The following is a 67,600-nucleotide window of genomic DNA, read 5'->3' as shown; positions in this document are numbered from 1 at the left end:
AGGACCTGGACTCGCAGGCTCCCAGTGATGTGGGTATTCCCAGCTGATGGGTATTCCCAAGTTGCTCCCCTGCCCCAGACATCCAAACTCCGGTCTCCCACCGATGTGGGCATTCCCAGCTCCTGGGTTTTCCCAACCTCCTCCCCTTCCCGGATATCTGAATTTCAGGCTCCTATATTTGGGACATTCCCAACCTCCTCCCCTTCCCAGACATCCAGACTTCCGTCTCCCACTTCCATTGGCACATTCCCTCCTCCAGAAAAGACCAAAAAAAGCCACTTCCCCTTCCCTTCGCTTTCCCCCCAAACTCCCCGAATCCAGAGCACCAGGCCAGCTCCAAAAATTCCTTCCCAGCCTCCCAGGACAGGCCTTGCCCTGCAGCAGGGTTTGTGCTCCCACATTCCCGAAATAAATCCCTTCTTGGCAGCTCTGGGAGAGCTCCGCCAGCTGTTGACGGAGCTTCAGGATGAGCTCCCGCATCCCACCAGGAGCTGCTTCCAAAATCCATGAAGCCTCTGCGATCCACGAGGGGACTTTTCCTCACGGAGCCCTGAAAGTTTGAAAAAGCTCTGGGAAATTCCGCGTTTCCAGGAAATAACAGGAGCGACGCTCGGATTGGGGAGGGGAGGGAGGGAGAGATGTGGGGAATTAAAAATATTCCCGAAGGATTCGGTTTGCTGGAGGAAGGAGACACAGGAATTGTTAAAATCCCTTTGAGGTGACACAAAGAAATCCCCAACTAAAGTTGCCGGTTTGGAGAAATTCCAGAGAACCGCGGCCGGGAGAAGACGCGGGAGCAGGAGCGAGGCTCCGAAGGATGCGCGGATGCGGAGCCGCGGTTTCTAAGGAGACCAGGACGGGCCATTATTCCAGGCTGGGAGAGGAGAATTCCTGCTCCAGGAGCCACGGCCCGTGCGGGGAGCGAGGGAGGAGCTGCAGGGAAAAATCCCCGCATCCCAAATCCGCCCCGCTCCAGGGAGCTGCGGGGGAGGCAGAGCGGGAACGATTATTCCTGGAATTCCCGGTGTTATGGGTTGGTATTGCACGAGGCAGCCTGGGTTTGATCCAGGAATTATTCCACTTTTCCCAATCAGATCCCAAAGCCTGGCCCTTCCCTCCCACTGCCGCTCCATAAACACCGAAACCAAACATTCCCTGTTTTCCAGCGCTTCCAGCAGCCTCTGGGATTGGTTTCCCGGCAGTCCATGGCACAGGGCAAAGCTCTCCCGGAAAGGAGATGCCACCACCAATCCCTTCCCCATCCATGGATTTTCCTGCACCGTGGGTGAGGACAACCCCTGGGAATCCCATCCCAAACCCTCTCCCAGCATCCTGGAGTGCTTTTTTGGGAAGGAGAGGCTGGAGGGATGAGCAGCCCAGGGAGCTGTGCCAGGGCCCGGCTCCGCGGGAATTCGGGAATCTGCTCCCGAGGCGCTGTTCTGCCCAGAAGGAAGGAAGGAAGGAAGGAAGGAAGGAAGGAAGGAAGGAAGGAAGGAAGGAAGGAAGGAAGGAAGGAAGGAAGGAAGGAAGGAAGGAAGGAAGGAATCCCCTCTGCTGAGAGGCTTCCAGAGCTCCCATTCCCACAGGATCCTGCCCAGGCAGGAGGGATGGATGGCTCCAGTGCCAGCCCGCGCTCCTGCCGAGTTTTCCATGGCTCTGGTGGCTTTTCCAGCTCTTCCTGAGGGCTGCAGGATCCCCCGGGATCAGGGAGCAGGTCCTGGGAATGCCAGAACCCAGCACGGAGCATCCCTGTGCTGCCGGCGCTCCAGGGATCCACGGGCAGGGATCCAGCGGGATAACGGGAGAGGGGAAGTTTGGGAGGAGGGAAAACACAAAATTCAGACCTGGAAAACCAAACAAAGCAGGGAAAGCTGTCAAGGACAGGAATGGAAAACTCATCCAGCTCCAGCTCAAATCCCTCCGGACTCCAACTCCTCAGCAGAGAATTCCCTGCTCAAATCCCACCCCTGCCTGCAGTGGAAATACCTTCAATAATTCAGGATCCGCTCCGCAGCCGCGGAATCCTCCCGGCTCCCGGGGGAAAGGCACAGAAAGGGGGGGATCGAGGGGCTCCCATCCCATTCCAGGGTGGCTCTGGGGTTTGGGAGCTGCTGCCCTTTCCAGGCCCATGGCATTGTGGCTGTGGAAATCCGGGAATGCAGGAGAGGGAAAAGGGAGGAGGAAGGAAGGCTGCCCCGCTCCCAGGATTTTCTGATGTCTCTGCTTCCAAACTGCACCAAAAATGGGCACTTCCATCCCACTCCTGTTGGGAGAACGGCCCAGACTGGGAGGGAATCCCGAGTTCCAGGCACGGGGGGGGGGGCTCTGGAATGCTGTGTCCTGCTCAGGAAAATGGCAAAACCAGGGAAGAGACGGCGTTAAAGGAGATTCCTGCATGGACTCTGTCCAGGGAATGATGGATAAATGAGGGAGTGGGGCAGTGCTGGAGCATCCCGGGATCCTGCCATGCCTGCGGTGCAGTTTGGGATCTGCTGGTGTTTTCCAAATCTTTGGAATTGCAACCTGTTTTTAACTCTGCTCCCTCTCCTTGCCTCCAGTATCGGACACATCCCACTGGAATCTTCCCATTCCCATTCCCATTCCCATTCCCATTCCCATTCCCATTCCCATTCCCATCAACCTCCGAGCACTGAAAACCGTCTGCTCCCAGCCCCAGCTGGGGTTTTTCCCCGTGAGGAATCAGAGCCATTCCTGGATTTTTCCTCATCCCTGTGCCGCTCCCCTTGGATTCACCTGGATTTTGGGATGCTCCAGCCCTTTGCCATGGACAGGGATTTGCTCATCCCAGCCCTGGGTCACGGCAAACGTTGGGATCTTTAATTAATGCCGTCCTTGGCTCGCCGGGCTCAGCCAGATGGAGCTTAATTTAATTAGGAGATTTTAATTACCCATAATAGTGGGATTTTACACACCATGGACACAAGTGAGAGGTTTTGGGATCAGCCCCAATCCCCCCCTGGAGCTGCCCACAGGATGCAGGGAATGCTGGGCAGCAAGTTTCCTCCCAATCCCAAAAATGGCTGGATTTTATCAACATTTGAAGGAATTTTTCCACGATCTCCTCAAATATTTGTTGGAAACCAGGCCTGGAGCGGCCACACCCAAACAAATCCGGCAGAAAACTGAATCCACGTTGTCCCAGCATCCCAACAATCCCCAGCGAGGGTCCTGGAGGGAGAACTGGGAAGAACATCCACAGGGTTTTTTTGGCTTCAGGGATCAGAATTTGCCAGTGAATGCAGGCAAATATTCCAGAGGGATGCCAGGACCTCATTCCTGCCCTGCACTGGCTGTCCCAGTTTGCCCAGTTCACCCAGTTTATCCCCCACCAGCTGGATGAAATCCTCGCCTTCCCTGCTGTTCAGTAATTCCAGGAGCAGCCCTCGATCCCGTCTCTCCCCCTCTGATGCCGTAATTGCTCTCCCCTCCCCAGCCCTTCCCAATCTTCTCTCTCAATTAACACAATTCCTCCAGGGATTTCAATAATTCAATTCCCAGGGACGGAATCCGACAGAGGGAGAAGCCAAATCCCGAATTCCTCTGGAACCAGAACTGGGCTGAGTTTCCCTGCCCACGCTTTGCCCAGGAAACTTCAAAAAGCCCAATCCTATGGAGCTGCTCCTGCTTTATTTATCCTGTTTATTTTCCAAAAGCCTTCCAGGCCCTGGCAATTTATTTCCCCAACTTTTCCATGTGCTGCTCTTTTATTTTTCCCTCTTCTCTCCCAGTTCCTTTCCCCTGTTCTTTTCCTGCCCCACTCAGGGAGGTCTCTCCCCCTTTTTGTGCCTCCATAGCAAACCCCCTCCCCCAGCTTTAAATGAAATTAAATTAAAATTAAATTTATATTCGAATTAAATTGAAACCCAACACACCCAAGAATCTGGAATTGCCAAATTTCCCGCAGCCTGGGCCTGGAATCGCAGCCGAGCAGCCAAGTGGGCAGCAGGTCAGGGAAGAACAAACCAACCCCAACCAAACCCTCTCTTAATTAAATGTCTTCGTATGAAATTAACTCCAAAAAAGGGCTTCAGGAAAAAGTGAAGGGATTTGGGGCAGCAGGATGGAGCTGGAGAGGATGGAAAATGGTACCAGGGAGCTGCTCCTGGGGAATTCAGGGATCCAGGGAGCCGTTCCTGGGGGAATTCAGGGATCCAGGGAGCTGTTCCTGGGGGAATTCAGGGATGAGATCCACGGAGCCCTCGGGGGTGGGAGAAGGAGGGAGAGGAACTCTCCTTCCTCCAGGAATGGAAAATCTGGGACAGCAGATCCCTGATCCACCCCAGGTGGTTCCCTGGGATCCACGCCCGGCTCAGCCCCGGCAGTTTAGGCTCAGATCCATCTGGCTCTGCTCCCATTCCCTTCCCAGGGGATTTGGGGCTCATCCCCACGTTCCCAGGTGCTGTCCCTTGTCCCAGCCACCCTGAATTCCACCAGGACTGTCCTGCTCTCCCCCCTCACCTCCAGAGAGCTGCAGCTGAAAGGAAGGACCTCGGGCTGGAACCACGCAGGAATCATTAAAAACTCCGGAATTTTGGCCTCACCTGCAAGGAGAAACAACAGATTTGTACTGAAATTCCCTGTGCAACATTCCCAAAAAACCTCCCGTGGCTTCCAGGAACGGCAGGGCACAGCAGACTGAGGAGAACCTGAGGCTGAGGGGGCTTAAAAAGGAGACAGAATTCAAAAGCACCAACAAAAAGAAAAGGCCAGAGATACCACATGGTACAAAATAGGAATTATTTATATTTTCCAAAAGAAAAAAAAAACCAAAAAAAAAACCAAAAAAAAAACCCAAAAAGAATTCCCAGCTATTGAAACATCTCTGCTGTAAGAAGTGATGGAATAGAAAGGAACAGGGCTGGCTCCAGACAGCCACACCAGGTACAAACAGTGTAAGAATCATGGAGCAACTCAGGGACGTCGCACGCAGCCTTCAGCAACAACAAAATTCATCCTGGGGGGGGTGGGGGGGTTTGGGGTTATTTTTTTTTCGTTAAAAAAAGGAGGAAAGGGGAAATAAAGCAGGGAAAAATGCCAGAAACTTTTCCCACAATATTTTGAACAGAAACCGTCGGTGTCGCTCTCGGCGCGAGGGGTCTGCAGTCCTCTCCAAGCACAGCCCTCAGTGCTCCTCGCGCTCCGAGCTGAGATTTTATAGAAAAAGGGGGTTTTGAACCATTTTTTCCGTTTGCAGTGGACACACAAGTGCTAAAACAGAGCAAATTCATCTCCTTGCTGCGGGCAGAGGGGGCACACGCACGTCCAGCGCTCGGCTCGGCCGCAAGGACTCGCGGAACGTTTGCCATAAATACTCCTGGAGCTCCTGTCGGGGATTTCCTTCCCAAAACCTCGCTGGAACTTCTGCCTTCTCTCCTCCCAAAGCGAGCAATGTCCTCCTGCCCCAGCATCCCACACACACAGAGCCCCGGGGCCGGGAATCCCGGGGGAACGGCGCCGGATCCCGAGCCTGGAGCCGGGTGCAAGGGAACACACAGACACAGGGAATCGCAGGAACAGCCCCAGAGCCCACCCTCCCCCCTTTTCCCAAAGTTTCTCGGTGCTGTTGGACAAAGTCTGGATGTCACACGGAGCAGCCTCTTCCCCCCAACAACAGAGTCCAAGCTCCACAGGTTTCGCCGGCTCCCCGGTGGTCAAGGGTTGGGCAGCAGCGGCAGCAGCAGCTGGGGCCGCTTCCAGAAAAGCTCGGGATGAGGGCGGGCGGGGTTTAGGATTGCTTCAGCCGCTTGCGGGGCGGGCCCAGGAACGGGCACTGCGCCGAGGCCAGCGAGCGATAGGCCTCGGCCACCAGGTGTGGGTGGGACACCACCATGGACTTCCAGCCCGACGTCTCCATCACGTCCGAGGCGTGGCTGCAACGCAGGGGAAAAACGGGATTAGGGACTGGGATAACCGGGAACAGACCGGGATTGGGAACTGGGAGAACAGGGAACAGACTGGGGTTAGGGACCAGGAGAATGGGGAGAAAACCTGGATTTAGGACTGGGATAACGGGGCAACAAACCGGGATTAGGGACTGGGATAACAGGGAACAGACCGGGATTGGGAACCGGGAGAACGGGGAACAGACTGGGGTTAGGGACCAGGAGAATGGGGAGAAAACCTGGATTTAGGACTGGGATAACGGGGCAACAAACCGGGATTAGGGACTGGGATAACAGGGAACAAAGTGGGATTAGGGGCTGGGAAAACGGGAGCAGCCCTACAGGTCCTTCCCACAGGCCTGAGGAACTCGGGGGTTCCTCCTCCTGGAGCTCTGTCAGGTGTCTGAGGGGTTTGGCACCATTTTGGGCTTGGATTTAAGCAGGAAAAGCTCCAGCAGGCTCCAGGTGGGATGGCAGAACACGGAGCTCATCCCCCCGGCTCTCAGCACAGGAATGGTTTAAATCAATATAAAAAGCACTGGAAGAGCTGCACCGAGTGACAGAAATGTTCCATTTATTAAAGCTTGGCAGGGATTTTCCATCTGCTGCTGGATTCAGAGCTGGAATCAATCCCTCAGCATCAAATCATGGAATGCTTTGGGGTGGAAGGACCTTAAAGCTCACCCAGCTCCATGGGCAGGACAGCTCCCACTATCCCAGGCTGCTCCCAGCCTGGCCTGGGGACACTTCCAGGATGATCCCAGCGTCAGAATTCCCCGATCCTCTCCTGCCTGTAAGTTCTGGTCATCCCAGGAAACTCCAGAGCAGCTCCCAGACCATTCCCATTCTGGACAACCCCAGAGGACAAGGCTGAGCTGGATCAGGGGCAACGCCAGGTGTGGAATGCTGGATAAATCATGGATCACAGGGAGACAACCCAAAACCAACAGAGGAGAACCTTCCCTGCACAGCCAGCTCAGGAGCTGGGAACTGCTGCTAACAGGGAACGCTGAACAACAAATCCTGGAATCCTGGAGGCTGGGAAGGATCCTTGGGATCACCAAGTCCAGCTGTGGTTTGTTTGGAGTGAGCAGTGAAAGAAGGAAGGGGAAGGGGAAGGGGAAGGGGAAGGGGAAGGGGAAGGGGAAGGGGAAGGGGAAGGGGAAGGGGAAGGGGAAGGGGAAGGGGAAAGGGAAGGGGAAGGGGAAGGGGAAGGGCTGGTCCCTGCTGCAGTAATCACTCACTAATTAATGAAGTCCACGGCCTGGGTTTTGAGCTGGTCCGCGCTGTGCAGGTCAGCCAGGATCAGGATCTCGGCCGCGTTCTCCACAGACAGGTTACTGCACAGAGCATCCTCACACATCACCTTCAGCCTCTCCAGGGCATACTGGGGATAAAAACTGGGAATTACACCCGGAATCACACCTGGAATTACACCTGGGCACTGCCCAGGGCACCCTCACCCATCACCTTCAGCCTTTCCAGGGCACACTGGGAATGAAAACTGGGAATTCCAGCAGGGAACACCTCAGGGGGATGGGAGCCCTCCAGTTGTGCTCCTCCACTTCAGGAACAAACTCGGAGCAGCCCCTGGGTTTGCACCCCAGGAATGTTCTGTGCCCTGAGCTGGGATCAGTTTGTGGGACCTCTGCCACGGGATCAGCTCTGTCACTGTAAATTGATCGATCAATTGAGTCGGTTTTAGGTTCTGAGACTTCCCCCATCATGACCAGATTTAAACGAGGAATTCCAGGTTGTGAACCCCATTTCCCCCTGAAGCTGGGCTGGTAACAGAGGCAGAGCACTCAGAGTTTGCCCTGCAAATTGAGAGGGCAAATCGAATTTCTTTGCTAATCCGTCTCAATAAATAAAGCAGCTTCTTGGGGCAGCCATTAGTTTGGATAATTGCCTGTCAGTGCCTCCAAACGTAACAAATAAAGCCGGGCACTTCTCCTGCTGCAGATGGAATAGTCTCCTCCATGTATCCATTTTTTAGTTCCATTTTTGCTACAAATAACTCATTTTTAATTGCACGGCTGGCCCAAAGTGGGCACGGAGGGCTCTCAGCAGCAACATTGCCCCTTTCTCGCTCTTTAATTCCACCTCAGCTCCCCCCAGCCTCCTGCACTGGGAGCTCCTGGGCTGGGGAGCTGAATTTTGGTTTGGTTTTGGGCTAATTACAGCTTTTTCCTAAGAGACGGGAGAGCTCAGAAGGAGCTGCTTCAGTCCCCTGGGTAAATACCGGCTGCTTTATGGGCTTGCACGGAGGAGTTTTTTATTCCTGCTTTTAACAGACACACAATGAGCTGCAAAGGGAAAGCAAAGCTGCGTTAAAAGGCAGGAAAGTCCAAATTAAAGCTCTCCCTGCCCTTCATGTGCTGCTCCTCCTGGAAGGAGGCTGGGAGCTCTCAGTCAATCCCTTTAAATACTGAATTAACGTGGCCATGGCTGTGCCCAGCCCCTGAAGCTCCTGGCTCTGAGTTCCACCTCGGTCCCAGCTGGAATGGGGCTTTTCCCCTCTCACCTTGGGATGGACACGAGGGGTCACAAAGGGTCACCCCCAGCCCCAGATCCCCCGGCCCAGGAGAATGCCAGGATTCCAGGAGCAGGGCAGAATCCCGGGATTCCAGAGACTGCACTGGGCTCTCAGCCCCAGAGCAGGGCAGGGGGGGATCCTGCACTGCAGAGCTATTCCAGGGATAAATCCAGGATTTGGGCTCCAGACTGGATCCTTCCCCAGCACTGAGTCACTTTTAAGGGAAAAAAGAAGAAAAAGGGAATAGTTTGGGTTGAAAATCAGGGATTTTCAGGGGTTAACAGGGCCAGCAGAGCTCTCACTCCCATCCCTGGAGCTGCAAAGTGGAGGGGGCAGAGCCCCAGGGAATTCCAGCAGCTCCCAGGAACAGCAGGGACTGGCACTGCAGCAGGAAAACCAACACCACTTCCCAGCCCTGCTTTGCAGAGCCTCAGGCTGACAGGAGGCAGAGCAGGAGGAGAACTGTTTGTCCAGACTCAGCGCTGCTCCGGGGATTTGGGAATAACCACACGGAAAAACATCCCTGGGTCCGCTCTGCGATTGTCTTCTCAGCCCAGCTCGGATCATGCTGAGCAGGCTCTTCTGGGAGCTCCAAAAATCCTTAAAAATGAGCAGCAGAGCAAAAATTCCTGATGGTTTAACAGGAAGATCTACAGCAGAGTCCTCTGGAAGCTTCAAAAATGCTTAAAAATGAGCAGAGGAGACAGAAATTCCTGATGGATCTCCAGCTGTGCAGCTCCAGGTGAGCTCTCTGTCAATCTGATGGTCCAGGTATTTTCCAGCACGTCCAGGTTTCCCCAATCCAAGGAACCTGCCCATCCCAGGGCGCCAGGAGCACCGTGGAAAGGAAATCCCAGGGCATTCCCAGCTCCCTCAGCATCCCCAAATCCCGAGTTTACCTTGTCAGCAGCTGCCAGCAGGTCATCAGCCATCTTGTCCAGGTTTGGGGCCTTCCCGGTGTAAATAAAACACATCATCTCCTTGAACACCTCGGGCTCCACATCGTTGATCTCCACCCGGTTCTGCAATGGGAAAATGGAGCCTTTTAGGGTCTGCCCAGAGGCTCAGGGGCTCCTTCTACCCCGAACCCCCTCAGTGGCAGAGGGAAATCAGTTACAAGGAGTTGAACTTGCAGAAAAAAAGGGGGAAAAAAGGAGGGGAAAGGAGGGGGAAAAGGAGGAGAGTAAAAGAAAAGATGTGGATGGAGTAAGAACAACTCCAAGTTGTATCCCACATTCTCTACTTCTCCCTGTTCCCCCCCAGCCTCTCCCCCAAGGGAACAGAGGGACAGCTGATCCCGGATCCCTCTTTTCCTCCTCCCTTCCGGAGCAGAGAGGTGCCCCCCATGTGAGGGGAGCAGTCCCAGGATTCACAGGAATCCTCGGAGCAGGGAATTCCCTGCTGGAGGAATTCCCCTCCCTCAGCTCTCACCTTTTTGCTCTCCTCCATCTCGTGCTCGAACATGGCGCTGAACACCGGGGACCGCGCTGGGAAGGAACACAACACGTTGGGAATGCTGGAATCCTCTGGGAAGGGCTGGGTGCTGCCTGCCAGCACCTCAGCAGCTCCCAGCACCTCCCACCAGGCTCCTGCTGTCTCCTGTCCTGAATGGGATTCCCAGAGAAGCTGTGGCTGCCCCTGCATCCCTGGCAGTGTCCAAGGCCAGGCTGGACAGGGCTTGGAGCAGCCTGGGACAGTGGGAGGAGTCCCTGCCAGGGCAGGGGTGGCACTGGGTGGGATTCAATCCCTTCCAACCTGAACCACTCCAGGATTCCATGAACTGGGCAGAGTTAAAGGTGATTTCTGGAACAGGCTGGATGGGCTGGTCCATAGCCAGGAGCTGCACTTGGTACTGGGAGCTCCAGGAGAGAGACTCTGGATAAGGGCCAGGACACAGGGAATGGCTTCCCACTGCCAGAGGGCAGGGATGGATGGGATATTGGGAAGGAATTGTTCCCTGTGAGGGTGGGGAGGGGCTGGGATGGGATTCCCAGAGCAGCTGTGGAAGTGGCAGCGTCCCAGGCTGGACGGGGCTTGGAGCAGCCTGGGACCGTGGAAGGTGGCCCTGCCGTGGATGAGCTCTAAGCTCCCTCCTTCCCATCCCATTCCCTCTGTGCCCCCCATCCCAGGGCTCGGGGCAGCACCCACCTGCCAGGATGGCCTTGTGGCCCTTGAACTCCTGGCCGGCCACGCAGAGGCAGCAGTCGGTGAAGCGCGAGTTCTCCCAGAGCCCGCCCAGCTCGTCGGCCAGGCGGCACTCGGGCACCTTCACCATGTTCATGGTGTTCTGGCCCGAGATGTTCACCGAGTCCTGCACCACGCTCACCTGGGGGCACAGGGGAACCTCAGACACAGCCTGGAGCAGCTCCTCGCCCTGCAGGACAGGGGAAGGGAGCGCAGGGCAAACCCCACAGCTCCCGGTTCAGGCACCGGGGGGGTAAAAATTCCCCGCGTTTAAAGGGTCCTTTCCAGAGATCCCTGCACCAAGGTGTCCATCCCAAATCCAAAATCCCACCAGCAGATTCCCTTCCCAGCCCCACACCGACAGCACGTCCATGCGATTCACGAGGTGCTGTCTGAAGGAAGTGGAACCGGATTTTTGCTCTTTCCGGATTTTTTCCAGACACCACGCCTGACCCAGTTTCTCCTTCCATCAGCACTGTGAAACCTCCCCAATCAATAATGCAACAGCCACCAATCCAGGGGAAGTGAGGGACACACAGAGCTCCCACAGCCCAGCACACACCCCACAGGGACCCCCTCAAGGTCCTCCTACTTCTCCTTCTGTGAGAGTTCGGCGTTCTAAAATACAATTAAACCCCACCTCAAGACTAAGTTAAACAAATCCCAGTTTATGTCAGATACTCAGGGAGGTCTGGAGGAGGCAGATTCCCAATCCCTGCTCTGAAGGTGAGGAATCTCCTCCAGAAGGGCCTCGTTAAGAGCCTGTGCAGCACCAACCCCGTGGTAAAAACCAGGCAAATCACAGCTGCAGCAGAGGCCAATTAGCAAAGCTCTGTGATTAATTGTGCCCTGCTGGAATCAGGAATAGAGGAGGTGACTGACAGGGAAGCAGAGGTGAGGCTGTTCCCTGAATTTGCTGTCCAGCCCCAGTTAAGTTTCAGTTCTGTTCATGACCAGTGGCCAAGGGAGAGCAAGGACAGCAAGGGAAGTTCCACAGGGTGGGGAAGGAGAAGGGAAGCAGGAAGTGAGAGAGGAGAGAAAGAAAAAGGAAAGGAAAAAGGAGAGGAGAAGGATCCAGCCTTGGGTGCCAAACCAGGTAAGGATTTGTTTCTGCCATGCCTGACTCTGTCCTTTCTCCTCCCATTTTGTGTTCAAGGAAGGGCTCCTTCCACCCCTAAGAATTTCTGCTGCTGATTAAACATCCTCGAGATGTTTGTTCATTTAAACGTGCATGATTACGATGGCCAAAACCTGAAAAAAACACCCCAAAAACAAACCAAAAAATCCCAGCTGTCAAAGGACTTTGAAGCCCTTCTTTTATTCCTGAAAGAAAACACAGCACAAGAAAAGACTCCGAGAAAAAAAACAGTGCAGGAGATGCAAGGAGAGAACAACTTGTTCTGCTCTCTTCTGGCAAAAAACAGCTCCAGGAGGGGGTTTGCAGTTAAAAAGACAATGGGAGTGAGGCAGAAGAAGCTCTGAAGACACTAAATTAGAGTTTCTGTTTGCTCATTAAGGTTTTTCAACTTAAATCTCTGGGTTTGGAAATAACTGGCTGCATCTCTGCCTGGAATAGCACAAGTGAAATAATAATGATGTGGAAAAACACAAACACAATGACCAGAAAATGGTGATTACTGTAAAATCCCCCTTTTTTTCACATTTTTTTCTTTTTTTGGCTGTACAGACAGATTGAAGAAAATAAAGAGAAGCTCTCCTTTCTTCAGCAGGCAAGTCAAGGCAGGGCAGTTCCCCCTGCAGATCCAGGGGTGTGATTATCCCAAGTGAGCCCCAAATCAAGGAGCACAAAGAGATGGATGGGAACACCAAAGCACCGGTGAAATGATCATCAAACCTGCCTCATTCCCATCGTCATTCCAGGGAAAAGCCGAGCAGAAAGCAGCCAAAAAGCAAAGGGATGAATCATGCAGGGAGAGAGGCACACACAGAGCAGCGAAATCCCGGGGTCACAGAACATCCAACAGCGCTCCCAACCCCGTAAAAGCCGGGGTGAGGGAAGGGTCAGCCGTGCCTGGGGCTGATGGGAGCAGGGCTTACCTCACAGAACAGCGTGAGCTTGTCATCCGGCAGGAGCCCGTTGGCCTCATCCAGCAGGAAATCTCTCCTGATGAACTTCTTGAAGCCCCAGTCCTTGCCTTGCACGAAGCGATAGGCGCGCTGGCTCTCTGCAGGATAGGCCTGGCTTAACCCGGGCCAGGGCCAACCCAAACCCCGGTCCAGCTCATCCCCAGAGGGGTTTCACCCACCCAGAGGGGTCTCACTCACCCATGGCCTTGGTCTCCTCTCCCTTGGCGTTGAGGATGGAGAACTTGAACTTGGCCCTGACCTCGCTCTTGGGGCAGCTCACCAGCAGCAGGTACAGGGACAGGTAATCCTTGCTCTCCTCGTCCAGGCCCTTGGGGTTCACACGCAAACACCTGGAAAAGGGGGGATTGGGAATGTCGGCAGCAGGGCCTGGCAGCTCAGGGATCCTTTGAAGGAAGGGCACTGTGGAATTTTCGTGTTTGCACAGGAAAGGAGGGCTGAGAACAACCCCTGATAACAACAGCCCCAGAGAAGCACAGAGGGGTGAGAGGAGCAGAGCTGGGCTACAGCTGATCCCCACACTGAGAAAAACACCCAGGAATTATGGGCAACCCAACAAATCCACAGGGAGATGGGCAGGGAGAACGGCTGGGACCACTGAAAAGCCCCCTGGATATCAATCCTCACAAAAGCAAAGTGGAAGAAATAAAATGGAGGGAATTGATTTGAGGAAGTGCAACAAATGCAGAGAAATGGTTGATAAAATTCCACAGGAGGCAACTGCAGGGAACAAGGGATTTCTGGAGGCCGGTGGTTCCTAAAAAAAAAATAAAATACCAGGGCTAAAAGGAAAAACTCCTCCTGTGTGAAGAAAAGGCAGGAAGAGGCTCTTCCGTGACCTGAAACTTGACACAGAATCTATCAAGAACAAAAAGCAGACAGATAATGAACAGCTCCCACACACAGCGACCAAAACGCACAGATCCAGATGTTCCAGGGAGAGCCGAGCGCAGAGGGGACAAAGGTGACTCAGGAACAAAAGGCAGGCGAGGAAAGCACAGCTCTGCCACCCAAAGGAGGGAACACACACTGTATCCCATGGATACAGCTCATCCAGGGGCTGCTTCCCCACAGCTTGTACCGAAAAGCCAAGTTCTGAACCACTCAGCCTCGGGATAAAATCAGGAATCAGAGTCCATGGATGCACCACAGCAGACACAGGCTCTGAGCAAAGTCCACCATGAGTTACTGGAAATGACTGGAGGACTCAGGGAAGATAAGGAAGGGTTAGAGGAAAGGAAAAAGCCCCAAATGGGGTCATCCTGAAGAGGGAGCAGCTCCTGGGCAAGAGCAGGGACAGGACATTGGTCTTCCCTCATCCCTGTGTTCTTCCCAGCCACAAGAAGCTGCCATTCACAGAAAGGGAATTCACAGCAGGAAAAATTCACTTTTGAACCCCGTGGAGTAGGAGGGGCTGGAGCTGGGAGGGTGAAATGGGCTGTGCACCCTCATGGCCTCACCTGGACTTGTCCCACAAATGTTTTTAGGATAAATACTGGTTTGTGTGCAAACACTGCTGAGGCATCAGGGCTTTCATGGGCAGGATAACGATGTTTTTACGGATTCCCTCTGTCACAGCCCCCAAACTCCACCCCAGCCGGGCTGAACCCTCTCCCTGGGTCTCACCACTTGAGCTTGTCGTTGGCTCCAGAGGAGAAGGTCGAGCTCTTGATGACCTCCCCCATCTCCTCCCGGCAGAAGCTGAAGTTGTTGATGGTCCACATGTAGGAGAACTTCACCACCTTGATCTGCAAGGAGAGAACAGCAGCTTTAGGGTCAGCCCAGAGGGACAAAGGGCGGCCCCGCAGCTCTGAGCAAGGGGCCTGCAGGGCCGGGAACGGGAACCGGGGCACGGCGGCCGCTGCCGGGAGACAGCGGCGGGGGGCGGTGTAAGGGCGGTGTAAGGGCGGTGTAAGGGCGGTGTAAGGGTGTAAGGGCGGTGTAAGGGCGGTGTAAGGGCAGTGTAAGGGCGGTGTAAGGGTGTAAGGGTGGTGTAAGGGCGGTGTAAGGGTGTAAGGGCGGTGTAAGGGCGGTGTAAGGGCGGTGTAAGGGCTGTGTAAGGGCGGTGTAAGGGCTGTGTAAGGGTGGTGTAAGGGCGGTGTAAGGGCGGTGTAAGGGCGGTGTAAGGGCTGTGTAAGGGTGGTGTAAGGGCGGTGTAAGGGCTGTGTAAGGGCTGTGTAAGGGTGGTGTAAGGGCGGTGTAAGGGCGGTGTAAGGGTGGTGTAAGGGCTGTGTAAGGGTGGTGTAAGGGCGGTGTAAGGGCGGTGTAAGGGCTGTGTAAGGGTGGTGTAAGGGCGGTGTAAGGGCTGTGTAAGGGCTGTGTGTAACTGCTGTGTAACTGGTGTGTAACCGCCGTGTGTAACTGGTGTGTAACCGCTGTAACTGGTGTGTAGCTGCAGTGTGTAATTGGTGTGTAACCGCTGTAACTGGTGTGTAACCGCTGTGTGTAACTGGTGTGTAACCGCTGTAACTGGTGTGTAGCTGCAGTGTGTAACTGGTGTGTAACCGCTGTAACTGGTGTGTAACCGCCGTGTGTAACTGGTGTGTAACCGCTGTAACTGGTGTGTAGCTGCAGTGTGTAATTGGTGTGTAACCGCTGTAACTGGTGTGTAACCGCTGTGTGTAACTGGTGTGTAACCGCTGTGTGTAACTGGTGTGTAACCGCTGTGTGTAACTGGTGTGTAACTGCAGTGTGTAACTGGTGTGTAACCGCTGTAACTGGTGTGTAACTGCTGTGTGTAACTGGTGTGTAACCGCTGTAACTGGTGTGTAACCGCTGTGTGTAACTGGTGTGTAACCGCTGTGTGTAACTGGTGTGTAACCGCTGTAACTGGTGTGTAACCGCTGTGTGTAACTCGTGTGTAACTGCAGTGTGTAACTGGTGTGTAACCGCTGTAACTGGTGTGTAGCTGCAGTGTAACTGGTGTGTAACCGCTGTGTGTAACTCGTGTGTAACTGCAGTGTAACTGGTGTGTAACTGCAGTGTGTAACTGGTGTGTAACCGCTGTGTGTAACTGGTGTGTAACTGCAGTGTGTAACTGGTGTGTAACCGCTGTGTGTAACTGCTGTGTGTAACTGCTGTGTAACCCCTGTGTATAACGGCTCTGTGTGTAACTGCTGTGTAACTGCAATGATTGCTGTGTGTAACCCCTGTGTAACAGCTGTGTAACTGCTGTGTGTAACTGCTGTGTAACTGCTGTGTGTAACTGCTGTGTGTAACTGCTGTGTGTAACTGCTGTGTAACCCCTGTGTATAACGGCTCTGTGTGTAACTGCAGTGTAACTGCTGTGTAACTGCAATGACTGCTGTGTGTAACTGCTGTGTAACTGCTGTGTGTGCAACTGCTGTGTGTAACTGCTTCCTGTGTGTAACAGCTCTGTGTGTAACTGCAGTGCTTCCTGTGTGTAACGGCTCTGTGTGTAACCCCTGTGTGTAACTGCAGTGTAACTGCAGTGATTCCTGTGTGTAACTGCAGTGATTCCTGTGTGTGACTGCCCTGTGTGTACAACTGCTCCGTGTGTAACTGCCCTGTGTGTAACTGTAGTGTGTAACTCCTATGTGTAACTGCCCTGTGTGTAACTGCAGTGATTCCTGTGTGTAACTGCAGTGATTCCTGTGTGTGACTGCCCTGTGTGTACAACTGCTCCGTGTGTAACTCCCTGTGTGTAACTGCAGTGTGTAACTGCTATGTGTAACTGCCCTGTGTGTAACCACACACCCACCAGGCTCCAGACCCATCCCAGATCCCCAGTTCCCGGGAGCTCAGCCCTGCCCAGGCCAGCTGACCTGTGTGTAGCACCAGCTCTCGGCCACGGGCCCACTGGACATCTCTGCCGGAGGGGGGGGACTCGGCACCCTGGACATCGCCAGCTTGGAATCGGGCAGAGGGCACAGGCAGCGCGGAAACGGAGCTCAGCTGCACCTGGGGGGCACAGGGAGACACAAACCATCCAAATAACCAGCACGGAAATGGGGCCACAGGGACACAAACCACCAGAACTGAGGCCAAATCAAACCAGCTTGAGCAGTTCCACGTCACAGGACACAAAGCTCCTCTCTCCCCTCCAAGCAGCCCCAAAACGTGCTGTGGCACTGAAACGTTTCCAGGAACACAAACCCACCCTGAAAGCCGGGGCTGGAGCCCAGGGCTGAGGGGGTTGGCAGAGGGGAGAGGCCGGGCTCAGCCTTCTGCTCCCGGCTTTGTGCCCCGCAGCAGCGCGCACTCGGCTGCGACACGGATTCCTGCGAGCGGGAGCGGCAGCCAGGACAAGGAGGGAGGGCTTTGGGATCAGCCACCTGTCTGCACGCTGAGCAACAAGATGGTCAGGGATGGAAAGGCTTCAGCAGGAGAAAACGCAGGGAATGAATAAATTAACCGCGAGAGCCGCCCGTGAAATTGGATTTTGGTACTGTTAAAATTGCAGTACATTTTAGTGATTTCGTTTTTGACTAACACCTTTTCACTCACTGCCACAACAAGGTATTCTGATCTCTTAGAAGTAATAGAAAAAACGTGACTTTTATTTAAGAAGCGTTAAAGGGATGGATTGGAAAAAAAAAAAAAAAAGACATAAAAATAATTTAAAATAACTTTGGAATCCTCTGAAACAGCAACTCCATGGCCCCTCCACACATCCCTGGCCAAAAGGTGGGAATGAAACCTCCAGCCACAAACACCTCCTTGTCTTCTCCCTGACAGGGAACTCTCCATTATTGGGAAAATGCTCCCAGCCTGGGATGTCCCAGCGTTCTGCCGGGTGCTCTGCGGGGCAGGTGAATACAGAGAGCTGTGCAACTCCTCAGGGAGGCACCAAATCCCTGTCCCAGGTGCCATCCCCGGGACCGGGAGCGCTGCAGCAGCTTGGGAGGAGACAGACAGGGAACATCCATCCCACAAATTCCCCGGGAGGAAATACCGGAGCTGGTCCTGCCCAGCAGGCAAAGGCACAGGGGAGGCCCAGCAAAGGCCACTGAGATCCATCCTGCCACCTCCAAGTGCTGAATCACTGCTCTGGCACGGCCCAGAATTCCATGGATTGGAGAGGCTGAGCCCAGGTGAAGGGAAATCCCTGTCTGCTCAGGACACTCCAGGTGTCACCAGGTGTCACCTCACCAGCAGTGCTGGCACCTCTGCACTGGAGCTGGATGGAAAAGCAGCGCGGGCACAGAGGTTTGAGGGAAGTATTTGGGAAATAATTCAGATTAGGAGAGGCAGGGACACACGTGGAGGCACGGGCAGAAATATCAAAACACAGGAAACAAAACAGAAAATATTATTGTATGGCCCCCTGTGTACAGGGTGAGAGTTTGTTACTCCTCGGCTATAAATAACAAACTCCTGGCTCTGGACAGAGTTAAATTACAGCTGAAAACAGAGCAATTCTCACCCCGTTCCCAAGCACTTCCAGATGAAGACATCTGATCCAAGGGGCAGAGCCAGAGCAGCTCTGGGGAAGCACAGGAAGTGTTCCCTTGTCACCCACCCTGTCCTGCCAAAATCCCCTCCTGATTTCACAGCTCAGCTCCAGCTTCCCCAGCAGGGAAACCTCCCCGGGAGAGCTGAGACCTCACCTGCCAGCGGTGGGCACAGAAACTCAACAAGGAATCCTAGAACAGACCCCAAAACGACTGGACTTTTGCCCAAAAATCTCTCATTTTCTGCTTCTCACGATAAACCCAACTCCCTGCTAAGAAACCCAGCAGAAATTCCCGGGTATATTCATTTCCAGCCAGGTTTATTCACGGAAAGGTAACCTAGGGGAGGCTGGAAAGGAAGGAGATTTTTAATTAAGAGTTTCAAAAGCTGAGTGGGCGCTCCTGGGGCCAGCAAAGTATCAAAGAGTGCCCGGGAACAGCCCAGAGCAGGGAGAGAAGGAGCAGGACAGGATAATTGGAGCAGGAAAACAAGGAAAAGCTCATTTATCTCCCTGCATCCTTCAAAGCCCTGGGAAGGACAGCGGAAGGTTGGGTTTGGAAAGGGAAAGAGGGGAAAAGGGCAAGGAATGAAAGAGCAGAGCTGCAGGGATGGGATGGGGCAAGGGGGGAAGAATGACCCCACAGAGCCGGGAGTGACCCCACGGAGCCGGGAGTGACCCCACAGAACTGGGAATGACCCCACGGAGCTGGGAGTGACCCCACGGAGCCGGGAGTGACCCCACGGAGCTGGGAGTGACCCCAAGGAGCTGGGAGTGACCCCATGGAGCCGGGAATGACCCCACGGAGCCGGGAGTGACCCCACGGAGCCGGGAGTGACCCCACGGAGCCGGGAGTGACCCCACGGAGCCAGGAGTGACCCCACGGAGCCGGGAGTGACCCCAGCGAGTTCCAGCCTTCAGTGCTGAGGGAAAGGACCAGAAAATCCCCACAGCCAGAGTAGGGATAACAGGAATGAGCTGGAACCACGAATGCCAGGCTAAAGGAACTCATGTGGGAGAGAGCAGCAGGGATAACCTGGATTCCTTAAAATCCAGGTTTCAAATGATTACTGCAAGAGCTGAGTCCCTGTTTCCTCCTGATTCCCAGGCTACAGATCAGCCCTGATCCAGAAAACTCAGTAGGAACAAACTCCTGCTTGCAGCCCATCGCACCAGGAATGCTTTTCCAGGCAGGAAGAGCGCTTCATCTCCAACATGACTTTGTTCAGTCTTTTCCCTGCCCTTATGAGACACCAGCACGAGGAGGAAGAAGGAGAAGGGAACCAGATTCCAACCAACTTCCCCCTCCAGCCTTCCTCCAACTCCTCGGCTGTGTTTCCATACAAGATATCACAGAGATTTTGATAAGGTGTGATGGGTCTGCTGGCATAATTTAATAATTTTACATTAACATCAAAAAATCACATTAATCACACTCTGAAAATAATAATTATGGCCTTCCCCTACACCCATAGTTGAATATCCCAACTGTCCAAGACCAGGATTATTGGATTAATAAGACAAAGAGCAAAGAAAAGATTGTGGTGGCTGAGACATTCTGTATTTAATATGTTTTTAATCAATAGGAATAAAAGCCTGGGCCAGAGGCACTGGATGCCTGTTCCTATTGGTGCCACCTCCAGAGCCGGGCAGCAAAGCGCTGCCTTCTCCCTGCTTTGGGATTAATGCTCTAATTCGAGTTGTAAATGAAAAAATAAATCAACCCTAAATCACACAGGCTGTAAATATTTACTGCTGAGGAACACTGGGACTCTTATGCCAGGTTCAGGGAGGTTGGCACCAACCAAAAGCCAGGAGTACTCCCAGGATACACCTGCAGCGCTGGAGATCTGCTGGCTAAAATTCCACATTATCCATTGCAAACCCCAGTGGCTTCCCTGGGATGTTCCTGGCTGGAAGCTGAGGTCAGGAGGGGCAGACCCTGGGCATTCTCCAACCTTGTGCACTCCAGGAGTGGGAACGGCCCCAGAGAGGAAATCCTGGGACATTTGTGCCTCTAACGCAGCAAAAACCCTTCTGGGAATTCCAGAGTGCTCACAGAGCTTCTGAGAATCCACCCCAGTGAAATGGGGGGGTCTGAGCACAACCTGGGGCAAAACCAACAACAACAGAACCTAATCTATTTCCAGATCAGTTCTTGGGCACCAACAGTTCCTCTGCCTCCTCGGGGGTACAAACACTTCAACCCCACAGCAGCCTCCTGCCCCAGCAGGTGCTTCTGCACGTGGCCACGCGTTTTTATTTCAGGGCTCTCAACTCCAGGCACAAGCACTTCACAGCAGCAGCTGCTGGACTGAGCACCCAGGAGCAGCACTCTCGATAAAAGGGTTTCGGCCGTTTTTGTTTGTTTATTTCGGGGGTTCTCCGTTTTCTGACAGGTTTTTGCTGTATTTCCTCTCTGTAGCGAGCAGCAAACCCCAGCAGAGCGAGGCTGGAGGAATCAGCAAGATCTTACATAATCCTCCACCCGTGCAGCAAATCCAGCCGGAGCCGGGCGGGGAGCAGGGATCCGACAGAATTCCCATGGAGATTTCCACGCATGGAGCTCCCAGCGCCATCCACAACACAGCAACAGCTCCTGCCTGCACGGGGAGCGGGAGCATTCCCAGCTCCCTGCCCGATCTGGCAGGGATAACGCTCGGGAGAGGGATGAGCCCGAGTTTCCAGGTGCCCAGCGAGGCAGGAAGGAGCAGCGAACCCCACAGGGAAATGCTGGGCACGAGGGGTGCCAGGAGTGAGGCTGGGAAGTGCCCGTCACTGGAGCCTGGGGTGGTGTCCAGAAAAAATCCCACTGGGAATAAGCTCAGCTCCCAGTCCCTGCCCAAGAGAGGCTCAGCTGCACTCCCGGATTAACCCCAGAGCTCCCCCCACACCGCCCCAGCGGAAACTGGGACAGGAGCTGCTCAGTTAACTGGGTTTAACATTTATCAGGGATATCGGCAGGGCTGGAGCCTCCTCCGCGGGAAAACAGCACGAAATTGGAATTATGGTGGCACAGAAACAATGGGGTTTTTTAAGCACCTCAGGGTGGGCTGGCGAGGCAGTGATGCCCTCACTTTAACCCCTCTCCCTGACCTGTATTTGTGCCCAAATCCCAGAGGTTTTGGGGAGAAAAGGAGTAGTTTTCTAACAGTAACTCCACTCCAGTAAATCAGGCTGTCAAATCTGGGAGCAGTTTCCATTTGATGGGCACAGTTTTGTGTTACTGTCCTCTGCTGATGCAGTGACAGGATGACACCCTGCAAGCACTTCTGTCTTGAGCTCAATCCCACCCGTAACGAAGTACCAAAAAGGGGGGAAAAAAAAAATCTGTTTTTGCTTCAGGTCACAACAAAACAAGGGACAAAATGACACCAAATCGTTCTGGGCAGCTGGTTGGAAAATGTCACTGAAAGAGGAATCAGGTGGATGTTTTACTTAAATAATTTAGGGTTTAGAGTCCTGTTTTATAAAGCATAAAGACGTGTCATTCTCCAGACTCTTACAGGGCTTCACAACAAGCCACCACTTAGAAGTCCAAAGGGAAAGGGAAGAAAAATAGGAAATCAGGGAAAAGTGTTCTTTTCCTTATGTCAGGACGATGCTCTAGAACCACAACACAAACACATTTATCAATGCTGAGTTAGAGAGAACTGACACCAAATCTCATCACACCTGAGATTTTCCTGCCCCTCTAAGAACTCCTGTCAGACCCAGACAATTCCATTTCCCACTCCAGGCACTCTGTTCTCCCTTTAGAACACCAGGAATCCAGGCGATGCTTGCAGCAGCGCCAGCACCGCTCCAGGATGGCCCCAGTTCCCGGGAAAGGGAATTATTTCCCTTTCCACACTGCAGGATGATGCACCATTTCCTTCAAACAGCACCACAGGCCCAACACTCGCCTGGGGAACGGCGATCCCGGATCTGATTCCCACCGAGCCCAAGTTCCCTCCTGCTTCGGGAATGTGCTCCGCGGTCCCGGCCAGGCCACAACCTGTCACCCCTCACCGCCTGATGCTGCTCCTCATCCCAGCGCTCCCACTCCGGCCCCCCTTCCCTTTCTCCCACTCCTGCTTCCTCACCCGGCTCCAGGCACCCCACAGCCCCTCTCCCCCAGCCCGGTGATCTCCAGGAACCGCCGCTCCAGGTTTTTCCCCAACTTTTCCCTGCCGCCCCCCTCCTCGTCCCCCAGGCCCTGCGCTCTTCTCCCTCCCCCCCCCCAACTCCTTCCCCTCCGCTCTCACCTCGCGGCCCGAGGAGCGGCCCCGCCGGCGGTGCGGCGCTGCTGGGAGGCCGGAGGGAGGCGGGGAGCGCTGCCCGGGCAGGTGCGGTGTGTGGGGACGGCCCCCGGACCCCGCAGCCCCCTCAGGAGACCACCACCAGCTCGGGATCACTATTTGGCAGCATGTCCTCCCGGGCCGGTCTCCGCCGAGCGCGACCCGGGGATCACTATTACGCAGGTGCCCGCAGCAGCTCAGCGCGCATGCGCGGGACGCCGACGGGGGGGCCGGGATATGGCGCTGCCCAACGCTCCCCTCACGGCCGCGCACGCGCAGCGCCGGCCCGACGCCGCCGGCCACGCCCACCGCCCTCTATGGCCGCGCCCCGTCGCGCGAGACCTCTCCCCCTCCGCGAGCACGCGCGGCCGGGCCGGCTCCCGCGCATGCGCTGCGTCCCGGGGATCTCGTTGTGGCAGGCCCCGTCCCTGCCGCGGTTTCACGGGCAGATCACTTTATGGCGGGCGTGCCTGAGCGGCCCTGCCCCTCCTCAGCCCCGCTAATGAATCCTCGTTTGGCAGCGCCGCGGAGCGTGCGCTGTGTCCCCCGCTGTCGCTGTCTGGCACTGGGCTGCTGCTGTCGCAGTGCCGTTCCACCGCGGGGCAGGCGCGGCCGGCTCTGTCGCTGCCCACATGTCTGACAGAGAGCCCTGCCCCACACGCCCCTCGCAGGCGGCACCGCCTTCCCCACGTCCCCGGGCGGCTTTCCAGGTGTGCCATCACCCTTTTCCCCGTGGCTCCGTGAGGGACTGGCTGCTTTAGGGAATGGCGGGAACAATCGCCCCTCATGGCTTCCTTCAGGGCTCCATGAGGGGACACCTGCCCAGGGGAATGGCGGGAACCATCTCCTCTTCCCTCACGGCTCCGTGAGGGGACACCTGCCCGAGGGAATGGCGGGAACCATCGCCCCTCATGGCTCTGTGAGGGACTGGCTGCTTTAGGGAATGGCAGGTGCCATCTCCCCTTCCTTCAGGGCTCCATGAGGGACAGGCTGCCCAAGGGAATGGCGGGAACCATCGCCCCTTCCCTCATAGCTCCATGAGGGGACAGGCTGCCCGAGGGAATGGCAGGTGCCATCTCCCCTTCCTTCAGGGCTCTGTGAAGGGACACCTGCCCGAGGGATGGCGGGAACCACCTCCCCTTCCCTCATGACTCCATGAGGGGACACCTGCCCGAGGTGCCATCTCCTCTTCCCTCATGGCTCTGTGAGGGGACACCTGCCTGAGGGAATGGCAGGAACCATCTCCCTTCATGGCTCCATAAGGGGACACCTGCCTGAGGGAATGGTGGAAACTATCGTCCCTTCCCTCACAGCTCCGTGAGGGGACACCTGCCTGAGGGAATGGTGGAAACCATCGTCCCTTCCCTCACGGCTCCGTGAGGGGACACCTGCCTGAGGGAATGGTGGAAACCATCATCCCTTCCCTCACAGCTCCGTGAGGGGACACCTGCCTGAGGGAATGGTGGGAACCATTGCCTTCCCTCACAGCTCCGTGAGGGGACACCTGCCCGAGGGAATGGCGGGTGCTGTCTCCCCTCACGGATCCGTGAGGAAGTGATACCAAAATCCTCCAAAAACGCCATGAAAAATAAGACTCTGCCCATCTTTCAGTGCTATCGAGTCAGGTGTTGCTTTATTCTTGGCCCAGGCTTCTGCGTGGCTGACAAAGTTCCTCCACACTGACACTGATATAAAACTTTCTCACTTATTTGTACATTTTCAGCAAAGTAATTAATGTACGTTGGTATGGCTCTTCTCTGCTACTTTGTAGTGATTTGTAACCAGTAAAACAAAAGTTTCATTATTACAAGTCCTTAATTACCTCAAGGTTTGTAGAGCAGCTTATCCAGAGCGAGCCTTTCCCTCCTACCACTTCCAGCCTCATGGTGAATTAATTCAATTACACACAAAGCACCCGATAACTGGATTACCCAGGTTCTGTAACTCAGCCACGCTTATTGAAATGGGAAATGCTAAATATTTTTGTCTCCTCTCGCCTTCTCCCAGGGGAAAATCGCTCCTCCCGGCCAGGGGCTGCCACATCCACCCATGGCTGGCTCCTGGATTATCGGGAATGTTCTCTGCAGCGTCCCAGGTTTTCCTGGCAAGTGTTGCCTCCAAGTCCTGAGCAATCATTGGACTCTGCTGCATTCCTTTGTTTCCCCAAGTGCTGCCCGTGGTGACAGAGCAGCAGGTGATGCTGCACTGATGAAGAAATGGCTCTGTGAGGTACAGGATTGGTGTTCGCATTCCCGTGCTGGCCACACGTTTCTCCTAGAAACCTCTTTTCATCCCCTTTCCATTCCCATTTTACATTCCCACCTAAGCTGTGGATTTTTAGTGATGGATTTCTTCTCTCAGAGCTGAAGTACGGGAGGAAATTACAGCACCAGTTTCACAGACAACAAAGAGATTCCCCCCTCCTCCCTGGCAGCCTCTCTGAAAGCAGAACAAACAGAAATTCTCCTTTAATCCAGTGCTGGCCAAGTGTCACTCTGCAGCGGGGAAGTCAAGTTCTTTTGCAGGTTCTCCTGATCAAAACCCTCTTGTTCCCAGGAAGTGGAAAATTAAATTTGGCACCTGTGGAAACGGAGGTGGAATTTCACCTCTCCTCCCTTTGCAGAAGTTATTTAGGCTGGGTTCTGTCCTCCTTGGTGGCTGGGAGAATTATTGTCACTTCTTTGTGTCTGGGACACCATTCTGTGATAAATAAACAATTGCAGGTGCTTGAGCCTTGGAAATTCGGGTGAGCATTTGGATGTGTGTGAAGTGAGAGCTCTGAATTCCCAGCTTTGGGGACAATTCCCACCTGGGTGGCACCAGACAGGTGGCATTTCCCTGTGACAAGAGGCACTAAATGCTGCAGTACCCACAGGTTTGGAGGTGTCACCCCTCTCCGTTTGATTTCCAGGGGAAGCTGATTAAAGTGATGGCTCTGAGAGGAGCTGTGTGCAAGAATTTTAACTAGCTGCTGCTTTTTAATATTCACTTCCTCTTTGGGTTTAATTATTTTGTTCCTGCGTTTTCCCTTTCAATTTACTAAAACTCCAGAAATGTAATTAGGGAGAGGCTGAGCTGCAGAGAGCTGCCAGCGTTTCTCCAGCGTGATTAAATGGAGCAGCCCTGCCTCCAGCGAGGGGCTGCAGGACAGGATTCCAATCATTATCCCCCTGTTATCCCGGAAAGGATCTGCAGCACGTCGGGATCAGAGTTATTGAGAATGCAGCACTAATTAAACTCTCCTATCAGGAGAGGATGAAAACACAGTTATTTCATTATTTCCTGGATTTGCCATCTCTGTTACCAACCCAAACAAACCCGCTCCAAACAAAGCCCAGCTCAATCACGGGGGAGACTTAATGAGGCTTTAATTTGTGCAGCACTCACAGGACCAGTGCAAGGTGCTGCCTCCCCTCTGCCTGTGCCAGGGGCACCTGTGGAGCCCATTTCCCACGTGGAGAGTGCCAGGGATGCTGCGGTGCCGCTACAAGCTGACGGAATCGCTGCTGGGTTTGGGGATAGGGTTTGTTTGTTTGAAATTTAAGTCATTGCGGAACGCGGATATCACGGGCTTTGATGGTTTCGTTGTTAAATGGTAATTTTTTGGCTACAGCCAATTAAAAATCCATTATCTCCCGCTCGTGCTGGGGTGTTTCCAGCCCTTGCAGATGTCCCGCTCCTGCCCAGCCCAGCGCAGCCCCTCTGGATGTTTTATCTTGTCACAGCAGCCCCGGCTCTGTCACCTCGGCGCGCCCCGGGGGCTGCTCGGTGCCCACACGGGCTCTGAGGACAGGCAGAGCTGCTGGATCCCGGAATCCCTGAACCACGGAAGGCCGGGCATCCTGCAGGGAAAGGGGACGGAGAGCCTGGATGCTGCAGCCCTCCCGTGGAACAGCACACACGGAGCGAGAGGCTGAGCCCAGCAGTGCCCCCTTCCCCGCACTGTGAATTAATGAGGGTGGGGTAGGAGGGGAAGGGAAATATTCCCACCTTTGGGAAGTTTTAAAGTGGAGAGAGGCTAAGCAGCCTATTTACACGGATAGATAAAATACATGTGTCTGTTACAGAAATAAATAAAATATTGGTGTCTTTTAAATATGTGGATAAAAGGGTTGGGAAATTGGTGGCTTCCAAGTTCAAGGCAGGAATCCAGAGGGTTACAGGAATTAGGTGGGTGCTCCTTGAGGGGGGTTTTCCTTCCCTGTGAGGGTCTGGAGGGGCTGGGATGGAATTCCCAGAGAAGCTGTGGCTGCCCCTGGAGCCCTGGGAGTGTCCCAGGCCGGGCTGGACAGGGCTTGGAGCAGCCTGGGACAGTGGGAGTGGATGAAGAGCTCTGAGGTCCTCCCAACCCAAAACCGCTCTGGAATCCTTTGCTGCTCTCATGCAGATCCCAAACGCTGACAATTCCTGCTGCTGTGGTAGGACAGCTCCCTTTTAAACCATTCCGAGTTCACTGCTCTGCACATTTCCCACCTGAATCCCCTTCCCTGACTCCAAAACACCTCAAGCAGCCTCCACTCAGTCCTTGCTGCTATGATTAAAAACCACTTTTGTTTGGGAGAAAACAAACATTGCTTAAAAAAATAACCTGCCCTCCTTCAGAGAAAACCCTGCCCTGGAGGTTTTAATTGCAGGGAATCTGCTGGATTGCTATTTTTACCTGGATTGGAGATGCATCAAAGCTGATTTTGGAGGAGAGGAGGAACTGAGCCTTTAAAATGCACAACGGTGAGCGAGCGGCTCCCCCCAGCCCCTGAGTGGGGCTTTGGTGCTCGTTAGCAGCGGCTCCTGATGAGGCTGCTCTTGTTTTCCAGGCTGCTTTTGATCCCAGACTCATTAAAACCTGATCCTGCTGTGGAATTGTTTTGCTCTCCCCAAACCTCCGGTAGCTCTGCACCTGCGGGGTGGGGGGCCCACATCGTTGTCCCCAAGTCCCCGAATTTATTCCAGAGCAGATTCCCCCACAAACAGGAGCCCATCCTCGCGGGAGCACAGCAGGTTTCCCTCATGGTGAGCTGGGCATGGTCTGAAAGAGAGCCATGGGGGGTTTGTGGCTCCTGGTCCCCCTTCTGCAGGTCCAGGGGGAAAATTGGACAAAAGAGCTGGAAATTGGGGGTGGGATTGTGCAGAACAGGGCAGGAGAGGCTGGATGAGGGCTCAGACAGCTGAGAACAAACCAAAACGTGGCTGAAAAAGGAGAGGAAAGGGAAAACTGGGGAACAGGGAAGTGATTTCTGAAGGGAGGGTGTCAAAGTGCATTTGCACCTTTGGGAGTGGCAGCAGTTTGGGAATGGGATTTTTAAAGTCTCCGCAAACCGGGAATCTTCCCCTGCTCAGCTCTGGGGTCCAGCACTAAACCAGAGTTTAGGCTCGGTCTGGTTTGCTGGGGGGGGGAGAGGAGAGCTCTAAACCTGTGCTCTCCACACCACCAGGGTTAATATTAACTGGAATTAATTAATTGGGGTTTCATTGCCCCGATTCCAGCAGGGATCAGGGCTTAACCATTGCTGCTCCAAACCCCCATCCCAGCATTCCCAGAGCTGCTTTCCCACTGGATTCTGTCAGCCCTCCCTGGGACTGGGTCAGTTTATGGAGAATTAAATGAAATCCTGGATCCTTCACGGGTTCCTGGGATTTATGTAACTCCCACTTCCCCAAGCATTTACTGGCTGCAAAGATAAGGAATTCCTTCAGTCCTCAGGTAGCAGGGCCTGGCTGCTGGGAGACATTAACGGAGCTGCTTGAACCTCTGTGGGTTTATGGGATAATGGGATTTGGGTCAGAGGGACAGGGGGAAAAACTCCTTAGAGTTCATCAAACCACAGAAAATAAAAAAAACCCCAAATTTATCAAACCACAGAAAATAAAGTTCAGGCACCAAAGTGCCCAAATTCCTCCAGCCCAGGTCCCTTCCAACCCAAACCCAAATGCCAGGATTTTGCTTTCCCAGCCACACTCACCACAAAACCCCAAATGAGGGGGTTATTGCCTTGGAATATTCAATTTTTGGGATACTTGGAGCAGAGTTTTCTGCTCCTGCCCCAGGGCCGCCTCCAGGTCCCTCCTGGGGGCTCCAGACTGGGATTTCACAGAGGGAAGATCCCGACATTTGATTCGATGTGGGGACAATCAAAGCAAACCTGCAGGAAAGCCAATCATTAAATCATCGAATCATTCACCAGCATGGAACCCTTCCCTTGCTGCCCCCAAAACATCCTCGAGGTATTTCAGAGGAATACCGAGATTCCAAGGGAGCAACAACAATTCCTTTTCCATCTTTGCTCCCCCGCGAGCAGAAAATGATCCCTTACAGAATCATCTCCATCCCTGCAAAACATCCAAAAATCCAGTCCCATCCACCTCCCCTCTCCAAACATTTGGGGCTTTTTTTTAACCATCTGCTGCTGGAGCTGCAGGAGGAGCCGGCAGAAGCAGGGAAGATGAAAGGAGAGGGAGCAGAGCTGCCAAAGTGCCCCCGGTGGGTGCCAGGGCTCGGCTCCGCAGTCCAACCTCCCCTCCCCAGCCCCTCCCGGAGCAGCTGCCGCGCTGCGGGCTCGGTTCTGATCCCCCCCCAGAAATTCCCGGAGCTGACAGAGCTTCCTGGGAGAATTCCAGCGGGATTGTTTTCCATGCGAGGTGCCAGGGGTGGTGCTGAGCGGGGAGCAGCTGCTGGTGAGCTCGGAGCTGTCTGGGAGGAGCAGGGGGATGATTTCAGCTCCAAACTCAGCTCCAGGGGGGCTCTGCTGGTGGCCGGGAAGGATTAAACACGATAAAAATGGAGAAAAATGGGAGGGGAATGAAGAAAAGCTGGATTTGCACCTCGGTTTGGCTCCAGCAGCGCAGCTCGAGCAAGGATCACACAGGAGCTGCTTTTGCTGGGTTTCTCCCGGTGTTTGTTGGGAATGGTTGAAGGCAGAGTTCCCCCTGCCGGTAACGGAGGCCGGAGCGGGCTCAGGCTGGGCTCTGGAGCCAGCAAAAGCTGGGAGAGAGGAGAACGTCTGCCCCAAAATTCCTGCTGGGAATCCTCCTTACCCCAAAACTGCACAGGCAGGGGGAGCTCCCAGGGCTGGAAAAAACCCCAAAAATCTTTGATTTACCTGGATTTGCATCCCATGAACTGGAGAAGGTCTGATCCAAGACGGGACTGAACCAGAGCCGGTGAAGCCCAGAGTGCTGTGGAGATCCTGGGATTTGTTCCTTGGGAATTCTGGGCTGCTCCCAGGTGCACTCACACTGACCGTGGAATGGGTGGGGCTGGAAGGGACCTTAAATCCCATCCAGTGCCACCCTGGGACACCTCCCAACCCCAGGCTGCTCCAAGGCCTGGCCTGGCCTGGATGGGGCTCCCTTGGTCACTTCCCACTGGGAATAAACCCAACAGCAGGAACTGAGATCCCTTTGCCCTCCCCTGGATGTTCTGGCAGCACTTTGGGCATCCCTGGGCCCTTCCCTGGGGATGGGAGGAGTTTCCTGACATTCCCCCCAAATCCAAGCCCTGCCTCTGGTTGTGAAAAAGGAGCAAAGCCCAAAACCCAGGGAACAGAATCTTCCCTCTCCCAAAGGGCCTTGGAGGAGAAAAAGCAGCAGAGGATGGAAATTCACTGAATCCCACCCCGGTTCCTTTGGGGTTCATCCAAAGGGACACCTGGATCCAGCCAGGAGCACCCCAAAGGCTCCTCAGGAGGAGTCAGGAACCCCGGCAGCCACAGGAGCTGCTCCTGTCCGGGAGAAATGCCAGAGCTGCTCTGGGAACCCCTCCTGGGACTGCCCTGGAGTCTCCTGGGGGATCCCATGGATGGGACAGGAGCTGTTCCGGCAGATCCGGGGGGTTCAGCCCCAGAGCTGCCCCAGGTTTGGGGAACTCTCATTTCCTGGGAGCCAGAGCAGGGTGAGGCACATCCAGGATTTCCACTCACACATCCCAGTGGGAGAAAATCCAAGCAGCTGCTCCAAGCCTCTGGAAAACCCCACAACCAGAGGGGGGTGTCTCCAACAAGGCTTTAACCCTGGGATCACCCCAAAAACCAGGATCATTCCTCTCCCTCCCTGGAGAGCAGAGCTGGGTCCCCCTGAGATCAGCCAAATCCCCAAAGAAAGCCCGGGAAGAGTGGCCATTATCTGTTTTCTTTAATAAAGATAGGAAGGATTTGTGTTTTCCTGTTAAGGCAAGGATCTGCTCCTGCTGCTGGGCTCCGGGGGGCAGCTCTGATTACACAAAAAAGCTGAATTACACCTCAAACGGAAGGATTACATTTCAGAGACGATTTAGAATTAAAAAAAAAAACAAACCAAACCAAAGCCAGACATAAATTCCACACAGTCTCCTTCTGATTCGCTGTCCTGAGTCCAGTTCCACGCCAGATTCTGAGGTACAAGACAATAAATTAAAAGTTCATTCCAACTGCGGGGATCGAGCGATCAACCTCAATGCGACGTCTTCTTCACCCCCTTCCCGAATTTGGCATCGAGTCCAAGGCCTGGGGGGAGACAAAACACAAAATTTGTGTCCTTCAATCCAGCAGAAAGCCGGGAATTTGGGGCAAAATCAGCTTAACATCCCCAAATTCCCCCATGGAATGAGGGAGGGGGAAAGGAGCAAATGGATCTGCTGGTCCCACACTCCCTCCAGAGCGCCCTTGTCCCGTTCCAACGGGTTTGAGGAGTTCCCAGGGGAAGGATCCCGTGGATTCGCTTCCCAAACTCACCCAGGAACACCAGGATGGTGCCCACCCACTGCATGGGGCTGATGGGGTTGGCGAAGAGCACCACGGAGGCCAGGATGGTGAAGAACTTGCGGGTGGTGGTGATGATGGAGCAGGTCAGGGGCCCGAAGTACACCACGGTCATGAAGATGAAGCTCTGCCCCAGCAGACACAGAGCCCTGTCACTGCCATGGCCAGGACAGGGAGCCAGGGGAAAATCCCAAGGGATCTTGCTTCGAATCCTGATTATTCGTGGGCTGAAGTGGGTTTATGGCATCCTGGCATGGGCTGGAGGGGCCTCGAAGCTCATCCAGGGACAGCTTCCCCTATCCCAGGTGCTCCAACCCGGCCTTGGACGCTCCCAGGGATGGAGCAGCCACAGCTTCTCTGGGAATTCCACCCCACTCCCTCCCAGGGAAGGAAATCCCACCCAAAATCCTGTCCCTGACCCCGTGGGACGGCCCCAGCCCAGGGCACTGACCTGGCCCAGGGCGCTGGTGAGCCCGAAGAGGAGGATGTTGGAGATGATGCTGGGATAACGCTCCGTAAAACTCAGGAACTCCCAGAGCTCCCCTGTGAACAGGATCCCTGGAAAACAGCCCGGGATGAGCGGCCTGGCTGAGGATTCCTGGCCCACGTGGGGTCAGGTTGGGCTCAGAACCCCTGAAAACAGGGAGTGAGCTCCACAAACAACAGGAGGAAACACCAGCAGGAGAAGCAGTCGCCCTCCTGGTTAATCAATGAAAGAAAGATCATTAACCGGGATCAAATTCCAGCAGAACAGTCCCCAGCAGTTAATCAGGAGCACTGCTGCCTGCTCCTGGAATGGTTTGGGCTGGGAGGGACCTCAGAGCTCACCCAGTGCCGTGGGCAGGGGCAGCCCCCAGCCCCGCCTGGGCTCCGGTTTCTGCTCCCAGATGGAGCAGGAGCTGCTCTGGGACCCTCAGGGGGAGAGCCCAGGGGCTGGGCCACAAACAAAAAACTCAAAAAATCCCAAACAAAACAAATTCCAAAGTGCCCCAGGCACGCTTTTGGCACCGGGGCCGGCCCAGGGCAGGGCGTGACCGTTCCCTGGGATCCATCCCTGCGTTCCTTACCTGCCCCCAGGAACAGCGTGGACCAGAGGTTGACGTTGAGCATCATGTGGTTGGAGCCTGTCTGGTAGTGAGCCCTCATGTGGTCCTGGGACACCCCCGTGAGCCCGTCCAGGGTCAGCGACAGCAGCTGGGCACAGACAGCACAAACCCTCAGGGCCCGCTGCTTCTCCCCAGGGAAAACCCTACTGCCCCCCGTTCTTACAGGGGTTATTAGCAGGGGCTGCTAACGGCGCTGGGAGGGCGTGCAGAGCGCAGGAAGGCTGCCCTTGCCCCCAGCTGTCCTGCCACACCTTCAAGGCACAGCTGAGACCCTGGGATCCATCCCAGGTGAGGGTGAATCCCACCTGGGAGCCCAGAATTTATCCCAGGTGAAGGGGAAATCCCACCTGAGACCCTGGGGTTCCTACCAGCTGTAACCCCCCACTCCGAGGCCCGGCCCTGGCGGGTCCCTGCACTCACCAGCAGCAGCTCCCCGTAGCCAAAGACGTGCTCGGTGTCCCCCGTCCCCTTCTTGGGCTTGTAGAGGAACAGGGCCACCCCCGCCACGATGAGCAGCACGCACAGGTACTTGGCTGGGGGGTACCTCTTCCGCAGCAGGGTCACCCCCAGCAGCATCACTGGGGAGAGGGGACATCAAAAACGGCCCCTGGAACCCCTCGGGGGCATTAAGCCCCTACCAAGTCATTCCCAAATCACGGCTGCAGAGAAGGAACATCACCGAGTGCTCCCCAAACCCCTCCCTGGAATCAAACCCGGCCCAGCCCTAGGCAGAGCTGAGGTGGCTCTGACAGGTGAGGGGCTGCTGGAGGCACAGAAATCCACACAAACGCACAGAAAATGGGGAATTCTCCTACCTGGGATGGGCTTACAAGACTTGCCCAGGACCTGGGAAGGAAGGATGGGTGTTAATAATCCACATCCCAAAACGAGACCCAGAACATCCCCCGGGGCCACTGAGACTGAGCAGCGAGAGCTCAGCACCCGCCTCAAGGGGAATCACCCAAATTCCCTCCCAATCACCCAACTCCCAGCATTTCTGGGCCATTTCTCTCCCTTTTCCAAGCTCTCTCAGCCCCTCCCTCCAGCTCCAGCAGTGACCGTGACACAAAAGGGACCCCAGGAGAACGAGTGCTGGGGTCAGGGCTGGGGTCGGTGCTGGGGTCAGGGCCGGGGTCAGTGCTGGGGTCAGGGCCAGGGTCGGTGCTGGGGTCAGGGCCGGGGTCAGGGCCAGGGCCAGGGCTGGGGTCAGTGTCAGGGTCAGTGCTGGGGTCAGCGCCGGGGCCAGTGCCACGGTCAGTGCCGGGGTCAGTGCCGGGGTCAGGGCCACGGTCAGTGCCGGGGTCAGGGCTGGGGTCAGGGCCGGGGTCAGGGCTGGAGCCAGGGCTGTGGTCAGGGCCGGGGTCAAGGCCGGGGCCCGTGCCAGGGTCAGGGCCGGGGTCAGTGCCGGGGTCAGGGCCGGGGTCAAGGCCGGGGCCCGTGCCAGGGTCAGGGCCGGGGTCAGTGTCCCCCGTGTCCCCCCGCAGCGGCTGCCCGGACCCACCTGTGTGGGGTAACTCACGAACTGCAGCGCGGAGTTGCTGGACACCATGGCGCCCAGGTAGGACAGGGAGCAGGCCCCGTACAGCCACCCCCGCGTGCGGTCCGGCCGCGCCGCGTCCACGAACCGGATCACTGCGGGGACAGCGGCGGCTCAGGAGCGGCCCCGGGCCCGGCCACCGCCGTCCCGGGCATCCCGGACTTACGGAGCTTGGCGAAGGCGGCGTTGATCACGCACTGGATGAACACGAGGGTCAGCGCGTACTTGAACTTCTCCTGCTTCGCGCCCTCCCCGTAGCGGCCTCGGGTGCTGCGGGACGGACACCGGGGACAGAGAGAGCAGGACGGGCACCGGTGAGAGCGGCGAGAGAGCGGCGAGAGAGCCGGGGCCACGGGCAAGGAGCGGCGCGACCCAGCCGGGTCCCGCTGCCCGCGTCTGCCCCAGTCCCTCCTCTCCAGGGCCCCCAGCCCCGGGTGTCCCCCCAGCCCCGGGTGTCCCCCCAGCCCCGCGTCCCTCGCCGGTCTCCCCGTCCCGTGCCCCGCTCCGTCCCGGTGTCCCCGGTGCGGCGCGGCTCACATGCTCTCCTGCAGGATGCCATAGTAGAAGTAGCAGGCGAACACGCCGAGGAAGCAGACGGGCAGGCGGAGGCGCTCGGGCAGCCCCGCGGCCGCGCTCGCTCCCATGGTGGCGGCGGGGCCGCTCAGCGCGGGCGGCACCTCCAGCGCCACATCCCGCGGCGCCCCGGGCGGCCTCATCGGCCCCGCCGCGCCCGCCCCGCCCCGCGCCGCCCGCCGCGCTGCCGGAACGGCCGCGGGGGGAAAGGCGGGCGGGAGGCGCTGAGAACAGCGCGGGGCCGGGCGGGGGCTCCGCGCCGCGACCCCCGAACCCTCCCCGGGGCCGCGCCCGCCGCGATTCGGCCGCGATCGTAGCGGCGGGGCGCCGCGCGGCGCAGGCAGTGCGTGGGGCACCTCCGCCTTGGGGGCCTTCTCAATGCACGGCGCGCGCGAGAGCGGCGCCCGATGTGGAGCGCAGCGATTGGCGGCGTTGAGGGGGCGGGATCCAGGAACGGGCTCTGATTGGTGATCCCGGCCAGGAGGCTCCGCCCACTCCCGGCGGCGCTTTCCGGGGTCCTTCCCCGGTCCCGGGCGGCGGTGCCGGGTCCTGGCCGCCACCACGACCGGGACCTGGACCGGGACCGGGTCCGCCCCTCCTAAAGCCCGGTTCAGTCGCTCCCGCTGCTCCAAGCGGCGCCTCTGGGAGGCTCCCGGGCTCGGCGGGGCCGCGCAGCGAGTCAGGAAAGTGCTTTGGCCAGGGAGGGATGAACCCCCTCCATGGCACTTTGTCCTTCACAGTTCCTCTCATCCTCACGGGAATTCCAACACGATTCCCAGTCCCGGGGCTGCCTCCTGCCTGTCACATCCCCCCTCCAAGGCACTGCTCTCCACAGGCTCCACGGAGGAGCTGCCGGTGCTGCAATTCCCAAGCTCTCACTCCACGAGGGAGCTCTGGAGCACCACCGCAATTCCAGCACTCACAATTCCGGCTGGGAGCCTTGCACACCCCCGGGAAGGCGCTGAGGGCCGGTAACACCCCGGGCTCCTCCGCCTCAGCCCGACCCTGCCCGCACCCAGCACGGCGGCCCCGACAGCACCGGCACGGCGCTCCGCCGGCCTCACGCCCTTATCGAGGACAGCCGCCCCACAGCGGCCCCACAGCCGCCCTCACAGCGGCCCCGCCCGGGCCAAACGTGGCGGACGCGGCTCCTCCGCCGGCGGCGCCTGCCCGGCTCCAAGATGGCGCGCGGTCACGTGACGGGGGGTGTGGGCCGCGGCCCGGCGGAAGCGTGAGGGACCGAGCAGCGAACGGCGGCGGGCGGCGGCGGGAGCGGGGCTGGCGCCGCCGGAGCAGACGTGCCGCAGAGCGGGGGACACGGCTGCCACCACGGAGCCCGCCAGCGCCAACACCGCGGCGGCCACCGCCGCTTCTCGGGCCGCGGGCGCCGGGGACCAGGCAACCTCGCTGCCCCCGCCCAGGATGCAGCGCAGGAAGGTGAGCACGGCCGGGAAACGGGGGAGGCGGCCGGCGGGGGGGGGCGGCGGGCTCGGGCCGCTGCTTTTTACCCTTCCTCAGCCCCTCCGCTGCCTCTCCCGGGTACAAAACTGGGGGGAAAATAGCGGCCTGGAGCCCCCAGCGCCCGCCTCCCGCGCGCTCTGATTGGCTTCCACACAGGCACGCCGCGCGCTGATTGGCCGCTCTGCCTGTCACTCATCGCCCCAACGGCTACCGTTTCCCCTCCCCCGCGCCCGCAGCGGGGCCCGCCCCTTCGCGTTTCTGATTGGACACGCGCTTAGGACGGTGGCCGTCTATTGGCCGCGTCTCCATGCCCGGCTGGCTTCCGATTGGCTCTTGCTGCTGCCCATCCCCGCCCCCAACGGTCACCTCCCCGCGCGAGCCTTATTTCTCCCTTCCCCCATCGCGCCGCGCTCCCCCCCCCCCGGTTGGCGTTGCCGTGGGAGCAAGCCTCGCGCTGATTGGCTGCGGGCCGCTGTCAATCACCCTCGGTGGGGGTCCGCCGCTCTGCTGCACGAGATTCCATTGGGGGGTTCTCCCTTTCGGCTCCGCCCACGCGCGCTCTGATTGGCTGGGGCCGGCGCGGCCCCGCTGGGTGCAAAACAAAGCGGCGCGGGGGCCGCGCTCCCGCCACCGGCGCGGGGCCGCCCCCCCCCACTCCCCTCACGGCCGCCGCCATTGCCGCCCCCTCACGGCCCTGCCCGCTCGGGGGTCCCGCAGCCGCCCCCCAGCCTCCGCCGGCACCTGCCGGCACCACCGGATCCCCGGTGTCCCCTCACGGTGTTGCGGTTTAACCGCACCTGGAAATTAAGCACAAGCCTGGAATGGGGGGGGGGGACCAAAATAAAGCTTATGGGTTGAAGTATGAACGATTTAGTGATGAGAAATGGAGTAAAATGCTGTAATAGTGGTAAACAACCATTATAACGGAAAGGAGAAAAAAATAGCGATTGCTGACCAATGCTAGAATCCCCTTCCCACGTCCAGATTGCTCCAGATTACTTCGAGGTAATTCCCGATAATTCCTCCAGTTTATATACTGGGAATGACATTGTGTGGTGAGGAACATCCCTTTGGCCAGCTGGGATCACCTGTCCCCGTTTCCTTTGGGAACCTCCTCACTGGCAGAGCAGGAGACACAGAAAGAAGGGGGGAAAAAAGAGTCCCAGGTTTGGGATAAGCCCAGCCCGTGGCCGTGCACGGGGCACCCTTCCAGCCGAGTGTCTGGGACGACATGGACAACATGAAATACGCTCTCTTTTTTGTGTGGGTGGGTGGTTTTTTTTGACAATACAAGTACAATATTTAAACGCAAGCGCTCTGTGGCATTGTGCTGTTGCAGCGGAACGCGGGCAGCAGCTCGGATGGAACAGAGGACTCGGATTTCTCCACGGATCCCGAGCACACGGACAGCTCCGAGAGCGATGGCACGTCCCGGAGATCCGCCCGCGTCACCCGCTCCTCGGCCAGGCTCAGCCAGAGCTCCCAGGGTGAGGGCTCGGCTCCTTAGAGCAGGGAAAGGCTCTTCCAGCCCCGCATCCAGGACCCCAAATGCAGCCCCACACCGCAAGCAATCCCGCTGTTCCCAAGGGTTATGGGTTCTTATCTAAATGCTGATAGTTCTTATCTAAACTAAGGGATCTTTGCTTTTCCAAAGGGGAGCTGGGTGGTAATTATGGGTTAATTAAGTTGTTAAACCTGGAGAAAGCTGGTGTTACTCCAGATTGCTCCAAGCGTCCAGAGATTTTATCTGGCAAGGCCAGAGCCTGGTGAGAGAGGCAGGACAGAGCCACAAGGTGTTGCTCAGCGTGGGGCAGGGGGATCCCTGTAGTTCCTGTGGTGTAACTGTGGTTCCTGTGGATATAACTGTGATGTCCCTGTGGTTCCTGTGGTGTCCTCGTGGTTCCTGGGGTGTAACTGTGGTGTCCCCATGGTTCCTGGGGTGTAACTGTGTGTTCCCACGGGATCAGACTCCAGCCCCGTGCGGAACCCGCCGGCGTTCGGGCCGGACGAGCCCGTGTACTCCACGCGGAGGGTGACGCGCAGCCAGCAGCAGCCAGCCCCTGTCACCCCCAAGAAATACCCACTGAGACAGACGCGCTCCTCCGGCTCCGAGACCGAGCAGGCCGTGGATTTCTCGGACAGAGGTACCCGGAGGGGCAGGGAGGGCTGGGGAATCCCTGCTCCGAGAGTGCTCCCGAGGCTGGGAGAGGCTCCACGCGGTCCCTGAGGTGTTCCCGGGAGCTTTCCCCACAGCTCTGTTCCCTCCGCCCCTCACCCAGACACTAAAAACGCGGCGGATCACGACGAGTCCCCGCCCCGCACCCCCACCGGGAACGCGCCGTCCTCGGAGTCCGACATCGACATCTCCAGCCCCAACGTGTCCCACGACGAGAGCATCGCCAAGGACATGTCCATGAAGGACTCGGGCAGTGACCTGTCCCACCGGCCCAAGCGCCGCCGCTTCCACGAGAGCTACAACTTCAACATGAAATGTCCCACTCCCGGCTGCAACTCCCTCGGTAACCCCGGCTCCGATGGCCGTGGCACTCCTGCTCCCCTATTCCTGCTTGGTTGGGTGCTGGATCCTAAAAATAGGGGCTGAATTTGGATCAGGAGTATCAGGGAGAGGTGGGCCTGGAGAAAGGGGTATGGAGCATAAGTACAGGGATGTTATTCCTGGAGGTGTTTTCTGTTTTGGAGGATGGCAGGATAAGGAACCAAGTTGGAGGGTGAGCACAGGTGTGGGAGAAAAATTCCCAGATTTGTGGGCAGGGAGCTGTTTTTTGCCAGAAACAGGATTTCAGTCCCAAATCATTGCCTTCCCATCCCTGGCTGCTTTGGCTTAGTGTGAGAAAGATTTTCCTTCTTTTTAAAACCAGGAGGTTTCCTCCTGTCCCCACAGCGTGCTCCTGTGAGGGATCTTCCCATCTGGCAGACTCTTTCCACTTCTTTGGGATCATTTGTCACAAGTTCTGTTGTTTTTCTGACCCTCTGCAGGACACCTGACCGGGAAACACGAGCGCCACTTTTCCATCTCGGGGTGCCCTCTCTACCACAACCTCTCGGCAGATGAGTGCAAGGTGAATAGTTTTTTACCTTCTGATTTCTCCCTCTTTGGGATTTTTAGGACAAAATGCTGAGCCTTGTAATCGGTGAGCAGAGAGCAGAGTTCACACGGGTGCGTTTGTCTGTGACACAGCAGTACCTGCGTGTCAGAGCTGCGAGGTGCAGCTCACCGTGCTCACCTGGAAGGGAAAAGGGGGGACAGGAGGTCCTGACAGGGGAATTTTGGCCTCCAGGTGCGAGCCCAGAGCCGGGACAAGCAGATTGAGGAGCGGATGTTGGCCCACAGGCAGGACGACAACAACAGGCACGCCACCAGGCACCAGGTAAACGGGGACAGCCTCGGCTCCTGCCTCCCAGCACGGCCATTTCACCTGGGCTCCCTTCTGCACATCCCAGAGAAGCTGCTGGGACAGTCCTGGCCCTGCCCAGCTGCCAGCTCCAGCAAGGAATCCCTTGTATCCCTTAAACGAGGTTGGAGCAGGCAGGGAGAGCAGAACTGGGCTTGGCCTGTGCTCTCAGGATGATCCTTTCCCCGTGCTCGGATGTGCAGGACGAGGGAATTCCTGCCGAGCTGTAAACTGCAATTTCCCTCTGACCAAACCAGGGCAGTGACATTTCCCGGTCCCTGAGTCAGCTGGGAGCTCTGGCCCAGCACGGAGCATTCCATGGGGAGTGCTGCCTGTCCTGTGGCACGGGGCTGTGGTGGGAAGGGAAACGTCCTGCTCTGCGTTCCTGTGCCGCACCTGTAGCGCCCTGTGATTAGCAGAGGGTCTGGTTCAAGCCTGGGATGGGAGCCAGGATGGAATTCCTTGGGGTGGGAACTGAAGGGCAGCGTTTGGAGGGGCTGGAGCCTCTCAGGGGTCCCACCCTGGGTTTCTTTCAGGCTCCCACAGAGAGGCAGCTGCGGTACAAAGAGAAGGTGGCTGAGCTCAGGAAGAAGAGGAACTCGGGGCTGAGCAAGGAGCAGAAGGAGAAATACATGGTAAAAGCAGGAATTTGATCCTTTCATTCGCCCCAGGAGGGAATTTGGCTTTCCCAGTCATCCTGCAGCATTCCCAGCTGGAAAAGCTGCAGGATGCAGCAGCCCAGCAGCCAAAGTGCTGTCCTTTGCTGTTCCAGGAGCACAGGCAGACCTACGGCAACACCAGGGAGCCTCTCCTGGAGAACCTGACCAGCGAGTACGACCTGGAGCTGTTCCGGAGGGCTCAGGCCCGGGCGTCTGAGGACCTGGTGAGATCCACCCCTGAGGCACTCCCAGCCGAGCCTTTGGGGCAGTGGGGCCCTTCCCGGGGTCTGTGGGACCTGTGAGGCAGAGCAGGGAGCTGGGGAGCAGCTGCAGGCCAGCACAGCCACCCCAGGGTGGGGGATGAGTGCCAGTGACCGGCAGGGATTGCTGGAGGCACAGCTGGAGCTGAGCTCTGCGCTCAGGAATGTGCAGTGCCATTCCAGGGGTGCTCCCAGGGGGACAATGACAGCTTCCCTGCTGAGGGCTGGTGACAACAAAAGCCACCTTGGCCATAGCCAGTGGCTGAGTTCACAGCCTGGTGTTGCTGAGGCTCCTGAGGAGCTTCCCAAAGCCACATCCCATTCCAGAGAGGGATCAAAAGATCCTCTGATGCTTCCCTGTGAGATCATTGAGTCCAGCCCATGACCTGACACCACCTTGTCCCCACATGCCACATCCAGGCTTTCCTTAAACACCTCCAGGGATGGTGACACCTCCCTGGGCAGCCCCTTCCAATTCCCAATCCCTCCTTCTGGGAAGAAATTCCTCCTCATGTCCAGCCTAAGCCTCCCCTGGCACAGCTGGGGCTGTGTCCTCCTGTCCTGTTGTTCCCTGGGAGCAGAGTCCGACCCACCCTGGCTGCACCCTCCTGTCAGGAGTTGTGGAGAGCGATGAGGTCTCCCCTGATGCTTTTCTCCAGGATAAGCACCCCCAGCTCCCTCACTGCTCCTCACAGCACTTGTGTCCTGTCCGTATGGATCAGGAAAGGAACCGGGAGTGGCGAGGAGCCGTAAGAATTTAATGAAAGACGAATTTAGAAGACTTGAAACAGATTTCCTCCAGGAAAATAAATCCCAGTTCTCCCCCAGGTGCTTACAGTGAGTTTTTTGGCTCCTGCAGGAGAAGCTGAGGCTGCAGGGGCAGATCACCGAGGGCAGCAACATGATCAAGACCATCGCATTCGGGCGCTACGAGCTGGACACGTGGTACCACTCGCCCTACCCCGAGGAGTACGCGCGCCTCGGCCGCCTCTACATGTGCGAGTTCTGCCTCAAGTACATGAAGAGCCAGACCATCCTGCGCAGGCACATGGTGAGGCCCGGGGAGGGGCTCATTCCCGCCGGGAATTCTGTGGTGCCACCGGGTGCCCAGCCAGGCTCAGCCCGGCACCGCGCTGGTAAACGTCTGAAACCGTGGCCGGTGCGGCTGTGGGAGGTGGGGCTGCGGTTTCCTGGCACGCTGGAGCTGCTGCTGTCCCTGGAGCAGCGGTGACGGCCCCGTTTTGTGTCCCTGTCACAGGCAAAGTGTGTCTGGAAGCACCCCCCCGGTGATGAAATCTACCGCAAGGGCTCCATCTCCGTGTTCGAGGTGGACGGGAAGAAGAACAAGGTGAGTGTGGCCAGGAGGGGAGTGCTGCACTGCTGGAATTTGGGAGGAGCTTTGCCCAGGGCCAGAGATGACCTTAAAGACAAAATACAGAGACCCAAGCCCTGCTCCCCTGCCCTGGGCAGCCAGAGAAGGAGATCACATCCATTCCCACATTCCCACCCACAGGAATCCAGGCTTATCCATTTCCATCACCAATGGAATTGTTTCCTGACCCAGCTGCTCTGTTTCCCCATCATTTCTCAGATGATTCAGATTTCTTTTGTCCTTTCCCAGGTGGTTTTGTCCACATTTGGGATATCCCACTGGAATCAACGCCTGCATCTCTTTTTTTGTCCCCAGATCTACTGTCAGAACCTGTGTCTGCTGGCAAAGCTTTTCCTGGACCACAAAACCCTTTATTATGATGTTGAACCCTTCCTCTTCTACGTCATGACCGAGGCTGACAACACTGGCTGCCACCTGATCGGGTATTTCTCCAAGGTCAGTGGAAAACATTCATCATCCACCTCACTAAAATGGGATTTAGGAGCCCCTTATGAGCACTGGCTCCCTTCTGCAGTCTCAGGATTTGCTGCTTTTGAGAACAGATAAAGTTCCAAGGCTGAGCTGCAAGAATTGTTCTGTTTGCTGAGGGATTGCAGGGGCTTTGCTGCTCCATCATTTCTCATTCCCAGCAAAAACCAAACCAGCTCCATGGAATTGTTGTTGCCAGGAAGCAGAGTGGTGTCTTCATCAGGGATGAAGAAATTGGGAAGGAACGAAGAGAAAAATACGTTGAAATAAATACTAGTCACCATGATTTCTTTTTTTAATAAAACAGTTAAAGGAATGAAAATTCTGAGTTCTATCCCTCCTCCTCTCTGCTCTTGTTTCCAGGAGAAGAATTCCTTCCTCAACTACAATGTGTCCTGCATCCTGACCATGCCCCAGTACATGAGACAAGGCTATGGCAAAATGCTCATCGACTTCAGTGAGTGGGGAGGGAAATTCCAGGGCAAAATTCCTCCACTTCCACCAGGGCATCTCACCTGGCTGCTGGTGCTTGAGCAGTTTCTGTCCTGGCTCATTTCTGAGTAGTTTAAATAGGGGTTTTTTAAAATTTTTTAGGCTATTTGCTGTCGAAAGTAGAAGAAAAGGTTGGCTCCCCAGAACGTCCCCTGTCCGACCTGGGCCTGATCAGCTACAGGAGCTACTGGAAGGAGGTTCTGCTGCGCTACCTGCACAACTTCCAGGGCAAGGAGATCTCCATCAAAGGTGTGTCTGGGAGCTGGGGGGGATTTGGGAACATCCCTGTGCCTGACCCACCCACCCAGGTGTTTGTGGAGCACCAGATTTAATGGGATGTTCCTGTGGCTGGGAATGGCTCCTTCCCACTCCTGCCACCAGCACAGATGGGCCAGTTTGCAGCATTTTGGAAGGATGAACTGGCTGCTTCTTGAAAAAAAACACAATTTAAAAAAGATTTAGCCAAAAGCTTCATCCACCTGTGGGTTAGAATGTTAATTTTAACAAGAAAAATGGTTCCAACAGCCAATATTGAGAATATTTGGCCGTATTTTGATGGCACTTCTCTGTTGGTGGCACCTGGGAGGCTGTGGGATTTCCTGGGGCTGTGAGGTACCCTGGAAAAGCAGGATTGCATCTTCTCTCAGAGGATTTGTCACACAGATCCCAAACCCAGCACCCCCAGCCCCTGCAATCCTGGCTGTGCCTGCTCAGTCCCTGCAGGGAATGTCCTGTCCCACGTTTCTGAGGGCCTTACACAAAACTCATGGTGAGACCCCCGGGGTTTGGGGCTGTTTCAGGGGCTCTGGGCTGGGCTCTGACCCGGGCTCTGCCTTGCAGAGATCAGCCAGGAGACTGCAGTGAACCCCGTGGACATCGTGAGCACCCTGCAGGCCCTGCAGATGCTCAAGTACTGGAAGGGCAAACACCTGGTCCTCAAAAGACAGGTGAGCCTGCCCATTCCAGGGGCTGTCTCCTTTCATTTCCTTGTTCTTGCTGCGATCAGGGGTTCCTCGGGTTTTCCAGCCTGTTCATTCTCATCTCCCAGTAAAACAGGGTGAGCTCTCCTGCCCTGCACAGACACCCCAAAATCCCACCCTGTGCCTCCCTGGGAGCGTTGTCCGAACACTCCCGGAGCTCTGGCAGCCTCGGGGCCGTGCCCATTCCCTGTTCTGGTGCCCACCACCACTCTCTGGATGAAGAACTTTTCCCTAAAATCCCACCTAAACCTCCCTGGCATGGAGTGAACGGGATTGATGGATCCCTGCATGACTCCCTGATAAACCAATCCCCAGATGTGCCAGACGTTTTCCCTTTCCTGGGATTCCTTTGGAGCTTGATTGAAGGGCTTCTATAAAACTGTGGAGAAGATGAAGTTAATTTTGGTGTGACTTTGCTGTTGTTTTGGGGGATTAATGGGTGAGCCACCCTCCCCTTTGCGGTGTTGTCCCATGGATAACTCTGCCCCTCCCCTGCTGTCCCCAGGATCTGATTGATGAGTGGATTGCCAAGGAGGCCAAGAGGTCCAACAGCAACAAGACCATGGATCCCAGCTGCCTGAAGTGGACCCCTCCCAAGGGCACCTAAGTGTCCCCGCCAGCGTCCCCAGCGTAGAAGCGCCGTAGGGATCCGTGTCGTGCCGTGCTGTGGTGACTGGCTGCTGCAGTGTCCCCAGAGCAGCTCAGCCCCGGGCTGGCCTGGCCTGGCCCTGTGTCCCCACAGTTCTGAGGAACTCGGATGTTTCGGCCTCAGTGAGGCCGTGAGGACTGGAAGTGTCTCGGAGCCCCAGGAAGCTGTGGCCCGAGGAGCTCTGATTGCTGGCCCTGTCCCTGGCCCTGCTGGCCCTAGCCCTGCTGTCCTGCTCCAGGGGCCTGTCCCACCATCCCCTGTCCCTCCTGCAGCTTCCCTGAGTCCCAGGGCCACTCCTGGCTCTTGGACAAGGTCTGGGAGTGCTTCTCTGGGGCAGGCCTGGCTTTCCCAGTGACGTCAGCATCTGGAACTGCTCCTGTCCCATTCCGTGTCTGAAATAGGTTTAGTGGGATAATATCCCCCTCTTCCAGCAGTGTTCCATAGGATCCAGCAGATCTCCTCTTAGTTCCTGTTGTCCAGCCAGAATTGCACCTCCTGCCCCTGAGGGAGTCACTGGAGCAGGGTGTTCCTGTCACCCCTCCTGGAGCCGCCACAGCCCTGCTGGAAGCACCTCTGGATTAGAATTCCCATTTTTCCTGGTGTGTATCTCGTGGAATTACTGAGTTCCTGTACATAAACAACCTGCTGAGTGTATCCCCCTGGAGATGTTTTTCCCAGAGCAGCCTTCCTGGAATTGCAGGTCCCTTTTTTTTTGGAGTTTTTTCCTCTCCAGGCTGAAGTAATCCAAACTTTGGCCTTTTCCAAAGAGCCACAGGAACTCCCAGCACCAATTCCAGGAGCTGCTGGGCTACTGTGCTCCAGGGAGGGATGGATTCCCTGGCAGAGCAGTGAAAGCTTCGATTCCTCTTTCCCATCAGCAGAAATATCCCGGAATGGCTTCCCAGTAAAACCACTGTCCTCGTGCCACCAGTGCCTGTGTGGCTCCAGTGTCACTGACAGAGGGGACAGTCCTGGGAAGGGGCTGAATCCCCTGATCCCAGCGCTGAATCCCCTGATCCCAGGGGTGAATTCCCTGATCCCAGTGCTGATTCCCTCGATCCCGGTGGTTCCTGATGGAACAGGGTGTGAAATGAAGCGCTCCTGGGAAGGTGGGAGCTGTTCCCCGTTAACCACTGCCCCACCCTGACTGGAAAAGTTCCCTCCTGCTCCTCAGGTTCCCTGCCTTTCTCCTGGAAAACCAAACCACCCCCAGACCCTCAGTCCTCGCTGTGGACCTCGTGGGCATTACTGACTCCTGCTGTCCTTGCTCCTGGCTCGTCCCGAGCTGCAGATTCCCGGGAGATCTCCCAGCAGTGGCTCTGGAGCAGGGAGGGAGGGAGGGAGGCCGTTCCCCTGCTCCCCGTTCCCGTGCCGTGTGGGATGTGCTGTTCCTGTACCTGCTCCTCAATAAAAGCATGTTCCCTGCTCCAGCCTCGGCTCCCTGCTTTCCTGCAGCTCCAGGGAGGAGCAGCTGCTCCCCTGTGTCCCAGGGGCTCCTCTGGAAACCATCCCTGGGCCTGGGGATTTTAGGATTGGGACTGGAGCAGCCTTGGGGTTGAGTCTTCCCAAAGTATCCTGCTCAGGGCCGTTCCAGTACGTTAAACCCTTTCCATGAAGGAATTTTTCCTGATACCCATCCTAAACCTCCCCTGGCACAACCTGAGGCTGTTATTGGGACAAGAAGCATTTTCCCCACGTGGAGTTTTTCCCCCTTTCCATGGAGAAATTGTTCCCAATATCCATCCTAAACCTGGCACCACCTGAGGCTGTTATTGGGACGAGTTTTCCCTACACTGAGGGGAAGCTGCTGGAGGAAAATTCCCTGAGATCTCCCTGAATTTCCAGGAGCTGCTCCGTGGTTCCTGATCCCTCTCCCAGCCGAGCACTGGGATTCCTGCTGGCTTCTCCCTTTTGCTGGAATGGTTTGGGGCAGGATGTGGTTGGGCTGAGGATCTGCAGGGAGGGAACAGGGGCTGATATTCCTGCAAGGAACAGAGGGAAGCAGGAAGGAAGGGGAGCAAAATGCCTGCAGTGACCTCAGCTGGTCCTGCTGTGATCCCGATGCCTTGGAGCTCACCCCAATCCATGGGGGACGATCCCTGTGCCACCAGCGCTGCCCCCCTGCTGTCCCAAACCCATGGAAAGGCCTGGAACGGCCTCTCCGCGTTGGCTCCCGCGCCAGGGAAGAGCAGCTCTATTTTTGGGATCATTCCCTGTAATTAACTCGGCCTTTCCTGCCCTCCCCGGGCCCGGCCCACGCGGCCCCGAAACCACCAGAGGTGCAGGAAAACGGGAGCCAGGAAAGGGAAACGAAAACATCCCCAGGAAACCACGGATCCCAACGGCTCCTGCGGCTTTCCTGCAGGAGAGCTCAGCCCCCGGGAGCTGCCAAACTGGACCTGACACCTTCCCGCAGTGCCCAGCGAGCTCGGGAGCTGGAAGATTCCCGAGTTTGGGGCTGCTCTGGAATCACAGGTCAGGGGATGGTTTGGGATGGAGGGAGCTGAGATCCCAGCCATTCCCACCCCCTGCCGTGGGCAGGACACCTTCCGCTGTCCCAGGTGGCCCCAAGCCCCATCCTTGGACACTTCCAGGGACAGAGCATCCACGTTTTCTCTGGAAAACTCATTCCAACCCCTCATCACCACCTTCTCTTCCCAGTTCTCCCAGTTATGGCTCCCAGTTCCTTTCCCCCACCTGAGCAGGGAACTGGGAGCAGGAAGCTTCTCCCGCCTCTGGAGCCCCAGCCTGACCTTGGAGCAGCTGGGAAGGAGCAGGATCCCAGCAAAACGGGGATTTTCGGCAATTCCAGCGAGTCCCTCACGAGCCAAACTCCCGGGAAGCCCCGGTGAACGTCAGCAAGGGAAAACCTTCCCGAGGTTTTCCAGCAGAACCTGGATTGCCGGGAAGGGCAGCAGAGGGTGCTGCTTCCCAGGGCAAAGGCACTGCCAGACCCGCAGGAAACTCCCAGGAGCTCGGGGTTGGCTTTTCCTGGGAATTTATCCCTGATTTCTGGGCAGAAACCGAGGGATATTCGGGATGTGGGAAGGCCACGGGGAGAGGGACAATTCCGGTGCTCTCCTGGGGTGTTGGAACCATTCCCAGCTCTGCAGGGTGTTGGTGTGGGATCAGGGAATTCTCAGGGAACCATGGAATCCCAGCCTGGTTTGGGTTGGAAGGACCCCAAAGCCCATCCAGTGCCATCCTTCCCCTATGCCGGGATGATCCCTGCGCTTCCCTGCCAGCCCAGGACATTCCATGGGCTGTGTCCTCCTCATCCCCTTCCCTGAGGGAGCCCCGACGATCCCACCCTGCTTCGGGTCCTGCTTCCAGCTGGGACAGGGAATTTCAGCTGCTCCCAGTGCCGGGCTGGGATTCGGGGTGGGAATGGTGAGGAAAACACACCCCTGGTTGGGGTTTATCCAAAGTCGAGGACTCTTTTCCCCACTTTTTTGGGTCTCCGGCTCGGCCAGTGAGGAGGTTCCCAAAAGAAAGCGGGGCAAGTGATCCCAGACCGCAGTGAGCATTCCATGATTCCTCGATCCTCCGGGAAAGGCTGCTCTGCACAGACCCCCCGCCGTGCTTTGGGCAGAGCAGGGCCTGGGTTGGACACCGGGATTCTCCAGGGGAGTTCTCCCCGTGGATCCGGCTGGATCAGGAAGTTTTCCTGGTGATTCACCGGGAGCTGCTGCTCCCTGTGAGTCACTCCAGAGGGGGGAGGGATGGAGGGAGGGATGGATGGATCCATGGATGGATCCATGGGTGGATCCATGGATGGATGGATGGAGGTGCTGGGGATGCTCCCAGCCAGACCAGATCCAAACCTGCTGGCTCCAGGCGTTCTGTGCTGGGACAGCTCAGGATCCTCACCCCAAACTGATCAGGGGAATCACTGCTGTGGCTCCTGGGCTCCATCCTGGATTCATGGGAGAAGGAAGGAATGGGAATTTGCAGACAAAGGGCCTCAGGATGAGTTTTTTCCTAAAAAAAAAGCACCTCCCAGGCCAGGCCAGGGGGGTTTGGCTGCCCAGGGCTCTCACAGGGCTCTCTCCTTACCCTGACATCCCCAGGAATTCCCCGCAACCACTCCAGGGATTTTGGGGCTCAGGGCATCGAGGATCTTCCCCAAAATGTTCTGCCCTGCCCATCCCACAGGAGCAGAGCCTGGAGCCGCCGCTGCCCCGGCCGGGCCCGAGCCGGGCTCCAGCCCCTTCCCTGTAATTACGGGATATTTTTGGTGTCCCTTCCTCTCCCTGTTCCGGGCCCGCAGCCCCCGCAGGATGAGCTGGGGAAGGTGCCGGGTTCGGGAAGCGGCAAATCCCGGCTTCCAAAGGGCCGGGAGGAGCAGGAGCCGCTGGCAGGGCTGGCAGCGAGCCCCGGGCCAGCGCCGACCGCAGCGATCCCAGTGCTCCCAGTGCCGCCAGCGCTCCCCAGGCTGGGAGGGACGGGGAGAGCTGGGCTGGGCCAGGCCGGGAAAACTGCGGGGTTTGGGGGAAGCGGGGGTGCCCGGCCTGTCCCTCTGGGATCGAACTCCCAGCTGCTTGTCCCTAAAACACTGGATTTGATACTGGAGGTGCTGCTGGGGGCTGTCCCTGTTCCCAGCGCTGCCCTGGGAATGGGATTTCTCCTGGATTAAAGCTGCTCTTTCTTGAAATCCTTTTTTTCCAAGCCCCTTTTAATTTTATTTTTGTATTCACAAAATTGGAGGTTTTCCATTGAACAAAACCTGGGATTTGCTGTCACCTGTGGGAGCTGCCTGTGGGGTGACACCCGTTCCCTCAGGAGCAGGGTTGGAACCTTGGATCCGGAGGTGGAAAAGCAGCGCGGAGGCTCCTGGCTCTGGGATGATCCCGCCGGGAACGCTCGGGCTGAGCCAGCCCCTCACTCCCAGACTGGATTCAGAGCCTGGGATCGCCCCGGGTCATTCCCGACTCCTCCAGGACGCGGCGGAGCCTCTGCAGCATCCATGGGCCCATCCCAATCCCGCTCCTGTCTGTCCCAGGCTGCTGCCGGCTCCGGGAGCTCCGGGAGCCGCCTCTGGAGCAGAATTCCCGGCGCAGCTGCTTCCAGTTACGGCTCCGGCACATGAAAGGAGTGCGGGGTTAAATTTAGCCGGGCAGGAAAAGCCTTTTATCCTCCTGCTTCTCATCCTGGCCCCAAACCCATCCCGGGGCCCGGCAGCCACCGGGAAACCACAATTCCCTTTGGGAGCGCCCCGCGGGGCCGCCGCCGCCAGCTCCAGGCTGGGCACGGGACAGGGACACAGGGACAGGGACACAGGGACAGGGACAGGGACATGGGGACACAGGGACACAGGGACATGGGGACATGGGGACAATGACACGGGAACAGGGACAGGGACATGGGGACAGTGACAGGGACATGGAGACAGGGACACAGGGACGCAGGGACACAGGGACATGGGGACAGGGACACAGGGACAGGGACATGGGGACAGGGACATGGGGACAGTGACAGGGACATGGGGACACAGGGACACAGGAACAGGGACATGGGGACAGTGACACGGGGACAGGGAAAGGGACATGGGGACAGGGACATGGGGAGGGTGACAGGGACATGGGGACACAGGGACAGGGACACGGGGACACCACCAGCACAGGCAGCGGCGGGAGCCGGGAGTCCGCGGGATCCGGGGAGCGGCGGGGGAGCCGCCCCGGAGTTTGTTTGGATCCCGCTCCGCGGTTTTCCAGAGGTGCCTCCAGGTCTGCGGGAGGAGCCTCGCGCCGGGCCCGGGGTGGTGGGAACGGAGCTGGGAGCGGCTGTGGGGTCGCTGCCACCCCTTGGGGCTCTCCCCAAAAACCCCAACGCAACCCCGCGCCCAGCAGGGGCCTGGTCAGGAACAGGGGAGGCTCTCAACTTTCCCAGTAATTGTGAAATCCCGCGGGGAAAGTGGGAAGAGCGGGAATGTCTCGGGCTCCAGCACCACGGAAGTGTCAGGCCGTGCAAAGTCGGACTCGGTGATCCCAAATCCCGGGGGCCAGCGGTGGCACCTCCGGAGTGCGTTCCGCCCCTCGGGGGGGTTTGGGGGCTCCGCCACCCACGGCGCGAGCGGCATCGCCCAGGATCCCGCGGCAGCATTCCAAGGAATCCGGGGCTGGCTCCGCTCCCTGTGCCCGCTCCCGTCTGCAGGTAGGAGCAGGCTCGGGAGAGCGGGAGCGGGGCTTGGAATGAGCCCAGGGCCCCTCTGCCCATCCCAGAGCCCAGGAAACTCGGGGAAGGCACAGCTCGGCCCCCCAGGGCTTGGAATTGGGTTCTCGGCCTCATCAGCCGCACGAGCTGGGAATTTTGTGGAAATCGGGGCTTAGGAATGAGAGTGGGACACTGCAAAGGGAGGGATGGTCCCAGAGAAACCGGGATGGACCCCGGGATGCGGGAACTGCGCCAACAAAGCCCAGAGGGGGCGAACGGATTCTTCCAGGGCGGTGCAGGAAGCCCGGGAGGGATCCAGGGAATCCCATCCAGCCCCATCCCAGCTATTCCCCGCATCTGGAGCATCCCTGCGTAGGGAGGAGCACCGGGGGCAGAGCCCTGACCCGGGTTTGCCCCTTTTCGCCCGGGAATGCCGCTGGAAGGAGGTTCCTGCCTGGAGCCCTCCCCGGCTCCACGCGAGGCTCCCGGGAGCCGAATTCCCATCTCCGAGCCCATCCCGGTGTGACCTGGGGCCGGACCGGGGATGGTCCACAGCCCATTCCCAAGCCACGGACTCATTTTCCAGCCGTCCTGGCCGCCGTTCAAAGCCGGTCAGCGCAGAAACCTCTCCAGGCTCATTCCCATTCCCTTCTCCCAGCCGGGCCCGGGTTCCCGGAGCCTTCCCTGCCCGAGAGGAGCCCGGGACCGGCTCCTTGTGGGATCTTCCCTCGTGCCAGGCCCCGGCTCCGCTTTCATCCCGCCCTGCCCGCCCCCTCCTCGCCTTTGATTCCCGGCCCTGGAAGAGGCTGGAGCAGGGAATTTTCAGCTCCGGCCCCTCCCGCTGGCTCCGTGCGGTGCAGACGGAGCGGGAGATCAAAGCCCGGCGCCTTTTTTTAGCTGGAATGCGGCGGGCCGGGAGCTGCGGCCAATTCCAGCGGCGGTTCCTCTCCCGTAACTCGATCCCACATCCCTGGAGGCGGCCCCGGCTCTGACAGGTGACACTGGAGCCGCTCCGGGCGCGCCGCTCCTCGGGACAAGTCTGACTTTGCAGCGCACGGAGCTTTTCCGGCGGGATTTGGAGGCTGCGGTCGGGATGGGATGAGTTCGGCTTGGAAAGGACTCACCTGGATGGGATTAACCCTTTCCAGAGCTCCGGGATTCTTCCCTGCTCCGGTTCTGAGGGATGCACGGCCTCTCTGTGGGATTTGGGACCGGCTTTCTGTGTCTTTTCCCGGTGCAATTCCCACCGTCCCGGTGTCCCTGTTTTTCCACGCTCCCCAGGTTCGCTGCGGTGGCACCATCAGGAGGCAGCTCCAGCCGGGATTTTCCTCACTGGAAGCAGGAAAATCGCTCCAGCATTTCCCACAGCAGCAGGAGGCTCCGGGAATCCCCTCTTGGAAAAGTTCCTGACCCAGTTTGACCTCGGGGGGGGGGCGATAAATCCCAATAAATGCCGCTCGGCTGGGAGAAGTGCCCGGGACACGCCCGGGATCCTCTCTGGGATCACATCCAGGCGCGGGGGGATTTTTCCCAGCCCCAGCACCGGGGATGGCTGGGATCGTCTAGGGAGCAAGGATGGGATTCCCAAAACCCCGGAGCAGGTTTGGTGTCCCCATTCCCGACGAGGAATCCTGGGAGCTGCCAGGAAAACGCCGATAAGGACTTTGCTCCGAGGGATTTAATGGAATAACCGAGCCTGGGATGGGGAGGACGGGAATTCTCGGCCCGGATCTCGCCCTGGGAGCGGAGGCCTCAGCCAGGGGAGGGGACAGGGACGCAATCCCAGGGTTTGGGATGTTCAGGGATATGGTCAGGATGTTTTTCTTGGGTTGCTGGGGTCAAACCACCCCTCTGGGATGTTCCCTTCTCTCCCCGGATCCCTGGGTCTGTTTGGGGTGGGGAGCTCTTGAGACAGGAAAAAATCGCTCTAGTGGGATCATTCCAGGATTTCCTCCAGGACGGGAGCTCTGGGCACATCCCGAGCCCGGCAGAGGGGCCCTGCACCATAAAATCCTGGAGTGCCCGTGTTGAAGGCAGGGAATGAGTCCTGGAACAGGAACAGCTCCCATTCTCCACCCAAAGAAGCCTCCGGGGTGCTCCAGCCCCACACGGCAGATCCTCCTTCCAGAGGGGAAACCGAGGCCTGGAGCAGCATTCCAGGGCCAGCTCTGATCCCAGGGAATGCTCCTAAGGGCTTTGCCTTCAGGGGCTGGGCTGGAGCCGCAGATCCCAATCCCAGCCCAGGGCCCTGGCCGGGTCCAAAGGGCTCTGCAGACAACGGAGCTTTGAACTCCTCCTCATCCCGGGGAGTGCAGGCAGGGCAGGAAACACCTTCCCGAACTCAGCCCCCAGCCAGGGAATATCCCGGGATCCCATTCAATCGGGCCCTGGGAGCAGGAATTGGGGCTGAGGTTTGGAAAAGATCCTTTCCTCGCCGGTGGGGCTGAGGAACAGGACAGGGATTGATCCCGGCTGCCCCAAAGCTGGGCCTGGATCCTGCCCCATCCCAGCTCCTCCTGGGATTCCAACATCCTCCTCTTCAGCCCTTCCCTGGCCTCCATCCCTGGGATTTCTCCGTGGGATGCACAGAAAGGGCAGGAACGGGGGAGAATGGGGCCACGGAATTTTGGGAGCTGTTGTTGTCCCAAAGGCACCCACCCAGGAGCGGGAAGGAGAAGATGGAGCCCATCGGGAATTCCAGCCCTTCCCGCCAAGCCCTGACAGGGTTTTCCCAGCCTGGAAGTCATCCCTCATCCACAGGCTTCCAAGGGACTCTGGGGAGCCCAGAAGTGCCGCCGGGGTGAGGTGACAGACGCAGGGACAGCACCGGTGGCGGTGGCAGGGCCGGGAAACGCTCTCCCGATATTTGTTCCCTGCTTTTCCCCCCTGGCAGCCGAGGAAGGGGATTTGGGTGGGAAGCTCAGGGACGTTTTCCATGATCCCGCTGTGGATTTTCCGAGCCAACACCCATGGAGCGCCAGGTGCCATGGAACTGTTGGAGGGAGATCCTTGGGGAAGTGACGCTCCCAGACTCCCAGATGAGATAAGGGCTCCAGGGATGAGATAAGGGCTCCAGGAGGTGCCGGCAGAGTCTGGAGCGGTGTTTTCCTTCCCCACGGAGCGCTCCATAGGTGGCCTGGCTGGGAGCGGGATGGTGCCTGAGCAAACAGTTCCAAGGGGAGAGGAGCCGGGGCCAATTCCCTGCCGGCTGCGGGCTGAACCTTCATTAACAGCCGGCGCTAATTGCGCTCCCTGCGCGGGCCGGGCCGTGCCCGCCTTCCCCACGCGGAGCTGGCAGGAAAAGCTCCGGGCTCGGATCCCTGCGGAGATCCGGATCCCGATAAGGAGGTGATTTATCCCCCTCCGCTTCCTTCCTCGTGGGCATGGACACATCCCGGAGGAGGCCTCGGCTTCCCGGCACGTTCCTGGGTGAGCTCATCCCACGCTGGGCCAGCACCGGCAGCACCAGGGAGCTCCACGGGCGATCCCCGCTCCGGGAGCCGGGCCGGGAACGGCCTGGAATGGGAGCTGTCCCTGCCTTGGCACGGGGCTGGATCTGGATGGAGTTTAAGGCCCGATCCTTGCTGTGATTCCCTGATCTGTGGTGGCGGAGTCGCGGGAATGAGGTCACCCAACGAGCGCTGAGCCAGGGTGAGCTCACGGAAAAGCTCCCTGCGGGATTTTCTCCGGCTCCGGATGGGCTGCCGGGACAAAGGGGAATCCGGCTGCTCCCTGGCTCTTCCCACACCGCGGAGCCGGGAGCAAGGAGCTCCTGGAGCTCCACTCAGGGCCGGGAAGTCGCGGCGGATTCGGTGCTTTGGGAATTCAGCTCCAGGCAGCACAGCCTGGAAAACCTTCCGTGACCTTCCCAGAGCCCCTCTGGAGCGGGGATGCCGGGAGTAACAACATTCCCTGTTCGGGAAGGCTCCCCAATCCCTGGGCTTATCCCGGCCCTGCCCTGCCTTGCCAGGAGTGGAGGTGACACCCCAGGTCCCCCTGCTCCCCTCCCCTCTTTCCCAACCCCGTCCCGCAGCCCCGACCTGTTCTTCCAAAGTTCTCACAACCCACAGCGCTCTGGCACCTCGGGATTGAGGAGCGGCCTGGCCCGGGGCATTCCCACTTCACAGGGCACCTCTGGAATGTGGCGGATCGGGAATGCTCCGAGCTGGGCCCTGCCCGACCCTCCCAGGGAGCTGCAGAGAGACCCCAAAACAGGGGCTGGGAGCAGACCGGACCCTCTTGGGGTCATTTCCAGGGAACGAGGCTCAGAGCTGGAGTTTCCTGGGATTCCTGGCCAGCCCGGTGCTCACCAGAGCAATTCCAGCCCAACCAGTGCCTCCCGTTCCCCGCGCTGCTCCCGCAGGAGAGGGGCAGCTGTACCGGGCTCGGGTGACACCGGGCTCGGGTGACACCGGGATGGATTCCCTGCTCCCGGCCAAGCGCCCCAGAGAAATTCCCGGCTGCTGATGCAAGGCTGGGCCATGGAAACTCGCGGGATTCATCCCGCTGGAATGAGGAGCAGCAGGACGGGTCCCCCTGGCCAGGGTGGACACGAGGAGCTGCTGGACACGAGGAGCTGGCCCAGCTCGGAGCGGCCAGACGGGATCCATGGGATGGGATCCATGGGATTGCCATGGACACCTTCCACTATCCCAGGGTGCTCCAAGCCCCATCCAGCCCGGCCCTGGACAATTCCAGAGATGAGGAATCCACAACCCTTGGGAAGCCCCAGCTCCCAGTCTGGGACAGGGGGAATTCCACGTGTATCCCAAGGAACTCCTGATCCCTGAGGGCTCCCGGAGCCCCTGCGAGGGGCATTTATGGAATCAGAGATCTTTAAGGGTGGAAAAGATCTCCAAAGTCACCAAATCCAGCGGGGTGGGAGGAAAAGCTGGCTCAGGGTTGGAAACCCAGCCAGGAGCTGGAGAACTCCTGGGAAGTTCTGATCTCACCGAGGCTCCCGTGCAGGTCAGAAACCACCCCGGCACCTTCGTCCTGCTGGGATTCCTCCTGAAAGGGAAAGGGAACGGGATTGGAGTCAATTACCGGGAATGGGAGCCGTGATTTGTGTTTGGGGTGAGGACACAGCGCCACAGAATCGCTCCCGACCTCGGGACAGGGGAAGCTCCCCGGCACCGAGCCCGGCTGAGGGAAGGGACTGAGCCTGAAAAATGTCCCAGGAGAAGCCTCTGCTGCCCTTGGAAGTGTCCAGGGATGCCTGGGTGGTGCCTCTGGAGCAGCTGGAGGTCGGGATTCCCTGGAGAGCCCCACATCCCTCCCCTCCGGCTCCACATCCACCCCCCCAGGCTCGGGATTTTCAGAGTTCCTTTCTTAAGCTCGGGGCTCCCGGGATGTGCCCGGCCCCGCATTCCCGGGATCCGGGCCGGTGCTGAGCGGCGTTATCCCTGTAGATGGCATCCCAGGATCTCCACTGGCCCCGCGGGGATGCTCCCGGATCCCTGCGCTTCCCCGGGGACAAACCCGCAGCGGGATCCGGCCGATCCCGACATCCCGAGGGTCCCCGGAATCCTGGATCCCGGCCGGGTGACAGCGTGGAGTTACCCGGGAGGGAGAATTAAACCAGGGCTCGGTCCCAGCCCGGATCCCAGCTCCAGGTGGGATTTCCCGGGGGATTTAAATCCCTTCCTCGGCAGGGTTTGTGTCCCTGGGGACATCCAGGGAAGTCGATCTGCGTTCCCTTTGAAAGGGGAGGAATGAAACCACATTAAACGCGTTTATTGGGAATTAACCCCTCTTTGATGTGGTCGGGGTTGATTCACCCCGAGAGTGCTGAACTCGATGGAATTAAACCCAATTCCAGGCCCGGATCTGAATCGGGAGCTGAACGGGCTTTAACAGATCAGCTTCAAACCCGCACTTTTAATTAATCTGAGGTAATTTTCCGCAGTGGCTCCGTGTGGTCCAGCCTGGGAGGGAGAGAAAACCCCGGGACACGGCCGGGATCTGCGGGATCGCATTCCCTGTCCCGGGAACGGCCGGGGTCAGGCTCTGGAACGGGAGAGGGATGGAGCTGGGGGGGTTCGGAGGGTCTGGCTCAGCACCAGGAGCGGCTCGCCCGAGTTCTGCCCGCTGGAGCCCCGGGCCGGCTCCGGGGAAGCAAAACACAAACCCCTGGAGCGCGTCCAGGCCGCCGGGTTTGGGGATTTGGATCTCCCCCAGGAAGTATTTCTGGAAGCGCCGCCCTCTGCTCCTGGTGTGGGCAGGAGAGCGGCCCAAAGCCGCTGGCAGCGCATTTCGGGAGCCTCTCCGGCCCTTTCGGAGGGGTTTTTTTTTAACTCTTTGTCCCTAAATCCAGAGGGTTCATCCCACTCTGGGGCCTCTGGACGCCGCTGCATTCCCGGCTCCAACCGTGGCCACCACGTGTCCCCTGTGCCACATCCCAGCGGGTGGCACCGCCGAGGCTCCCAGTAAACAGCGCGTCCCGGGATTGCGACATCCCAGCCCCAGAAATGCAGGTCACGGAGCTGCGGACGTGGGCAGGGAGCGGGACAGCGACAGCGACAGGGACAGGCCCCAAATCCTCGGGATCCAGCGCTGTCGGGTTCCCCATCTCCAGAGGGAAGGCGAGGCTTGGACGGCCATTAAAGGAATTAATTAATCAAATTAACGTTTGATTAACGTCTGATCAGCGCTGTGGGGTTACACAGCCCCAGATAAACCACCGGGGCTCGTTACACCCCAGGCTCCCTGAGTGCTCCTCAGCACCCGGAGCTGAATCCTGCCAGGATTTGTTCTCTGGGTTTGTTCTGCGCTTCCTTGCAGGGAGCTCTGGGCAGAACCTGCTGCTCTGGGTGTTCTCCACATCCCGAATTATCCCGTCCCGTGTCCAAACCTCCACCGGAGCTCCTCTGCCCCATCTCGGCGTTTCCACTCCCCTCCCGCTTCCCCGCCCTCCTCCTCGGAGCTGTTTCCTACAAAAAACTCCCGATTATCTTTATTTATTCATTGTCTCAATCCCTCCCATCCCTTTTGTCAGTCCCGGAGTTCTCCTTCTGCCTCCCTGGGATGACAAAACCCTTCCAGGCAGGAAATTTTCCTTAATCTCTCCCAAACCCCAAACCCTGCCGGCAACTCCAGATAAATGTTTAATGACAATAATTGAACTGCGCGGGAGCAGCGCTCAGCCGCGTTTCCTCAGCCCTCTCCGACACGGGCTAATTAATTAACTGCAAATTTACCCGCGGGATAATTAAAGGATGCCCCGGCTGAGAGGGAAAAGGCGCTGGAAGCAGAGCAGGGATTTCGGAGGGATCCCCATAAATCCCGGCAGCCCCGGGCAGTGGGAGGTCCCAGGCCATTCCCGACCTTTTGGGAATCCAAACTGGATCCAGTTGGAGCTCCTGGGTCCCTCCATCCCTCCCTCCTGTCGCTGCCTCCCTCCCCTCGGGGAGGCTCCATTAAAATCGCTGGGTTAGATTTCTTTTTATTTTCAGTTCTTTGAAAGTTCTTTTCTTTTCATTTTCGGCCTTTGATTCGCCGGGGAAGTTGTGGGATCTGGGCAGGAAGAAATCCTTTCGTGCCCCTCTGGATGAGCAGAGTCCGAGCTCTGCCCGGGGCAGGGAATCCCAGCCCGGATCCCTTTATCCCAGCACGGCCCCGGCTCCCGGGACTGCCACCAGGAGAGTTCCTGTCCCAAATCCAACCCGGGATTCAGGAGCTCCCAGGCCCCGGGAATGGTGGGAAGGGGTCGGGACACACCGAGAATTCCAATATTTCCCCGCAGCCTCTCCTCTCACTGCGAGGCTTTTCCTCCTTAATGTTTTTATCCCCATTTCCCTGAATTTTTGGGTGGGAAGACTCCTAGTCCGTGAGAGTCCCGTTCCTTTTCCCGGCAGAACAGCAATGAGAGGGAACTCCGGGTCCCCGGGAATCCCTGGAACGTTTAAACCGATTTAAACTTTTAAACCGATTTAAACTTTTAAGCCGAGCCCGTTCACGAACAGACCAGGGGATGAAAGGACCCCGAGCCCGCAGCTGCTGCGCTGTTGTTCCTCCGCGGGATCTGGACGTGGATCAGGAATTTATGCAGATGTTCCTCATCCCTGTTGTTTTCCCTCATTCCAAGGCCGCTCTCTGCCCGCTGGAAAATCCATTCCCGGAGCGGAACGGGGGAAAGCGGAGCCGGCCCGGGGCGGGCTCGGGGCAGGGGCAGAGCCGGGAGCCCCGCGCCGCCTCCCCTCTCCCGGGATTTAACCGCAGGATGATCTCCATGGATGATCCATGGAAACGCGGGGCTCGTCCCGGAGCGGGACTGGCGTGGAACCGAACGGGGCCGGTGCCGCATCCCGCCCTGCGCGGTGCCTCCCCCGCAGGAGGGAGAGGGATGGAGGATGGAGGATGGAGGATGGAGGATGGAGGATGGAGGATGGAGGATGGAGGATGGAGAATGGAGGATGGAGGATGGAGGATGGAGGATGGAGGATGAGGATGGATTTCCTCTTCCCTCCTCCTCCTCCTCCCTGTCCCGGCTCCCCGGCATGAGCAAGCATTCTTTTTTTTTTTTTTTTTTTTAATAATTTATTTTATTTTAAATGTTTTATTTATTTTAAATTTTTAAATTTTTTTTATTCTTTATTTTTTATCTGTGTTTTGGCAGCCCCAGCGGGAGCGGGGTCAGGCTGCTCCCGGTGCCCTGAATCCCGCAGATATCCCGGAGAATTCCCGAGCCAGCGGAGGGTAGTGACAGCCCCGGGACGTGGCAGCAGCTCTCGGGCCCCGCTCCAGCTCCCGCGTGGCACCGCCCGCGGCTCCCGGGGACTTTGGTGGCCCCATCACGGCCCTGCAGGGCCACCAGCGCTGTCCCTGTCCCCTCCGGCCACCCCGGGGCTCGCCAGGGACGCGCCGCGCCGGGCCGCGGATTTTTGGGAAGACAGAGGCAGGAGAGGGCAGGTCACGGGGCCGAAAGCGCCGGGCTGAATTCCCAGCAGGACGAGGAGCTAGGGAAAGGCTCAGGGACAGCGAAAGGGGAGGAGCCGGAGCCGGGGGGACTCCGGGAGCTGCCCTGGCTCCCCTCTCCCATCCCTCAGGGATCCCTGCAGCCCCTGGATCCGCCCGGGATCTTCTCCAGCTGCAGGAATTCCTGACTCCCGCGGCTGCAGCCAGCCCAGGGGCCGGCGGGGCCAGTCCCGGGTGGCACCCGTGTCACATCCCGCTCCGGCCGGGAACGGGCACACGCCAGCGCTGGGAGCCAGGGAGCCTTCCTGGGCTCTGAGACAGCTGGGATGAGGCATCCCGAGCTCTGCAGAGCCCACGGAAAATCCAGGCCAGGCCGGGGAGTATTTCCATGAGTGCTCACGGGTTTGGAGCCAAGCCTGTGATTCCAGAGCGAGCCTCGGACTTCTCCGGCTTTTCCAGGTGCTTGAGGAGGGAGTTTTGTTCCAGCTCCACTTCCAGCTGGATTTCCTTGGATTTCCCTGGAGATGGCCACCTGGACTGGCTCAGAGCTCCCCCCGCTCCTGGGGACACGTGGGGGCACCCCCAGCATCCCAATGGGAACAGAACCCCCGTGGGAGCAGCACCCACTGCTCCCCATCTCCGGATCCACTTCGCAGTGCCCAGCACGGAACATTTTTCCGTGGAAAAGGGAATCTCAGGCATTCTGGGACACTCTGAGCACAGCCTCCAGGTCTCCTTGGGTCCCTGAGGATGCTGATGATTCCAGAGGGGCTGGGGAACAACAGGGACTGAGGGAAGCCTGAGTCATGCCAAGGGCAGGAGCCGGGCAGGATCTGCCTGGATCCCAACACGTGAAGTTCCGTCCTCGTGGGACGCAGTGCCAGGGGTGTTTTCCTTCCTGGATCCATGACCTGGGCCAAAGGGATCTGTTCTTGTTCACGGCTGGGAGCTGGATTCCGTCATCCCTGTGGGTCCCTTCCAGCTGGGATGTTCTGATCCTATGGAAAGGCAAAAGACCCCAAGGATCCCTCCCTGGTGCTGGGCTGTGCTCGGTGCATCCCCAGCTCCCTGACCCAACCAGAAATTCCCCCTTTTTGTGTTTACCCGTGCCAGGGCCTGGATTCGAGGCTATCTCAGGTGTTTGTGTCCCTCTGGAGCCAGAGGGGCTCAGGCTGGGAATGCTCCTCATGGTGGAGCTGAGGCTCCATCCTGGAAATCTGGGTGGTGACCGCACTTTCCCGGGACGTGCAGGTTCCTGCTGCATCCCGGGCCGGCAGGGAGGGGGCAGGGAGGCAGAATTTACCTGCAGGAACCTCTCAGCCTCTGCCTGGATGGAGGATCCGGCTGGAGCCAAGGATTCTGCAAGCTGGGCAAAGCTCCCGGCCCGGGACGGCTTCCTTGAAACTCCCGGAGCAGGCGGTGCCTCCCTTGGCTGCTGCCGTGGCCAGAATGTCCGGGGGCTGTTCCAGGGCAGGACTGGAGCCTCCCGTGTTTTCTGATGAAATCCTCCCACCCCAAACCTGCCAAGAAATCAAAGGCATCGCGCCTGTCCCAGGGCTACACACTCAGCACTCCCAGCGCCGCTCCAGCCCCGCGCCGCCGCTGCGGGAATTAAAGGCGCGGGCGGCTCTGCCTCCCCCCGGCCCAGCCCGGCCTCCCCCAGCCCAGCCCAGCCCAGCCCAGCCCAGCCCAGCGCAGCTCCCCGAATCCGCGGGATCGGAGCGAATCCAGCGCTTTTTTCCAGCCCGCACCCAAATCCCGGCCCCTGGAGCCACGGCTGGGATGGATTCCCTGGCGCCGGGTCCTGGGATGAGGTTCTCCCACACGAGCAGACTGAGGTTCTTCTCCCTCTCCAGGCTCGGGATTTGGGGCTTTTTTAAGGACCTTTGGCTTATCCCTGAAAATTTCCATCATTCTCGGCATGGGGACACGAGGGAATTCCTCCCCAACCTGCAGAATTCCCTCCTGATCCTCCCTGGAAAAGGGGTGCTGAGCATTCCCAGCGCTCCCGGGCCGGTTCCCACCTGGAGGGCTCCCGTGGCTGCGGTGGAACAGGTGGAAAGCTGCTCTGAGCCAAGGGATTGGGAAAGAGGAGGGGAAATACCTGCATCGGGATTTTCACACCTCGGGCTCGCTGCCGCCCAGGTTCCCCCACGGGGAGCGGGGGCTGGATGGGGACGGCTCCTTCTGGAGGCTCCTTCCAGCATTCCCGGCTGGAAAAGGGCACCTCAGAGGGCGGCTCTGGATGCCAGAGGGAGCCTGGGCATCGCCTGTCCCTCTGCTGGGACAGATCCTGGCTCCCTTTTGGGGACTTTGGCCTGCCCTGTGCTGCTCCTGCCCCTTCCTGGGGAGCCTGGGCCGTGTCCTTCCCTCCTTTTCCCACACTGGCAGGGATTCCCGACTTTTCCTGCCAGAGAAGCCCTTCCCAGCTCCTTGCCCCGGGCTCGAGGACGCAGCCGAGCTTTCCTCATGTGCTGGAATTGTTAAACCCGGGTAATGTTCCTTGGGATCCAGGGGAGGATCCAGCCGGGGCTCAGGGAGCGATTCCCACTTTGGGATTCACACATTCCCTTGGGATCCGCGTTTGCTGAACATCCCAAAACATCCCGAGCTGGGAGGGACCCTCCAGGATCATCCTGGGCCCCCCAAAATCCCACCCTTTGCCTGGGAGAGTTTAAAAGTTATAAACCAATGGAAAACTTGGAATTCTGCTCCAGAGGGACACCAGGGGTGACACCTCTACCCTGCCTCGACACAGCCCAGCAGGGTGACAATGATTCCCTGCTCCTGTTCCCAGCAGGGCCTCCAACAATTTGATAATTAGCAAAAAAAAAAAAAAAAAAAAAAAAAGCTAAAAAATAATTAAAGAGAGAAACCTGGGAGTGCCACGAGGGGGGAAGATCCTGGGAGAGCCGGGCTGGAATTCCGGCCTGCTCCGCATCAAAGGATGCCCCGAAACTTTACCTGGCCGGGGCCGCCCCCTTTGCCCGCTGAGGTGACCCGGGTGACCTCCGGGAATGTCCCGATGGTCCCGGGCAGCCCCGGGACAATCGGGATGGGAGCAGAGGGGAGGGCAGAGGCACAACAAAGGGACCCTCAGTGGGGCCCGGGGGCTCGGGATCGGAACGGGGGGGTTGAGGAGCTGAATTCCCAGGAAAAGGGGCGGGATTCTCCATCACAACGAAAGAAAAAAGAACTCAAAGCCACCCCCAGCAGGTGAACAGAGCCCCAGGGGGACAGCCCGGCCCCGGCGTGGCTTTCGGAGCCAATGTCCCTTCTGTCCCCTGGCTCCAGGTGACACCGGCGCCACCCCGGCCTGGCAGCCCCCGATGTCCCCCAGCAGCAGCCCCGGGGCTTTAGGAGCCAATCCCGGCTTCTGAGCGGGAGGATCGCGGCGCTGCTGGGACGGGGACGGGGCAGAGCTGTCCCCTCCGGTGCCCCCGCGGGCGGAGCTGGCGCTGTGCCCGGGACGCGCGGCAGGACCGGCTCCGTGGGCCCGCGCTGATGGCACGGGGACACGGCGCTGTCACCTCCCACCGGACCCGTCCTGCTGACACAGCCCGGTGTCCCCAGGGCCCCGCGCCGGGACGGGGCCGCTGCCAAGGAGTGGGAGATTCGCTGGATTTAGGGCTTTGGAACCCCAAACGCAGCTGGGTTCACCCCAGGGGGCTCCGAGCTGTCCCCAGGTCCCCTGGGAGCTGAGGTCAAGGTCCCTCTCCCTCCCCTGATCCCTCATCTGGGATGCAGGAACACAATTTCTCCTCCCTGGGGTGGAATATCCTGAAGTTTTCCCAATATTTTCCAGTGAAACCTGGGTTTGGAAGTCCTTAAAACCGGGGCTGTGACCTGAGCTCGGCGGAGCAGGAAAGGATTTGGTTTTCCTGGGGCGCTGCCGTGACCTGGCACCGTTCGGCAACGATTTGGAGCTGGGATTAGGGTTCCTTGTACAACGTTCCGGGCAATTATCTGCCGATAATTACGGCCCTGGATAATTCCAGAAGGAGTTTATTTAATATCAACACTTGGGAAGGGAGAGAGGCTGGGATAAGACGGAGCCCAAGGGCTTGGGAATGCCGGGTTTGTTCCCATGGCAATTGCCAGATGTGGCTCCTGCAAAGAACTCGACTTTGGCCAAGCCAAACCAGGAAAAGGGTTGGGATTGGTTTGGGGAATTGCTGCTTTTGCCTCCCGATCCCGCTCTTGGAGTCTCAAGAGGGTTTTGTTGACTGGGAATTTACAGGGATTTTACTGGGAGTTTACTGGGAATTCATTGGGATCTCAACCCCATCCCACACCGGGGCTGAAGGTCCTGAGGGGCCCATCCCAGTCCCTGCTGGAGCCCCGACCCCCTTTCCCCTGGATTTCCATGGCTGCTGCTGGAGTTATCCAGGTTAAAGCCTCCCGAGGCTCTGCTCCCGAGGGGAATTAGGTCAGGAATGGGATCTGTGTCACCGGGGAGGCTCCAAACGTCCCCAGTGTCACCAGGCAGGAGCTGCCAGGGGCTGAGCCACGGCTGGGATTCCCCCGCTCCTCACCGGGGTGAGGGCACAAAAGGGTTAAAAATGCCGGATCTTCCCCCAAAACCTTCCCGGGAATTCCCTTCAATCCCTGTGCTGATCCCAAGGGACAGAGGGGGCAGAGGGCTCCGAAGTTGGGTTTGACTCCCGGGGTTTGGTCTCTCCGGGATCCGGGCAGGGTTTGTTTCCTTGCTGGGCCTCCTGTCCTCGTGGGAATCGTGATGCCGTGTGGGAATCTCCTGTTTTCCTCCTTCTTCCCCAAAGTAAAAGTCAATTTTTGGGGTGAGAGGAGAAAGAATTGGTGTTTTTGTGCTTTCCCAGGCTGTTCCTGTTGCCAGTTTGAAATAACCTTTCCCACAAAAAATTCTGTTTTTTATTTAAAATCCAGAAACACAATGGAGTTTTCCCATTTTCCTTTTAAACTGAACTCCTGATAAAGCCTCTCTGCTGCTCCCTCTCTCCCATCCCCATCCAAAAAACCCCAAACCAGGAAAAGACTCCTTAAAATCAGTGATTAAACCTGGGTTTAGGTTGACTCAAACCAGGGATTAGGTCGGCTTTAAGCAGAAATTTCATCCCCCAAACGATCAATTCTGTTTTGCTTTTTCCCCAAATTTTTTCCCGGAGGTTTGGAAGATGCCAGACATTCCAGGTGTCCTTCCCCAGGTGGTTTCCGGCTCTCCCATTCCCACCCGGATCCGCAGGGCCTGTGCTGCTCCCGCTCTCCACACAGGGTCTCCCTCGCCCTGGACAAGGCAACCTTTAATTAATCATAATTAAGATCCCATTCCCGGCCCTGCTTCTCCCACAATCCCTGGACGTTCTGCTCCCAGCCCTGGCTGTCAATTCCATAATAAACTGCAGGATTCCATTGGTGGAGTTTCCTCCTTCTGGAATCGGAGCTGTAAACCGGACACTGCTCCCTTTTCCATGGGATTGATGGGAATTTCTCCTCCTTCCCAAAATTGCACCTGGGCCTGGCAGCCAGAACCCGGAATGGGAAAGATTTGAACTGGAAAAACCTCTGGAAAGCAGGAAAAGGAACAATAAAATTGGTTATCCCAGGGAATCCTGCCCGGACATGGAACCCTCTGCAGCTTCCAGGGATGGGATGTGGAGGATCCCAACCTTTCCCATCCATCCCAGGGATGCTCTGCCCCTTTTGACCCCTGCAGGGAATTATCCCAGGCCAGGAACTCCTCCAATTCCTTTGGCCTCATGGTCTGGAGATATCCCACATGTCCCAGATGCCTCCAGAGCTCCCTTCCCACCCAAACCATTCCAGGATTTTACTTCTCTCCCGTTTATTTTCCCTGCTCTCCACGAGTCAGGACAATTCCCTGCTCTCTCTTCCAGCCTCGTCCTTGTCCCTCCAGCTGCCCCAGCTGTCCCAGCAGGGCCTTTTCCAGCGGGATGTGCCCGGCTCCGCAGTCAGGAGGGCCGGGAGGAGCCTGCTCCAGGTCCCTGCAGCTGCCGGCTGACTCCGGGCAGGGATCCAGGAGCTGACGCGGAAGAGGAGAGGGCCGAGGAGAAACCTCGGGATGAGCCGGCAGGGACTCACCGGGCTGGAATTGCAGCTCCCGTGTCCCCGCGGAGTCTCCCTGTGCCCATCGCTCCCCGTGGCATTCCCACACCCCCTATCTGCCACCCGGGAATCGCTTTTTGGGTTTTTTCGGGATGGGCTTTGGCGGTGGAATCCCGGCCGGGAGACGCGGGGTCCAGACAGGCGGCAGCTGCCTCGTGGTGGCTTTGAGGGGACCAGATTTTCAGGAGATGGGAGCTGGTTTTTCCAGGTGGGACCAGGTTGTCCCGAGCACTTTGGGCCCCAGCAGCTCCCAGGGAGCTTTTCCAGCGGCACCCGAGGAGCTGCAGCTGCTCCGGTGGGAGCCAAAGGCCCTGGAATGGTTTGGGGGAGACTCCCCTTGGTCACGGGGGTGAAACCGGGATGGAAAATCCATGGGATGAGTCCCCAGCCCCCCCCAGGCAGGGATTTTGGGTGCTGCAGGTGGTTTGGGATCCCCGTGCAGGGCGCTGTGATTAACGACTGATTAACGAGATTAATTTGTACTTAATTAACCCGACATTGATGGGATTTGGTCCTTGGGCAGAGGCTCCCTCGGCTCTCCCGGGGTTGCGGCTCCCATGGTTTCTGTGGGATGAATCAGGGATCGAATCCAGGTCCTGATGCTCTGGAATCTGACCCCAGGGAGTCTCTCCCGCTCTTCCCAAACCCTTTGGGATTCTGTTTGATGAACCCAACGTGACTCCTCGATTTCCTGATTTCCAGGTTTCCCGATTTCCTCTGCTCGACTCAGGGAGGACTTGGACGAAGCCAAGTCCGTACCCCTGAGCTCTCCAGGTGCTGGCAGCAGCAACCTCCGGCTTTTTCCAAGGACTCCGGACCCACCACCCTTTTCCCAATCCTCAGCTCCCTTTCTCCGAGGAGGAGGAGGAGGATGTTGTGGATCAAACCGCAGGACCTGCTCCCCACACACCTCACCCACGCTGGGCCCTCTCCCAGAGGCCTCCCCGTGACTCCGTGCCCAGGAATGCTGCACGGATCCAGCGGGAATTGCATCAGGAACTCGTTGTGCACAGGATGGGGCGGCGGTTGCAGTGACACCTGGGCAGTGCCACCTGCGGAGGTGACACCTTTGCAGTGCCACCCGTGGCAGTGCCACCCGTGGCAGTGACACCTTTGCAGCACCACCTTTGCAGTGCCACCCGTGGCAGTGCCACCTGCGGAGGTGACACCTTTGCAGTGCCACCCGTGGCAGTGCCACCTGTGGAGGTGACACATTTGCAGTGAGACCTGTGGCAGTGCCACCTTTGCAGTGGCACCTTTGCAGTGCCACCCGTGGCAGTGCCACCTGCGGAGGTGACACCTTTGCAGTGCCACCTGTGGCAGTGACACCTTTGCAGTGCCGCCTTTGCAGTGACACCAGGGCAGTGACACCTTTGCAGTGAGACCTGTGGCAGTGACACCTTTGCAGCACCACCTTTGCAGTGCCACCCGTGGCAGTGCCACCTGGGCAGTGCCACCTTTGCAGTGACACCAGGGCAGTGCCACCCGGGCAGTGACACCTTTGCAGTGGCACCTTTGCAGTGACACCCTTGCAGTGACACCTGGGCAGTGCCACCCTTGCAGTGCCACCAGGGCAGTGACACCTGTGGCAGTGACACCTTTGCAGTGGCACCTTTGCAGTGCTACCCGGCCAGTGCCACCCTTGCAGCAACACCTTTGCAGTGACACCCAGGCAGTGCCACCCTTGCAGTGCCACCCTGGAAGTGCCACCCTGGCAGTGCCACCCTGGAAGTGCCACCCGGCCCTGTGCAATGTGGCCCTGCTGGGGGACAAGGGGGGGCCCCACATTCCCCTGGCACCGGCGGGGGGGGGCAGTCCTGCCAGCCCCCGCCGGGATTTGGGATCTGTTCCCGCTCCTCCTGCGGGGCTGGGATGAGCCCTCCGCAGTCTCCAGGGAGTCTGGGATTTTTCCGGCCCTGCTGAGCTCATCCCACACAGCCCTGGGCCCTCGCGGCCTCGCAGCTCCCAGCTTGCCCCGGTTGTCCTTAAAAAGCTGCTCCTGCTCAGCGTCCCCGGGCTCTGTCCTGACCTCGAGCTCCCAGTGAGGCTGATCCCAACCCAGGGATTGTCCCAGGGATATTTCCCAGCCGGACACGGGGGGTTTGTGCTGCTCCCGCTCACCCGGGCAGCGCCTGGGTGACCCCAAACCTCCCTTTTCCCGCATCCCTCGGTGTCTCCCACCTTCCCTTCGGAGCTCAGCCCTTCTGGGATGGCCGGGCTGGCCCAGGGAGGCGCCGGGGCGAATTTGGGGAGCCCCATTGCAGGCCTGGAGCGCAGACAGAGC

At 57.9% G+C, this 67,600-nt stretch overlaps 3 protein-coding genes across 3 annotated transcripts; 1 reads left to right on the top strand and 2 right to left on the bottom strand.

Annotated features, from left to right (window-relative positions):
• Window positions 1-4,744: 4,744 nt before the first annotated feature.
• On the bottom strand, window positions 4,745-22,678 carry SPOP (speckle type BTB/POZ protein). The gene is made up of 10 exons (XM_068996495.1): window positions 22,390-22,678; window positions 16,515-16,650; window positions 14,356-14,477; window positions 12,910-13,061; window positions 12,682-12,809; window positions 10,588-10,765; window positions 9,871-9,926; window positions 9,339-9,461; window positions 7,148-7,290; window positions 4,745-5,891 (listed from the first exon to the last, which is right to left on the bottom strand). Exons 2-10 carry the CDS (start codon window positions 16,590-16,592, stop codon window positions 5,747-5,749), a joined length of 1,125 nt encoding a protein of 374 aa, XP_068852596.1. The 5' UTR covers window positions 16,593-16,650; window positions 22,390-22,678; the 3' UTR covers window positions 4,745-5,746.
• A 7,856-nt stretch (window positions 22,679-30,534) lies between these two features.
• On the bottom strand, window positions 30,535-34,525 carry SLC35B1 (solute carrier family 35 member B1). Its single transcript, XM_068996457.1, has 9 exons — window positions 34,335-34,525; window positions 33,964-34,067; window positions 33,762-33,892; window positions 33,076-33,106; window positions 32,681-32,838; window positions 32,222-32,348; window positions 31,606-31,712; window positions 31,128-31,281; window positions 30,535-30,899 (listed from the first exon to the last, which is right to left on the bottom strand). Exons 1-9 carry the CDS (start codon window positions 34,511-34,513, stop codon window positions 30,847-30,849), a joined length of 1,044 nt encoding a protein of 347 aa, XP_068852558.1. The 5' UTR covers window positions 34,514-34,525; the 3' UTR covers window positions 30,535-30,846.
• Window positions 34,526-35,586: 1,061 nt separating this feature from the next.
• Window positions 35,587-45,565, top strand: KAT7 (lysine acetyltransferase 7). The gene is made up of 15 exons (XM_068996503.1): window positions 35,587-35,807; window positions 37,171-37,318; window positions 37,799-37,975; window positions 38,111-38,350; window positions 38,829-38,911; window positions 39,131-39,220; window positions 39,781-39,879; window positions 40,017-40,127; window positions 41,023-41,214; window positions 41,422-41,511; window positions 41,851-41,991; window positions 42,388-42,481; window positions 42,619-42,765; window positions 43,357-43,463; window positions 44,002-45,565. Exons 1-15 carry the CDS (start codon window positions 35,793-35,795, stop codon window positions 44,101-44,103), a joined length of 1,836 nt encoding a protein of 611 aa, XP_068852604.1. The 5' UTR covers window positions 35,587-35,792; the 3' UTR covers window positions 44,104-45,565.
• The last annotated feature ends 22,035 nt before the right edge of the window (window positions 45,566-67,600 follow it).

Source organism: Aphelocoma coerulescens, chromosome 27 (genome assembly GCF_041296385.1).
Source record: "Aphelocoma coerulescens isolate FSJ_1873_10779 chromosome 27, UR_Acoe_1.0, whole genome shotgun sequence".
Taxonomy (NCBI): domain Eukaryota; kingdom Metazoa; phylum Chordata; class Aves; order Passeriformes; family Corvidae; genus Aphelocoma; species Aphelocoma coerulescens.
This window is presented reverse-complemented; position numbering and strand designations above follow the sequence as displayed.

Excerpts from the sequence above, each read along its gene's own strand:
- SPOP (XM_068996495.1), bottom strand. The coding sequence starts at position 16,592 with ATGTCCAGGGTGCCGAGTCCCCCCCCTCCGGCAGAGATGTCCAGTGGG. Across the intron at positions 10,766-12,681 it reads AGCTCACGCTGTTCTGTGAG|GTGAGCGTGGTGCAGGACTC; the intron begins GTAAGCCCTGCT and ends CTGTGCCCCCAG. Across the intron at positions 9,462-9,870 it reads AGATGGAGGAGAGCAAAAAG|AACCGGGTGGAGATCAACGA; the intron begins GTGAGAGCTGAG and ends TTCCCATTGCAG.
- SLC35B1 (XM_068996457.1), bottom strand. The coding sequence starts at position 34,513 with ATGAGGCCGCCCGGGGCGCCGCGGGATGTGGCGCTGGAGGTGCCGCCC. Across the intron at positions 33,893-33,963 it reads CGCCGCCTTCGCCAAGCTCC|TGATCCGGTTCGTGGACGCG; the intron begins GTAAGTCCGGGA and ends CTGTCCCCGCAG. Across the intron at positions 32,349-32,680 it reads GCTACGGGGAGCTGCTGCTG|CTGCTGTCGCTGACCCTGGA; the intron begins GTGAGTGCAGGG and ends GTCTGTGCCCAG.
- KAT7 (XM_068996503.1), top strand. Across the intron at positions 39,880-40,016 it reads AGCAGAAGGAGAAATACATG|GAGCACAGGCAGACCTACGG; the intron begins GTAAAAGCAGGA and ends TTGCTGTTCCAG. Across the intron at positions 43,464-44,001 it reads ACCTGGTCCTCAAAAGACAG|GATCTGATTGATGAGTGGAT; the intron begins GTGAGCCTGCCC and ends TGCTGTCCCCAG.